Below are 72089 nucleotides of genomic sequence, written 5' to 3'. Positions count from 1 at the left end.
ATGCTTCCATTTGTATAGGAAGTAAGGTCGACAATATTGATGCGCGTAAGTCGGAAAATTACGTGCTACAAGCTTTCATTTTACATAAAAAGCATAACTGCAAGAACTTAATTTCTTCTATGTTAAGTTTAAGAGGGAATTATCAAGAATGAAAACAAACGTATCTACAATCGGAAACGGAGAGCCTGATAAATATAAGTAAAACGATTTAATTGCTATAAAAAGAACTCAAGGAAAACTGAATTAAAGTTTGCCATGAAATACTTAGGTCCATACCGGGTTAAACGAGTTCTTCGGAGTGAAAAATACGAGGGTTGCCTTTTATATTTCGGGAATAGAGAACAAAAAAAGGAAATTAATCATCGTACATGGGTTTACTGTTTTTCAAAATATTCTCCATGAAGATCAATACACTTTTGCATGCGCTTGAACCAATTTTTGAAGCACTTTTTCCACTCCGATTGAGGTACCTCCAAAACATGCATTTTGAACGCATCAACCGCTTCTTCAGGCGTCGAAAAACGTTGACCTCGTAATTTATTTTTGATTTGCGGGAATAAAAAGAAGTCATTGGGTGCCAAATCAGGGCTGTACGGCGGATGACCCATCAATTCGACTTTTTCAGTTCTCAAAAAGTCTTGTTTGAGCCGATGTGTGAGAGCTCGCATTGTCCTGATGGAGAATGATGCGTCTTCGGCGGTTGGTTTCGCTTATTTTTCCGAAGACTTCTGACAAACAAATGGTTGTGTACCATTCAGAATTGACCGTCCGACATTGCACTAATGGTACAGTTGCCATATGTCCGGTTTTTCCGAAAAAACAGGCGACCATTTGATTCGAAGTGCTTCATGCGCGAACAACTTTTGTTGGATTTGGCTAATCTTGAAAGACCCATACAGTCGACTGCTGTTTACTTTCGGGCTCATACGCATAGATCCATGATTCGTCACCTGTTACGATATCATAGACGTGTTTTGAAGCACCGCAATCGTATTTCTTGAGCATTTCTTTCGACCAATCGACACGAGCCTTTTTTTGAGCGATTATTAAATTATGTGGGATCCAACGCGAACAAATTTTTTTGACAGCCAAATGTTCATGCAACATTGAATGTATGTTGGTCCCACTAATGCCCAAGGATGCCTCAATCTCACGATAAGTCACATGACGATCTTGCAATATCAGTTCACGCATAGCATCAATGTTTTCTGGAACAACAACCGATTTTGGACGACCTTCACGAAATTCATCACTAAGCGAACTACGGCCACGATTGAATTCCGTATACCATCGATATATAGTGGTTTTTGATGGTGCTTCATCGCCAAAAGTCGAATTAAGTTCATCAATGCACTGTTGAGATAATCCACGTCGAAAGTTGTAAAAAATAATCACACGGAAATGTTCACGACTTAATTCCATTTTTTGACCGACATCAATTTTTCATGTCACTGTAAACAACACAAATGGCGCATGGACATCAAAACGTTCTGAGTAAGTATACTGACAAAAAGTCGAACTTTACGTTAGGAACGTCGGTTGTCAGATGGCAGCACCTGGATCGTCCATTCCCGAAATATAAAAGGCAACCCTCGTACATTGTCGAGATACCGCTAGGACACGGGGAAGGTCCCCATACAACATCTACAGCGGTTGATTTTATGAAATCCTGGAATACGATGATTAAAACATATTCACCTGAAGAAGACTGATATACAGAGTGTTTATTTTAATGTCCTACCCCAAATAACTCTTCGGTATTGAAGTTTCAAGGAAAATGATCTGAATAAAAGTTGTAGGGATTTAAGTGAACATTTTTTTTTTGGTAACGGTGGGGAAATCCATTATGGATACCCCCACCCCTTTGGGGAGGGCGGGGATTATGCCGGACTCCTATCGGTTAAAATCCCACCGGGGTGCCTACCGCTCGGACCATCAGGGCAACTACGCCTGCATTCCTTCCCCGACATCTCGGCCCTAGGGCTCTCATGTAGCCCAAGTACCGCGCCCCTCCCTTTTAGAAGTCACGGGCGCGGCCAGGTTGGTCTTTAAGTGAGCTACCTTATGATGACCTTGACCTCTATTTTCAAGGTCATGTGAAGGTCAACGTGCGTTTTGTAAATGGGGACCCTTATTTTTTATTACACTTTTTTTCTACTAGTTAATTTGAACAACTTTTGTCTAAAACATTTTTTATTTGTCTAATATTTTTTTAAATATTTGAAGAAAACTTGATAACATTTCAATATTTAACTTACGATATCTCGCTAACTATTTGTTGGAAGAAAAAGTGGTACTAAACTTTCTTGCTTTATTTAGTCTCAAGAATATATTGTTACAATAGCGCCCTGATTTTTGTTAATTTGATGATTTTGAAATTTCCAAAAATCAGTAAGTTAAAAGTAAAGTCAAGGCGCTATTGTAACAATATATTCTTGAGACTAAATAAAGCAAGAAAGTTTAGTACCACTTTTTCTTCCAACAAATAGTTAGCGAGATATCGTAAGTTAAATATTGAAATGTTATCAAGTTTTCTTCAAATATTTAAAAAAATATTAGACAAATAAAAAATGTTTTAGACAAAAGTTGTTCAAATTAACTAGTAGAAAAAAAGTGTAATAAGAAATAAGGGTCCCCATTTACAAAACGCACGTTGACCTTCACATGACCTTGAAAATAGAGGTCAAGGTCATCATAAGGTAGCTCACTTAAATTCCTACAACTTTTATTCAGATCATTTTCCTTGAAACTTCAATACTGAAGAGTTATTTGAGATGGGACATTAAAACGGGACACCCTGTATATCTGAGGACAGATGACGTCGGATGGCCGAGAAAGAGAGAGAGAGAGAATGTAAGATATAGGCTAGTTTAAATGTTTCTTTATATTATCGCATATGTTGTGCACAAAGATGAGTTCATATTAAGTTTAATTTTGATTTTATTATTTAGTTTTAGTTAGTATGCTTAGTTAGCTTTTGAATATGGCATGAACCGAAACGAGCGCTAGCTAGGCGACGTTGCCCGAAACATAAGAAAAGTAGAAACGCTAGACGTTAAAAATGAGGGCGCTAAAAAAAAAGGAAAGATAAAAAAAAATAAGAGAGGTGACAGGAGAGAGATGAAAGATGCACGAATCAGCCTATTATTGGTGTTTTCTTACTTAATAAAGTGCATAATTTCTATATATACATTAATTAAGGGAGTTACAAAACTACTATACGCTACAATATGCTTCCATTTGTATAGGAAGTAAGGTCGATAACACAACATTGATGCAAGTAACTCGAAAAGTTACGTGCTAGAAGCTTTCATTTTACATAAAAAGCGTAACTGCAAAAATTTAATTTCCTCCGTATTAAGTTTCACCACTCCTTCCTGGTTGTCAATCGAAAGCAATGTGCCAACGGCTTCTCGGTCCTCGCCTAGAATCACTTTCACTCGATCACCGCGCGATGGTACTACAGGTTCCAGTTGTTCGCAACCCAAATTCACAACTCTGTCCTCGGTAGGTAAATAGACAGTGCACATGCCACCCTGTAAATAAAACAGCACGTTGTTAGAAGTCGATAAAGCTGTGTATACATGAGTATCAATATAGCTAAAAAGACCAATTAACTTATTTAAAATTATGCTAATAAAAGACACTATATAAAAAGACAGTTTACCGAAATTCCGCGAATGACTGCTTGCTGACCAGCGAGCGCAGGGTCATCATGAGAGTCGCGAATGCGTACTTCAATATCCGTTGTATGCCATTCCGAACCGCCTATGGTACTAGAACCAACACCTGTATCCAACCCTGCGCCAGGTGTTTGTGGATTATATGGGCTACCTGTAATTTCATTTATTTCTTATAACTCGTAATTGTCGTATGTATACTTATGAAATAGAGACTTTATACTTTTTCCAATTATACTTATAGAGGCTATTATTTGTAAAAAAATTAATCACAAAGTTCACGTTATACAATTCCTTCAATTAAAAAGAATTATTCACCAGGTGTCATGGGACTATAACCCATAGGAGATGGAGTCGCAAATGCTCCATGCGGACTTGTGGTATATCCAGTTCCACTTGGGGACGGAGTAGCAACATATCCTGTAGGACTTGGACTCGCGGTGGCACTTCCAGCAGGACTAGGACTAGGCTGATACGAACTAAAGCTTTGTTCCGATCCGTACATGGTGCCTGGAGTTTGTGGAGTGAAGGGACCTCCGGTGGGAGGATATCCGGGCGCGTAGCCAGGCGAGCCGCCTTCTTCCATACTGTAGCCATCGAAATCGTTTGTTCTGGCGGGTGTATTTGTGACAGTTGGGTCCCAAGCTCCCGACTGGCCTGGTGTTCTCGAACCATCGTGAGACGGCGTCATTGAACCGTAATGAGGAGTACGAGAACCATCTATAAAATTAGAAATAAGAAAATGTAGACACTAAAGGCTGCTGTTTTGCCAGTAGAATCAGCAAGCGATTAAAGAGAAGTAAAAAAACATATAGATTGCATTCCGTGTTCTCATTTTTCTCTGATCGCAGTTGGGCCGAGACAAGTAGCATGTAGGGTTACTCACTTTCGTACATAGGCGTTTGAGAGCCGTGCATAGGCGTCTTTGATCCATCTCTGGCATACATCGGTGTTTGTCCGCCAGCTGTGTACGCTGGAGTTCTGTTGTAGCTGCTGAAACCACCATCTTTCGACGGCACACCAACATTGGCAATATGAGATCGGTCCACGGAAATGGTCTGACATGTGGAATGCAATTCTACTCGAGCCGTGGTCTCCGTCGCGTCCTTTACGATACCGACATTGCCCTTGTAAGGCCCGCCTGTTATCTTGATGGTAGTTCCAATTAATTCTCTGTCGCGTCTCGCACCACCTCCACGACCTCTGCCTCTTCCAGCCCCACCACCACCTCTGCCGAAGCCTCCCCTATAATTACAATAAATAAAAAAAAAATAGGAAAACATATTTGTACCTTTTTGTGAAATTGAGAGAAGTTGGCCATGTGTTTCAAAGATGAAGAAGTAATCAGCATCGCTTACATGAAAAATGAATGATTTTGATTATCTTTATATATTTATTGAAAATGGATAAAAACTATCTGTTGTAGCTACGAAGCAAAGCGATATAACGAATTGATTAATAACAGGTACTAACCCGCTGGGATGCATCGGAGAAGCAATCCTAGGCGACATAAATCCAGCAACTGCCGACATGGTTGTCGCGTTCGTTTTGGTCCCACCGGATAGCTGTAAGTGTCTGGTCTTACACACAAATATTCCACCGTTATCGACAAACATTCGTGAATGCAAAAAGGCGAAGCTCCTATACAAGTGTTTGATTTCACCACCTCGGCCTGCATGCGGCCCGTCAACAACTTTAACGATATCCTTCTTCTGTATGGTATTTTGCTGTGAGTCTAGGGCAACCGCATTTCGATTCTCTCGCCGTTTCGTGAGACCTTGCGGCCTCGCCTCGACCACCTTCCCGTGCATGGAGAGAACGTGGAAATTTTCACGTTCCAATCGAACAATAACGCCAACCGTTTGCGCGTCGAGTTGTACTAGATCGCCCCATTGAAATTGACCTAGACTATCGACGCCCGTTGCCATGTCCGAACATAGTTGCAGATCCCTAGGTAGCACCTCCAACTCGTGCATCGACAAATCGGAGAATAGAACCACTCTATTTTGTTCTACCCTGACGATCAAGCCTGTGTCGCCTTCGTATCTTCCTGCTACGACCTGGCGATTAATTAAAATGTCATAATGTTAAGCAATTCTCTTACAAATAAGTATATTCCAAGATTTCTCCCTTTCTTAATTATTTGATACTTTACCTTTACGTGATCACCCATCGTAAAGTATTTCCGTAGTTCAGAAGCTTGGAATTCCAAGGCTTCTTTAAGCTCTTCATGCTTCGGCATGACCATAATCATGTTTCCATCTATAGAAACGATTTTTCCCTGTAGATTTATCAATTCACCTTCGCACACTTCTACATTATCCCCGTTGCTAAAGGAATGAGTTACAGCTTGGTCTTCCTTGCCGGAAACTCCGGTCCCCGGAGTTCCGCTTAGATCTATTTCAACACCTTCCGGTGCTTCTTCGAATCTTTCTAATTCAGAAAGTGTAGGCTTTACACCTTCCGCGATAATAGCACTTGTGGTGAAGTTCTTATAAAGAAAACTGTATAAAATAAAGGATAATTAATATAAGAAGTTAGACAAAAAGTAATTATATGTAACACGTTATCAAGAAATATGTTTAGACAAACCCTTTACGACTGTATCTATTTCCTTCGAATATGAGAAAGTCTCCGTCGCTAGTAACTTCTCCACCAATGGCGCGAATTGCCTCAGGATCGAAAGGCTTCGCCGGGGGTCGTCTCTTCTTCTTGCGTTTCAGAGCTTCCGATTCACTTTGCGCTGTTCTCAACGCACCACGCGGTCTGGTATAATCGATTCTCGGTAGCAACTTCAGATGTACCTGATTCTGCGCCAAGTCGACATAATCAACTTGAGCTATGTCGTCTTTATAAATGCCCCGTTTCAAACGAACCCACTGTTTAGCTTTCAAACCAGTCTGCTCTTTAACCACTCGCAATACATCGGTCATCTCTTTGATCGGCACCATTTGCTGCTTCCATATACCCATCCTTAGACTTCCAACACTCTCAATAGCCGCTTTTACATGTGCCTGTTTGAAGGCTTCTATATAGATATATCCTTTAACACCTTCCGGTGCCACGATAGATTTTATTTGGAGAGGTTCACCTGAAATTTTAAAATATCAAAATTATTGCGGATGAACATAATACAGTTTCACAAGTAGAAAAATATATCTTTTCAAAATTTAGATCTTACCAGAAAATTGATATGTAATAAATTTCCGCATCAATAGGAGCACAGTCGATTTTTCTTCTCCTATACGACACTTGACCATCCATAAATTCGGATCTTTCACACCAGGCAATAGAGTTTGTTGGGTAATTTCATCACTCATCTCTTCACCACCATCGCCAAAGTGTCGAGCGGCGATTGATTCGTCAGCATATTTTTTTCTGAGGTACTCTTCAATCTCATCTTCTTTCTGTGAACTAATAAGGAATGTGTTAATTAAAAAAAAAAAATACAATTTTTTATGGTAAAAATTATATATAGAGTTCACTAGAATCTAATATCATGTCCATAAAATCTTTATACTTACTCCCACAGATTTGTACCTCTACGTCGCCCTTCAATTTCACGTGCAGTTGGTCCTAATTCATCTACTTCATTTCCTACAATACCAATTTCTTGGGCACCTTCCTCCCATTCATCATCATCTTCAACTTCATCATCTACTTCAGCCTCATCAATGATAAAGCCACCAAATCGATCTTTCTTCTTCTTCTTTTTCGGCCTATCATCATCTTCTTCATCTTCCTCTTCATCGTATTCACTGCTATTGTCTAAGTCCTCTCCTATAAACACAGAAGTCTATTGTAAAAATAAACTACTTAAAATATATTCAAAACTAAAAGCTTTCTAATTTATACCTTCAGGTTCTTCCTCTGGTTCCACAGCTTCCTCATCACCTGATCTGACTTCTTCTGCTTCATCCATCTTTACATCTCCATCTTCAGAGCTATAAATGAAATAAGCATTGCTTTTTTATTTTTCATAAAGAAATACAAATATAACTACTCTTAAAAAAGCATTCATTAAAAATAAAAGCATTGTTAAGTATGCCTCAGTCCTATGTAAGGGATGAGGCCTTGCTATAATCCATCAGCTGAGCAACTAGAGTAGCAGAGATGAAATCTAGCTTTTTCAACAAAAAGCATACTTAACTCTTTCACATACAACAAGTCTGACTTATGGTGCTGTTTCTGAGCCGCATATGGAAATCATGAGTCTGACTTGTTATATCTATTACCGTAAAGAGTACAAACATAAACAAATAAGAATAAAAGGGAAACAATCATGGTTCAGTTATTATGGATACACTATGTTAGACATAATTATCAGACAAGCTTTTTACTTTGTGCAAAGAAACGCCCATGTTTCGTTCATGATTTCATATTTCTTTCAGTTTATATAGTGAAATTTAATTTAAAAATTCTTAGAAGATATAAGAAGATAAATATGAAAAATAAAAGTAGTTCTTGTGAAAACAGATATAATAAAAGTTCTCTTGATACATTAGATACTGAAAATAATATTCTTGACCCTCACAATAGTGATGCTATTATACCAATAAGAAATTATACCAATTAGAAAGCATATAAGATAAATGAAAATAGTGGAAATGAAAATATATGCTCTGAATTGAAAAAATCATGAAAAAGCTATCATTTTCATTATGTTATTATTTCTTAATATACTAAAAGGTTTCAATACATTATAAAATGTTTTGTTTTTTTAATATATTACATATTAAAAGTGTATATTCATAACAAAACCAATTTGAATCAATGTATAAAAGTTTTTTATTTGGATATTGTTGTCTTCCACAAGCCCGGTGTCTAACGAAGCGGATCGAGCGAAAAGCTACTTTATGACCACAGGATGTCACTTGGGCCCATTTCGCGAGCGCCTCTGCCAGTCACTTTTGCCTGTGCGAAGCCAAACTAATTTATACGCAAAGGCGTTAAGCTCGGTAGCATTCAATATACTGCTATTTATACTGCAGAAAAGCAATTATTTGAGATCGAATCAATGAAACAAAAAATGACTATAAATTAACATATGGAATTTAGAGACTATCCAGATGTTACAATATATAGTATAAAAATAAGATATGATTAGGTTATGTACGCTGATTAGGAAATTTCAACTTACCCAGACGGTGACCGGGAACGCGAACGAGATCTGGATGGGCTCCTTGATCGTGAAGTGGAACTTCTACTGCGAGAAACACTCCGAGATCTTGTTATGGGACTACCCGCATCACTAATCGCTGCAAATTTTATCACATAACATTCACACTTCACATATTTTACTACCATATATAAATTGATATAAATATTATTATTTTTGTAGACAAAATATTACAGAAATTACCTTCTGAATCCGACATTTCAACGTTATTTAATCAGCTAGTACTGTAAGCATCTGCTGCTTTACTGATTCACTACCTACTCTTTTCACTACCTAGGATACAATCGCTCAGTTCAGTTCAGTTCGTTATATGGCTCCGGCTGCATACAGCAATGTCCATACGCCACTTCCCAGTAATATGATGTAAAAAGGAAAACAGGGACAGCACGTACGCAATCCCCACGATCAAAAAATTATGCGTAGTTATAAGAACCATATCCAACCACCACAGAGGCGAACAAAAGACTATTGGATACAATCGCATGGAGTTCGAAATAGCGGAACGGAAAAGAAACGAAAACGGCAAATAGAACCATGGCACATAAACGAACTTAAGCAGTAAAGCTTGGTCTACAATGGCAGTAAGCAGTAAGAAGTAAGCGTAAGCGGTAAGAAATAAACCAATCATAGTCGATTATGACAAAAATAATCAACTATGGTTGGTCCATTTCTTACTGTTCACACTTACTTCTTACTGCTTACTGCCATTGTAGACCACGCTTTATGAGTTGTGTATTATGCGTTATGTAGAAGTCTGTGCTCTGGCCCTAAACGTAAACAGTAAGGCCCAGTTCCACAAAATCAAGTTTAAACCGTGATTATCTGAACTGATGTTACATTTAACGGCATGGTTAAACTTATATCGCGTTCCATATCATGTTCTAGTTACACGACATTTTCCCGAAAAGTAGAGGGGATAACGTTGGCATCAACGAAAACCTCTAGGCAACCTAATTTCAATTTCCGTCGATTAGTAACACTGTTCAAGTAGTAGTCTGCCAGTTTGTTGAATCTTTTTGACAGATGTGCGCGCGTGTTTATAATAAATATTTACGATCGTAATATTTTATAAATGTAAGTATAATATATATATAAAATGTATATATGTATATGTATATATATATATTATATATAATATATATATATAAAATATATATATATATTACGACATTTATTTAAAATAAAATTAAGTAAAAATATTACAAATAAGAGAAAACGTAAAATTTATTAATATGAACGAAATGAAAAACAATGATATTATACGTATAAGTGGATTAATTATTATATGCAAATAAACAATTTGAGTTCTTCAATGTTTTAACGTATCTGGATAAATATTACTTTTAGTTGTGGCATCGTTCTTCGCATTTCTGTCATCGTCAATAACAGAATTAAGTCTATACAAGATGAAAGGAGCATTAATAATGAAAGAAGTAAATGGAAAATAGACAAATATATATCAGATAAGTAACAAATATTCTCATGAAAGAAAAGATTATGTATGTATGTATGTGCTATCTGTAATTGTAGATGTTGGATTGATTCTTTTCTTTGATTAATTGTTTTGTTCCAGCTTCCCAGCTAACCAGGAGTACTTGCAGAATGTCAATAGCCAGAAGAACAACAAGGAAAATTAAAAAAAGAATAAGAAGTATTAAAGTATTTATTAAATAATCTCTTTTTTTCCAACTAATTCAGTATTCACATTCAGTAATGAATGTAATATTAATAAAATATTAAAAATTTAGATTTCTTGGATTTTATTCCAAATTTTTTGGACTTCAACTTCTTTCTGTTTGAAGGTATCATACTCCGATTTCGATAAGAATTGTGGATGTCTTATAGAAGTTCATAGAGATTTATTAGCTTTATAGAGCTTTATCAGATCTAATATTTACAAAATTTATTACCTTTCTTAACATGTCTAATATAATATATACACATCTAATATAATACATAATTTTTGGCATTATGTTCTTCTATTATTGTGTACAGAGTTGGACATATTTGAACTTCGAGCGCAATTAAATTTACTCATATATTTACATAGAATGTAAAGATATTTTGCAATTAAATGAACTAATTACTAATAATGAATGAAATGATAAATTATTTTATTCATTCTATCATGTCTCATTGTAATTTTTTATAATTGATATTTGTAGTTGGAGTACTGTCGCAAACATTCATCAGGAAAAATAGTTAATTTTTCATTATATTTGTAATTGATTGTTACTTTTATCAATAAGAACAGCTTTTATGTTGTTATTTATAATCATATAATCAACAATATAAGAGTTTGTTGCATTCATTATTAATATTTCCTACCATGTTTTTTTCTTATAAGTAATCATGTAAATCATATTAAGATTTTTTGAAATCTGTTTAATATTTTTTTTCTTTAACGTTTAATAGATTGTTCAGCATTAGAATACTTGTCAAGTCCAGTAAATATTTGTGTTTATGTGTAAATATACTAATTACAAATTATAAATTATATTATATATTATAAATTATAATATATATATTATAATATATATATATAATATATATATATAATATATATATTATAAATTATATTACAAATTATAAATAGCAGATTGTCTTCATCATTTTTTTTTCATCGTTTCTTACTAATCGTTTCTTTAAAACTTACTTTTATGATTTTTATTTTAAATTTCTGTGATGCGGTGAAGAAGTCTGTAATATTTTTCAACTTTTTTGAAATCAAATATTGCGCTTCATTATGATTTTGTTTTTCCCGATTATCACTTTTTCCGATTGTCTTTTTGCACTCTTACAGTGGTATTATGGTGAATGCCATTGTTTATTGTACTGTTATTATCTTATATTATATTTCGAGATGACAGAAAAAAAGAAGTGCAATACTGAGTGCAATAAAAGAATACAACATCCAAAATTAGAATACGAGAGATATTATTTTTCCATTATAATAAATCCTATAGGGATACAATGTAAGCAGATTTCTTAAACAGAATAAAATTAATTCATTAAATTATTATGCCATAAAAAATCTGATTTATGAATAGAAAAACAGCTTATAATTTAATAATTGTTTAATCGTATATACTATCTTCTTTTGAATCACAGTTATTAATTTTTGAGAATCTATCTAAATTTTTATTTAATTCATTATATAGTTTTGTAAAAATTATTCAGAAGATAATTTTTTATTAATTTACGTAATCAGCACAGAAGCGTATCAGTATTTGATCAGTATTGATGTATTTAATTATGAATAATTTGATGTATTTATGTATTAGATTTATTTCATATATTTGATGTATTTAATTATGAATGATTTTTTCATAGATATTATAAATGTAGTTTTCGTAAAAATAAAGTGCAATGTAAAGCAAAATTAAAGATTGTAAGTGATAATTATATTGTTAGTGGAAAACATGAGCATGAAAAACCTATATTTCAATTATGTGAGATTAGTAAAGAAATTGAAGCATCATGTGCATTCGAATCATCTAGATTAATAAAGAAAAGAATTATTTCGAAGTGAGTATAAAACAATAAAATAGAAAACAACAAATAAATGTTATTAATGAAGATGAGTACCTATTATTTATAATTATAATTTTTATATTTGTAATTGTAATTGTAATTTGTTTATTTATATCTAGATACGACCATTTATTAGATTTGACAAAAATTGGTAATTTAGAAAAATCAATTGAAAGACATAAAAAAAAATGTATTCGAAATATTCCAAAAAATTTAAATGATTTAACATATTGTTTAAATAAAGAAAATTGGAAAGAATTATTAAAAATAGAAACAACTGATTCTTTTATTGTTGATTTTGTCGTTGAATGAAAGGAAAAAATACCAAAGCGATTATTTTCATTGATAAGGTTTTAGCGCAGTCAGTTATGTCAATAATTAATGACAAACTAACCATTTTTGTGGATGGAACATTTAATACAGTTCCTCAAATTCAAGAAAATAATTGTCAATTGTGGACAATTATAATTAGATATGATAATAAGGTAAGCAAACAATTAATTTATTTCTTCATTTAATAATTAGTTGATTTTCCTGCAAAATCATTCTATGTAAATAAATAAGTAAATTAAATTGTTCTTAAATTTCAGACATTTCCAATTGTTTACACTATAATGGAAGGACGCACTTTTGATGATTATTTGAATGTTTTACAGAAAGTCATCCACATAATTAAATTAGCACCAGAAATTATATTAGATTTTGAAAAAGCCGAGCAAAAGATATTACAAACGATTTTTCCCAAAGCTAAAGTCATTGGCTGCTTCTTTCATTATAGTCAAGTAATAAAAGATAACTATGTACAAAACAATAAACATGAAATACATGTCAATTTTCCTTATACCACTTTCTTATTACAGGCCTTAATACATAATGCTGAGAAGCACAACATCCTAAAAGGTGACAAAAAGGAATCAGGTTGGGGTGCATTGAAACTATTGATATCTTTGGCTTTTTTGCCGGAAGATTTAATAGAAGGAGGCTTCGAAATTATTTATAAAATAATATTTAATGATTGCAAATATCTTCGATCATTTATTCATTATTATAGAGAGACATGGTTAAATGGCTTCAAACCTCGTTCATTTTGTGTTTTTCAACAGTTACACAGAACGAACAATATTTCTGACAGGCACAACCGAGAATTACGAGAAAGCCTAAAGAAACATTAAAAAATAGTTGAATTTTTAGGTATATTGTAAATGCTCTATTGTAAACACTGTTTTTTCATTATTTTTGCTGTTCTTATAATTTAATATTATTTATAGCGAATCTAATTGAACACCAAAAAGACATTCAAGTAAACTGAAACATTCAAACTTCTGGGTGAGATCAGAGCATTATATATTAAAACAGAGGGAAAATGAAATTCAAACATTTTGGTATAAAATCCAAGATACTAAAAATTTAGATATTTTATTAATATTATATTCATTATCTGAATTAGTTGGAAAAAAAGAGATTATTTAATAAATACTTTAATATACTTCTTATTCTTTTTTTAATTTTCCTTATTGTTCCTCTGGCTATTGACATTTTACAAGCATTCCTGGTTAGCTGGGAAGCTGGAACAAAAAAATTAATCAAAGAAAAGAATCGGTCCAACAACATCTACAATTACAGATAGCACATACATACATAATCTTTTCTTTCATGAGAATATTTGTTACTTATCTGATATATATTTGTCTATTTTCCATTTACTTCTTTCATTATTAATGCTCCTTTCATCTTGTATAGACTTCATTCCGTTATTGACGATGACAGAAATGCGAAGAACGATGCCACAACTATAAGTAATATTTATCAAGATACGTTAAAACATTGAAGAACTCAAATTGTTTAATTGCATATAATAATTAATCCATTTATACGTATATCATTGTTTTTCATTTCGTTCATATTAATAAATTTTACGTTTTCTCTTATTTGTAATATTTTTACTTAATTTTATTTTAAATAAATGTCGTAATAATATATATATGTATATTATATTTACATTTATAAAATATTACGATCGTAAATATTTATTATAAACACGCGCGCACATCTGTCAAAAAGATTCAACAAACTGACAGACTACTACTTGAACAGTGTTACTAATCGACGGAAATTGAAATTAGGTTGCCTAGAAGTTTTCGTTGGTGCCAACATTATCCCCTCTACTTTTCGGGAAAATGTCGTGTAACCCATGTTTTTAACTGTAGTTTACTTAAACCTATAGTCTGAATGAAGAAACTGTCAAAGACTTTTCTTTATTTTCAAACGTAGAGTATGATTGGTTGTTGCTAATAGTGAAAAGAGGGAAAATTGAAATAAGTTGGATGCTATGACATCTAGTAGAGAATAATATATCTGTTTCGTATGAAGTAAACACTAACCAACATTAACATTTGCTGTATTTGTATATAAGTATTAATTTATTAAAAAGTGGAAGTCCAGTGTTAATAATAATCAATTAGTTTATATTATTGATTTGATTGCATTTATCATATAATAATTGACTTTTATATATAGTTTTATACTCTGTTTTATACTCTGTTTTAGAATATAATTTATTGAAGCAAAAAACCCAATATTTTAAATTAAATTTATATACTTACTGTTCTGTTTTATGAGAAATTTCATGCTCGATTTCTGCTAGAACTGCAATAACAGATTCTTTTGATAATCTAAATCGAGCATGAAAATCGACATTATCAAATTCTTCCAAATATGATGGTCGTCTTATTCTTATATTTCTTATCCGTCGATAAATTAGGTTTTCAAAATCTTCATCTTTAGATGAAGATAATATGTATTCTAAAGCCATATATATCTCTTTGGTGTCCAAACGTTCAAAATATTTGTCAACTGAACTCCAAAACCGGGATAGTCATAAATTTTTTTCTCAAATTGATGGTACTGCAGTGTTAAACTTCGTTTAAATTCATTAAACGCTCAAAGTTTTGAGTTTAACTTTAACTGTGAGAAATCAACGTTAACCATAGTTTAAGGCAGTTATGGAACGCAATTTTTCGTCTAAACTAGGGTTAACGAGTTAAACTTCGTTTACAGTAAGTTGGGGAACCGGGCCTAAGAAATGGACCAACCACAGTCGATTATTATACGAATAATCGATTTTGGTTGGTCCATTTCTTACTGCTTACGATCACAACCTTATTCTTGCAGACATTGTACATGGGCCTTTAGGCCTGGTCTACAATACGTGTCGTAAGTTGTAAGCCATAAGAATTGGCAATTCACACTCGATTATTACAAAAATAATCGGCTATAATCAGTTAGTTCTTACGGCTTACAGCTTACAACACCTATCGTAGACCAGGCCTTAACCAATCAGAGTAATTTCGTTCCGACGTTTCATAACGGACATTGAAACGACGGAATGGAATTGCTCTGATTGGTTAATCCCCACCATTTGGGCCAGAGCACAGACTTCTGCATAATATACAACGCATAAGAAAATCAACCAATCAAAGTTCTTCATTTCTGTCCTGAGGAAAGAAATGAAGAAAACTAATTGGTTTAAGCTAAGACTCCATGCATGCGGTGAACTGCGGCAAACGGTTGCGGTGACCAATCAGGAGGGAGGCGCAAGTCCGGTTGCGGCAAGCTCCGGCATGCGTCTGTCTCCTGATTGGTCACCGCAGCCGTTTGCCGGAGCTCACCGCATGCATGGAGTCTTAGCTTTATTCTCTTATGCGTTATGTATTATGTGTTATGCAAAAGCCTGTGCTCTTGCCCTTTGTCTTTTCCGTTCCTCTTCCGTTCCGCTATTTTGAAGTGCATCTGACGAGGCAGGAGAAACAGACAGTGCTGCGAAATTCAGAGAATTTCCCATGTTACAGTGCATGGCTGAAGTGACGTAGAGCTACATATATGTCAAAACCTACTGACGGTTTAAAGCGCATGACACAGAATCCACGGAAGATACTTTTTATTCTCTCTACAATTCCTTCATATTTTCTTTCAGACGAGAGATCTTACGCCCGTATTAGACTATAGGTTGAAAATTATAAGTGGACCAACTTAAATAACCAAGATTTAGATTACCTGATTTATCCGATTGCAATTTTCAATCCATAGTATCATCACCATATCGTTAAAATACCTTTAAATTAATACGGTACTGAGACTCCCACAGCATTTGCTCAATACGCATGCCCGGAAATTCTCTGGATCTCGCAGCACTGGAAATAGGCAATAGAAATAAAGCCAGCGGCACACGGTGCTTGTTTTAATTGGTGCATTTCCATCCATCTTCGGAAATGTACCAATGAGAACGCAGTATTTTCATCCAGCAAGCAATCCAGCACGAAAACAAGCATCGTGCGCCGCTGGCTTAAGGAATAAGAAATTACCGGCATCGACATCGACGTATGTACACTCGCGGACATAAAGGTTTGTGCCCGTTTTTTTGCAACTTTCGGAACGCATCCCAACTCGAGAAGAATGAGAGGTGTGCTCCGCCTACGGAACACGCCTGCGCAGTGACTCACAACGAAAGACGAGAAATGAAATATACACGGTGGGACATATTATAATAATACAGACTCAGATGAAATGAATACTCCAGCATTAAATGGAAATGAGGGAACACAGAACTACAGACAAGAATCATCCGAAATAAGTCTTATACTCCGGAAGACATTCGAAAAAGGTAGAGATAAATAAACATGTTTATGTTTTTAAAACAATACGAACTTAATTAAGAGAATTAAACTGCATTACGATAGTTACGATTCTGTTATATATTTATATATGATTTATTGTTTCAGCAACAGCCATTTTCTATAGTAAAAGCAATGATATTAGATACAGAAGCAGCTGTTATAGCGAATTTTGAATTTTTGGGACATACAGACATGGACATGGAAGAGGAAGAAGGAGATGGAGATGATGAAATTTATGATGCAAATACAGATACCAAACCAAATAAAGTAACGTTTATTATCATCTTGCGTTTTAATGATATTGTTCACGCTATTTGTTAACATAATTTCTTATTTTTCAGGCATCTATCCCCCTTCTAGTGGAAGATGTTGATACAGATGCAGAGGCAGAAGTATTAAATGAATTAAATCTCTTCACAGAAATTGAAGAATCGCCACCTGGTTCTATCCATCTGGAAATGAATTCTTCAAAGGTTAGTAAATCCCTTTTTATTCGTGTACTTTAAGATAAAATATAAACCTATTACAATAATAGATATTTTGTAATATTGTCACATATAATCACATAATCTAATGATGCCTGTGGGTTTATTACATAGAGGATTACAACAAGATCCAAGACGCCCAAATAATAAAGAAGGCGGTGACTCCACGCTGGAATTAGGAGAATTAGAACAATTATGTGTTAACAATGATGCAGAAATATCGTACGATGTAAGTTCCAAGAATTTTCCCCTGTATTTCAGTCGAGTCACTTTTTCAGCTATGTAAGAGTTACAGTTTGTTGACACTCTTAACGTATTATTTCTTGCGACACAGAATTCTCTCAATTTCACAAAAAGGTACAAATACGTTTTCCTATTTTTTTTTATTTATTATTGTAATTATAGGGGAGGCTTCGGCAGAGGTAATGACGGAGCTGGAAGAGGCAGGGGTCATGGAGGTGGTGCAAGACACGACAGGAAATTAATTGGAACTGCATCAAGATAACAGGCAGACTTTACAAGGGCGATATCAGTATCGTGAAGGACGCAACAGAGACCATAGTTCGAGTAGAATTGTATTCTATATGTCAAACTACTTCTGTGAACCGATCTCATATTGCCAATGTTGGTGTGCCGACGAAAGATGGTCGTTTCAGCAGCTACAACAGAACTCCAGCATACGTAGCTGGTGGACAAATGTCGATGTATGCCAGAGATAGATCAAAGACACCTACGCACGGCTCTCAAACGCCTATGTACGAAAGTGAGTAATCTTACACGCTACTTGTCTCGGTCCAACTGTGGTCAGAGAAAAAAATGAGAACACGGAATACAATCTATATGTTTTTTTTTTACTTCTTTTTAATCGCTTGGTAGTTCTACTGCAAAACAGCAATCTTTGATGTCTAAATTTTCTTATTTCTAATTTTATAGATGGTTCTCGTACTCCTCATTATGGTTTAATGACGCTGTCTCACAATGGTTTGAGAATACCAGGCCATTCGGGAGTCTGGGACCCGGCTGTCATAAATATTCCCGCCAGAACAAACGATTCCGATGGCTACAGTATGGAAGAATGTGACTCGCCTGGCTACGCGCCCGGATATCCCCCCACCGGAGGTCCCTTTACTGCACAAACTCTGGGCACCACGTACGGCTTGGGACAAAGCTTTAGTTCGTATCAGCCTATTCCTAGTCCTGTTGGAAATGCTACCACGAGTCCAAGTCTTGCAGGATACGTTGCCACTCCATCCCCAAGTGAAACTGAATATACCACAAGTCCACATAGAACAACATAGTCCCATGGGTTACAGTCCCATGACACCTAGTCAGTAATTCTTCTTAATTGATGTAATCGTTGTATAATATGAATTATAATTAATTTCATATAAATAATAGCCTCTATAAGTATATAATTTCAAAAAATATGAAGTCTCTATTTTGTAAGTATACATAATTATAATTACGGGTTATAAGAAGTAATTGAAATTACAGATAGCCCGTAAAATCCGCAAACACCTAGCGCAGGGTTGGACATAGGTATTGGTTCCGGTAGTGCGGAGTGAGGCGGGGATCGAGAAGTCGTCGGCATATTACTTTCGACTGACAACCAAGAAGAAGTGATGAAACTTAACACGGAGGAAATTAAGTTCTTGCTTTTTATGTAAAATGAAAGCTTCTAGCACGTAACTTTTTATTTTACGTGCATCAATGTTGTGTTATCGACCTTATCTGCTATACAAATGGAAGCATATTGTAGCGTATAATAGTTTTGTAACTCCTTTAATTAATATATTATTAATGTATATATAGAAATTGTGCACTTTACTAAGTAAGAAAACAGGACAATAACACAAGCTGATTCGTGCATCTTTCGTCTCTCTCCTGTCACTTCTCTTTTCCTTCTTTTACCTCGTTTCTTAGCACCCTTATCTTTAGCGTCTAGCGCTTCTACTTTTCTTACATAATACTTACTCGGATAATGCCGCCTAGCTAGCGCTTGTTTCGGTTCACGCCACGTTCAAAACTAAGCGTACTAACTAAAACTGAAAACAATCAAATCTAAAACCAAAACTAAACTGAACATGAGCTCATCTTTATGCACAGCATATGCGATAATATAAAGAAATATTTAAACTAGCCTGTATCCTACACTCGGCCATCTGACGTCATCTGTTCTCAGATGTATCAGTTTTCTCCAGGTGAATATGTTTCAGTCGTCATATTCCAGGGCTTCATAAAATCAACTGCTATAGATGTTATGCGGGGACCTTTCCCTTGTCCTATTTCCTTTTCTTTCTTTTGTCGTTTTTTAACCGATCGTTTATTCTAATACTACTCTTGGACTTAGCTTTCATCGTTTTATATATATCTAACTTACGCTTTAACTCGAAAATACTCTTCGTGTCATATAAAACAACTTTATTTACCTCGTTATCTGATGTACCATCAATTATATATTGTATTACTGCGCTTGTATTTTATGGATCATAGCACTTTCAACGGAATAAATTATTTCAGCAGCCTGTCCCGGACAGGAGAGTAAAGTTACATGGTGCAGAGTAAAGTTATATGGTTTAAAAGCGTAAGGTTGGTATTTCAAAGTTTTAGAGCGGCGAGAAAAAGTTTTAATTTAAAACAGAATTACAATTGATTAAATATAAAGGCGTCGAACTTTGTATACCTAATATATTGGATGCTTGAATAAGTTTCCGCCGTTTTCTTGTGAAATAAAAGACCTATATTTCATAAAAAACAGAAAGAATAGTTTATTCAAAGTAGTATCCATCGTTAGCTATAATCTTTTCCCACTTTTCATGTAATAAGAGGATTCCACCATAGAAGAACTCCGATTCTTCTAAAGTAATTCAGTGCTCAAGTCAATTTTTGATATCTTCATACGAAGTGAAGTGCTGCTTAGCCAGACTATGCTGCATGGACCGGAAAAATTATAATCAGAAGGAGCCAGGTCTGAGGAATACGGCGGATGAGGTAACATACCCCAGCCGAATGCTTCCAACGTATTCTAGACTGGTTTCGCAACATGTGGTCAAGCATTGTCGTATAGCAAAATCACTTTGTCATGTATTTTGGCATATTCTGGACGTTTGTCTTTCAATGCTTGGTTCAAATTCATTAATTGGTTCTTGGTAATATTCACTATTGATGGTCTGACATGATAGTTGCAGCAACTTATAATACACCACGCCTTGTTGACTAAATACACCCCACTAAATACACAACATAACTTTCTGTCCATGAATATTCCGTTGATGATAATGACTGGCCAGGTTTGTTTCATGTTCTTGGTCGTTTTGGATTGATAGTGGATCCATTTTTCATCCCCAGTAACGATTCGATGGAAAAATGACTTCCTGTTCTGTCTTTGAAGCAACAATTCGCACATAGTTAAACGCCGATCAAGGTCTCTTTCTTTCAATTCATGTGGCAACTAGTTTCCGAGTTTTTGAATCATTCCCATTGCTTTTAAAGGTCTGCTAACAGTCCATTGATTAACATTTAATGCTTCTGACAATTCTTTCAATATTTGACATAGATTTTCATCAAGTAATACTTCCAGTTGTTCATCCTCAAATTTTTTCGGTGCACCTTCGCGTTCTTTATCTTTCACATCGAAATCATCATTTCTAAAGCGTTGAAACCACTCTCTACAACTTCTTTCGGTTGAAGCATGCTTCCTATATGACTCCACAAATAAACGATAACTTTCAGCTGTACTTTTCTTAACAATACAATAATGCAGTAAAACTTCTCACAAATGCTGTTTTGTTGGCACAAAAGTCGACATTTTCAATGCAATGACAAAAATATTGTTTACATGTCCACCAAATGTCATATACTAAATATGAAAAAAATGGTTTATAGTATTTTTGTGTACATGTGTTGCGACTGGAAATTCTATGCTCGTTACGATGTTTTTTGGAAAACGGCGAAACCTTATTCAAATACCTAATATACATAACGCGTACACACATTATTCTAAAGACGTTCTAGAACAATATCTTGGGGATATATAAATGTCCACTGTTTTAGATCCTACGGGTATCTCTTTTAATAATAATTTTTAGAAACTAAAAGTTTCTAAAAAATAATTAAAAATTAATAAAAAGGATATCTGTAGGATCTAAAACAGCGGATGTTTGTATATCTCCAAGATATTACAATATCCCAAAATGATGTCCGTCGGACGTCCCTAAGATAAAATGTGCTGTGTGGGTAATTGCGTTCAATGATTTATAAACATTGCATGTACACGACTCTTCTTATTTTTATACAGAGTGTCCGGGATTTTTTGGAAACGAAAAATTATGAACATTAATCAGATGAAACGGAGGAAAAAGGTTCTTTACCATTTTGCAAACACGTAGGCAAATTTTCAAGTTATCGATCAAAAGAGCCTCTACATGTAATTATTTTCAATCATTAATAACTTAATAACTATTACGATTTTTGCAAAATGATACGTGATTTTTCTTCTCAGTTTGATCTGATTAATCTTCGCAATTTTTCGTTTCCAAAAGATCCCGGACACTCTGTATATGATTCTGTTTATATAAAGTGACATTTTTTAAACACAAACATTTCGTTCGCTTAATTTCATTTCAAAAGAGCAGTGAGAAGTTACACCTGTGTGAAGTTGTCGCTTTATTATCGTGAACTGATACGAATGACAGAAGCGTAATACTCGAGAGATAGAGTAACGTGTGCGAGCCGTTGGAAGGCTTGCCAAAAATGTTCAAGAAATCCATGAGAAGAATATCACGCGGTTAACCACTTGAGACTCTCGTTTCAGAGTATGAACATATGTTCTTTATGGTTTCTTTTGGTACTTGTAGGCTGCATCTGCGGTAAAAGGTACTCGGCTTATTGCATTTGCTAAGAGTATTTGCATCGTTTAACCGACGATCAAATCATCATGTTCAATCGCGCGATATCAGTCCGATGCAACTGAGCAAAGAACAATTTCATCTCCGTTTTGAGTTAAAGTTGGATCTCGAACGCAATTGTACAGTTTAGAGGAACTTGAACTAAACGCAATCGTTTCTTGCCGATTCATGTTTCCGATGCCAGTCATTGTGTGTTTCGTGACGGGGTAATCGGTGCTAAATCTTCCAAACGTCGTCAGAATGTCGGTACCGTTTTATTTGAGAGAAACGATTATGGAAAGCAATGCTGGACTAGCGAGGAATTCGCTGTTCTTAGCAGCCGAAGGATATTCCAAGACATTTTGCCCGAGGTAAATCCAATTACCCTTCGACGATTCTGCATCCGCGCGATCTGTACTACGAGAATCGAAGCCGCGTGGAAATTTATTTGCATGAAACAAAAATCGCGAGAATTATATGCTGTCGCTGTTGGTGCACAATGCTTCAAGTCCAGTTTTGGACGAAATCTTGCAACAACAAGCTTGCAAAAAGACCAATAACCTCACAATGGAATACTTTTTACTTCGTTTCGCCAAGAAGTCGTAACGTGTAATTTGATTTTCTCGCATTCTCTCGAGAAACTTCGATTCTCCATGAGGAAGAATCGATATTCGGATTAGATGAAGATAATGGTCTAGATAATCTCATGTGTGCGCATATATGTTTATTTATTTATATTTATATACATGTACGTAAACGATAACGGAAGTGAGTGTCGAAGGATTCTCACAGAGGACTTTCTAAGATTTTCCTTCCGTCAGGTGAAAGTCATCGATCCGCAAAACGATCAGTACATAGCGCACCTCATGGACTATTTTCACGCATGCCTCGAGAACGTGCGGAGGCTGTCCGTGGGCAAAACGAAGCATCTGATGCTGAAAGCTCTGGCTGACACACTAGGTGGTTACTTGCGGGTTTACATCCTGCCTCTCACGAGGCACTCCTATTACGCAGGGAATATCAAATATCGCAGCGCGAAGATGCTGTTCGAGCTCTTCGACGAGCTGAAGACCTTCCTGCGGACGAATGGTGCCGGCTGGTCGAGACCAAGCCAAGACGTTCGGGACGTCAACATTCCGCCCATTACGATCACGCCGCCGAAAACGTCGCTCGCCTGCAACGGGCTCATCACGTATTCAGCTCGTAAGTCCCGTCGTTGATCCTTCGTGATCTGAAGGAATCTGGCGGTATTGATATGACGAAGACCTGAAGCGATAGCTGGGATAATTCAGTAGGGCCTTCATCATTTGTCGCACGTTTTCCAGCTTTCGATCGCAACAGCGGGGATTACCGAAGCTTCACTTTCAAGAGGAAGAAACGTGCCACGGTGAAGCGAGGAGGCGCCAGACGTGCGGTCAGTGGTGAGAATTGACAAACGTACTCAAGCTTCTTCATGCGGCTTTGTTGGTGTACTACTTTAATGCTCTTTGACTTTCGTACTTCTCTCGATCTTTATACTTTATATTTCCGCGATACCACAATGTATACTTCTTTTCTGCACGATGAAGCGGTTACGGTTTCTGCAAGGTTTGCGAAATATTGCTTGCCAGAAGAAACCAAGTGATCTAGCTGGTTTTCACATTTAGTTTTTAAATCGCAGCGCAGTCTTAGAGTTTCAGAATTACGAGACCGTAAACTGTTTATCTCGATAAGGTTACAACAAGGAAACCGCGACGGACGAAGTTATAATACCACTCCCGTTCCTCGACAACGAAGTGGAGCCCAACAGGTAGTTATCGAGTAGCAATCCGTAAGAACGTCTCGACGACCGAGTAGTCTCAACGTGTATCTTTTGTATGTAGCATCGCTCTGCCCTTCAGAAACGACAGCTTGCAGTCATTATATTCGGAGAAGTCGGCTTTCGCGCTCGTAAAGTATTATATTGTCAGCGCGAAGTGCATCGCCTCGCGATCGAGCACGAGATCGCAGTCGCGGCTGTTCAACAAGAACTTCCACAGCTGGTTGCGACAATCCGTACGTTGTGAGTCGCTACGACTGAGAAAAAAGACACGGCAACCCTCGAAACACGCATAATTGCAGAATTGCAGAGCGGCGAATCGCAAAAGATAAATAAATTAAGATTGTCATTTAGAGCAAGGGGAAAAATTCGGAAAGAGGAGGCAACAAAATATTTTGGTGTTACACCAAAGCACGTTTCGTGCCAGAAAATAAGGAAGAAAGAAATACAAAATATACAGGGTGTTACATTACATTAACATATAAGTCGGTACCACGAGTTGCCTATCTTTATTCGGACGATAATGCAGAGGTTGCCTAAAAAGTCACTCGTTGACTTTGTTGGTAATAATATTTACAGTGCTCCCAGTTATGACGAGTGCAACTAACTTTGCACCATGATCGTTATGACAGTTTATCGATCGTTTGTAACAGGAGTCGAGCTTCATTGAATTAAAAAAGATGTTTAAAAAAGTGAAACTGAGAAATAAATATTACGGATTTAAGTAGAGTAAATAAGAGCAATATGTAAGAAGATAAATAAATAATACAACATATTTTCTTGTTTCATATAATTTCTTAATTTCTTTTTTGCGTTAAAAAGTTCGATAGGAATTAGAGATTAGAAAAAACGGTATAGTCAATTAGTGACTTTTTCGGCAACTTCTATATTATCGTCCGACCCGAGTAGAAAAATTAATAGGACTTTGGTAAGGATTATTATTTTTCTCTAACATTAATCGGGCCCTAGTAGGAATAAAAAGACATGGGTCCTTCAAGATGTGTAACAAATGGTTTAACAGGCAATATTCTAAAGGTCTTATAAGACAGTATCAACAGGGTTTTATAAGGCAATATTAATAGGGCCTTATAAAAAATATTTTATTATTATTTGAGTAAAAATTTTCGTTCTTTTCATTCCAAGAAATTTATCGACTGTAATTGTTTTTATTTCTTTATAACCTTGTTAGTATGCAACAAGAATTTTTTTATTTTAAAAATATAGCATACTTTACAATAAAATATAGCATTCTTTATGGCAGGATAAAAATCCTGCTACTGTTTTTATTAAAGTTTGCTGCATTTCAAAACGAACGCAATACTAGAAAAATCGTTGGAAGAGACTAATGAATATGGCAACTAATAAAACTAATAAAATTTGTTTTTAATTGCAGTATAATTAAAAAATCTTTAAAAGAACCAGGTAGAGCGTACCTATTAAAATAATACTAAATTATGACAATTTTATTACACGTTTTAGATCTTATTAATTTTCTATAACAAAACTTGATTTTGTATATCTAAAACATCCTTAAAAGATCCTTCTAAGTCCAACATCAATTTTCCATGTTAAAGTTATTTTGTAAAATCTAAGGCATCTCTAAAAAATTCTTCTAAAGCCCTTCTGAGCTTTCTCTATCAAAACCTTATTTATTAAATCTAAGGCATCCTTAGAAGATAATCCTTCTAAGGCCCTTCTCAGCTTTCTCTATTAAAACCTTATTTATTAGATCTGAGGCACCTCTAAAAGATCCTTCAAAGGTCCTTATCAGTTTTTTTATCAAAGTCTTATTTATTAAATCTGAGGTACTTCTGATAAATCCTCTTAAGACCTTTATCAATTTTCCTTATCAAAGCCTTATTTCATAAAATCTAAGATGTCCCTAAAAGATCCGTTTTGGGGCCTGATGTGATAATAATGAGACATCCCTTTTTAGGGCATCCTCCTTTTAGCCTTATATTTCATGAGGCCCTAACAATTTTTTGCTCGGAGAATAAAGACAGGCAACCCGTCATACTAACCTGTATATTGATGTTACACTCTGTGCATACATTCCTTATTGCAGACATATTAGCGGAAACAAAATGTGGTATAAGCCAGCGATTGTATCTCATTTTATTTTATTTTGTTTATTTTCTGTAATGATTAACTCTTGGACTAAGTCTTGGATTAACTCTTAGACTAAATCGACAATCCTTCGCTTTACGATTATCGACGCGTTTGTTTGATTAATCCCGCGATTAATTCCGCACAGAATAATAGATGAAAGCATCGTTCGCGTTGCAGGTGCTTCGACACCTGGACGACGAGAAGTGGTATCCGGCATTCGGGGGTGTTCTGAGAGTAATGGCTACCTTGCGGGAATCGGGTAATATTTCATGATAGTCTCGTTGCCTGTAATTCGTCCTGTTGGAAAATTAACGAGGCCGATATACTATTCCGTTTAAGCGTCCGCGTGGCTAAGAAATTGTAGCTTCGTAATGTTTCTCTGACTGTGTGCGTGCGTATGAGGTTCATGTGTGATCTCATTGCGCTCCTTCGAGAGGAATAAAATATAACGTCCATTAACACCCTTTGAGACGCGCTTTGATATATACTCTTTGATAGTATTTTCACATGTAATTTCAGCAAGTTTTACCTTATTTTATAAATATGAAACCATGCCGGGTGACAAATATACAAATATCGTATCTCCAAGTCACGTACTTATCAATTTCGAATGAGATCGATATTGAACTGCATAACTGAAGATATTCGTTAACGAATCACGAGAAATGGGATACACATTTAGCACCATTTTGTTTTGAAACGTGAGTGCTTTTATATCTCAATGTGTCATCTTTCTCGCTCAGGCGAAGGTGCCACGAAGAGCGGGGCAAGCGGAGCTTATCAAATGATGCCGAAAGTAATGACGGGCCACAAAAGTTACACCACGGACGAGAGCGCATCGCTGTTTCATCAAGGAAAAGGGGAAAGTAGGTTAATTTTCTTCACGAGATAACGCGCGCGATTTTCGCTGTGTTTTCGCACGCGCGTATAATTCGTTCGTGCCGGGCAAGGAATAATTCGCTCCGCGTCCATGATATTCAGACGATGACAACACGTCGACGCTCGGAACCATGGAGATCGTGATTATAGCGGTGGTGTCCGCGTTGGCAATATGGCTGCTGGTGGGTTTATGCCTGGTGTGCTACAAATTCCTCAGCAAGGAGTCGGAGGGATGCCCACCCTGCGAATCGAAGACCACCCCGTGAGTCGACGTATTGTTTGCTTACTCTGCGACAGATTCTTCCCCGGTTACACGCTCAATTATAGACTGCTCGTTTTGAAATCGCTCAGCGTCAATCGCTCGCGATCGGTCGATCTGTTGCTTTCTCATGATTCTCCATTTCGATTCCTCAATGTCGATTTTTCTCAGTCTAATAATATCGCGGCGCGATTTAGGTTTGCTGTTCTGTACAAGAACGTGGACTACTGCGAGCCGGATACGTGCCCTTCGAGATCGTCGCGCACGAATGTAGTTGAAAAATTAAAGGAATGGTGGAGGAGCAAGTTCGGTCGATGCCCAGGGGGATGCCAGAAGCACGAAGATGAGGAACGTTGCTTGGCCGCGATCAATTACAGCAGTAAAGACACCGTTAACGACAGCACCCGGATTTATTCGTGGGCGTATTTTTGCTATCCGTCTTCATTTTAACTAGTTCACTGGTTCATTTCAACGATTCATATATGAGCGAGAAAAAGAAGTGCCACAATTGGTAATGACTCATATATGAGGAGCCATGAGGAGCTTTGCTTCAACGGATTTGCATGAAACTTGATACATCCATGTTTTTTGGGTCGCCGATTATGAATCCGGAATCAAATTTGAGAAATTCATAATGACGGATTCAATATGGAGGCGCTTAAGTGCTCAATTTTGTCACTTTCAGGAATGTTTATTAAGACTGGTATCCCTATTAGATTTTGTATGAAATCTACTTTATAAAGGGCTCTTCGGATCGCTGGTGACGAACCCGGTCAAAATTTTAAAATGCAAAATGGGAGATTCAATATGGCGGCTCCAAATGACTTTTGTTGTTCCATTATGGAGAAGTTCATATTCAGTCTTTTGGGTTCCTGATAATAAATCCAGTCGAAATTGCAAAATCTAAAATGGCCGATCCAATATGACGGCTTCTAGTGATTAACGGTATTCCATTATTACGGATACTCTTACGTTCATTGTTAGCAGATGAAATATGCTGAAGGAAATTAATTTTTTGTCGTCTCCCTGAAATGTCTCTGGTGAAAACTTTGAATTTATGACAATCCTTATTTGCGACCAAAGAAACATATCAAGTTTGATACATATCTATGATGGAACATTAAAATTAGCCTTGAACTTGAAGTTACTATATTGGATTCGCCATTTTCAATTTTGAAATTTTGATCCTGGATTCGTCACCAAAAACTTTTTATAGATAAACTTCCATGTAAAATACAAAATTATTCGCTCTCAACAATTTTGACACAAAACGTTAATTTCGGGTCCACTAGTGAACTGGTTAATCGCGTCGTGGAATAATTTATTATTTTATTTATTTACATTGATTAATAACAAATGCATCGCGCAATCTTGAAGACATTTTCCTAACCACGTATTTGATTCACAGGAAAAAGAAATATACTAAATCCACCTCCGCATTTCCATCAGGATCGTTCAGGAGTCGCGCGTGTTCTAAAGTGAGTGACTATGATAATATCGTTATTCGTTCATACAAAGAATTAGTTAGAAGTGTGATTTTGTGTTTCTCCTACTCTAAATTAAATAGCTATTTATTTTAATTTAATTTATTACACAATATTTATTTCACTTCTTATTCACAGCATAACAGCATTCGTTAGCTGTACTTCCTAAAGGATCGCGCTTCGATAGTCTCCTCGAACCGAGATAACAAATATGCAAAGGAGCAACTTCAAAGAATGCATAGAGAGATACACCGTACCTGATTTTAAGAGAGAATATTTAATTAATAATTTTTAAGAGACCATTTAACCTTAGTGTACACGTCGGCCGATAAAAACGTAAAATTGGTAAACATGACAAATGATGTTCCTAAGGCTCTAAAAAATGCACGAGAGAATTCGCGGGGATCTCGATAACTTAGACTTTGACTAATGGCGCGAAGATAATTTCCATCTCCAATACGCTGAAAACAATCGTTCAACACAGTAACATCATATCGGGAACCATCCGCTCGCGGAGAAGGAGAAACCGCGAAGACTGTTTTACTTCGCGCCCCGTACTGTCAGGCCATTAATTAAATTTCATTCCAACCAGCCGGCCGGCCGGCCGGCCACCGAAAGCGCGCATCTCGCGCTTCGATCGTGCACGCTCGGAGCACGTTTGCTGCGGCCAAACGCTCCGTATCTTCTTCTTCTTCTTCTTCTTCTTCCTCCTCCTCCTCTTCTTCTTCCTTCCTGTCGCGCGCGCGGCAAACTGCAAGCTGCAGTCTGCAACTTGTTGCAAGCGGGACGAGGACGAGTGACACGAGACGAGAGAAGGAAAAGAGGCAGAAGAGAGAGAACGAGGTCGGAGCGGTTGAAGCGCTGGCGCGCAGCGCCATCTCGGCGCGGTTGGTCGTGCGCGCGCGCCCGCGTGCGCACGTCGCGTCTCGTCTCTCAGGCGGCGCAGAGTCTCGCGAAGGACGCGACCGACCAGCCGGTAGTGTCGCGCGACAGCTCGAGTGATGCGTTACGTCCCTCCACCTGTCAGACGCGCGCGAAAGTGACACAGCACGCGGTCGCTGCGAGAGGCAGAATCCAGAGAGTGTTTCTCGTCGATCTCGAAGAAGGATCCGTCGGTCGCGATTGCTCGGGAAATTTCGCGCGCTTGCGCTACGCGCGCGTGTGAGTTCGCTCGTGCTGGCCGGCGGTCGTGACAGCGAACTGTCATGCTGTTGACAGTTGACGCGCGATGTGGCGTCCCACGTGCGCGACGACATCGAGCGTGAATTCGCGCGAAACACGTTGACGAGCGACGTTTGAACGGTGCTCGAGTTTAAGCCTGACGAGATTCCGTCTCGCGGCGGTCATGTGAGTGCTGTTTACGCGCTGACAATCGCGCTAATATCTCGTTGTTCGACGCGATACGCGAACAGCAGCCTCTCCTTTTCTCTCCGCGGTGCGCGCTCGTGAGCAAGGACAAGGGGAAGCGAAGACGACTCGTATACTGTGTGACTTGTTTTACTGAGATAACAAGCGCGGATAGACGCAAATGTCGATGGACATCTCGCTTCCACTCGCCGGCTCGTGCGCGCATGCTCCGTTTTGAAGTTTCGATAATCGCGAGCGTCGTGTCGCAGCGAACTTCAGTCCACTCGTGATCGCGTCGTGATCGCTCTCTGTCGCTCGCTTCTGTTATTGACTGGCTCCTTTCTGAATATGTGTGTCGCGACGGGATCCTCGCATTTTCTCGTGTTCGCGTGCGTCTACCGCGATTGACTCTCTTGTGCGTTCTGTGCGTCCTCTTCGCGGGACACGATGATGGCACGAAGAAACCACGGCCTTTTGTGCACGCTGTTCTTCCTCCTGCTCTTTGCCGGCGTTCTGAAAGGTACGCAACTTAACTTGATATTTTCATGCTCGATAGGAATCAACGGTCGAATTAGGTTAGGACAAAGCTTGTAGTTGAGAGTTACGCGACGATGAGCTTTTATAACGTCAGAGACCCCCCCCCCCCCTCTCTCTCTCTCTCTCTCTCTCTCTCTCTCTCTCTCTCTCTGTCTCTGTCTCTGTCTCTGTCTCTGTCTCTGTCTCTGTCTCTGTCTCTGTCTCTGTCTCTCGAAGTTCACCTCTCTATGATTGCCAATTAGTCACATGAGAATGCAGATTTCTTAGCTTTCGGTAACCTAGAAAATTTCAACGGAGTAGTTCACAGAAGTGTAGGTCTGTCAATTTAGCAACGTGTGTCGAATTAATTATGTTGAATGCTATTTTCATCGTTCATTCCGCCTGCGGTTTAATCGGGAAATGTTGCTCGGCAAGCTTGCGACGAGGCAAACATTTGACTCGAAATTTACACGAAACGCGGAATTTGTCGAGAAACGGCTCGGGGCTACTTTTAACTTCCGTTCTTCTTCATAAACATTCAACAAGTGGCGACAGGTTCATTGGCTCGCGCAAGTTAAGTTCACGAATGCCTTTCGGATCGGCCGAACTCCGACAGCGATGACTTTTCCCGTCGTAAAATGTCCGACTTTATTGTGTCGATCCAGCATGTTGCACAGACTTTTAACTCACTTGTGGGATAACGTGTACACTATAAACATCTGCGCGTTTCTCCGCGCTTGTGTATCGAGCAAATGTATGGCGCATTCAAGTGAATTACTTTCGCCTCCGAGCTTGTGTGTATCGAGTAAATATAATTAATAAATTAAATTAAATTAAAATATGTAATAATACATTTGAGTGAATTGCTCTCTCAATGTGCCGATAAATTGGGAGTGCCATCGGTTTCAGCAAGAGTCGACGAAAGTCATTTTACGCCACTTTTGCGAACGCCACTTTTGCGTCTCTCGTCGATGTGTTATTTTCGCGGCATTGTTAATCGGCATTTTATTTCGCAAATTGTTGCGTTAAGCAACCGCAAAGCTTTGATCGATAAATTTGCACCTCGCGCGCAAATTATTGTTGCGCATTATTAACCAATAAATTCCGACGCCCGTGGCGGTGCGCCGTGCCGAAAGTCCGTGAATGAAGCCTCGAATTATATCGGTTAAAGGGTTAGAGCGAAGTTTCTCAAGCGGAAGGCGCGAGCGCGCGAGAACTTTTGTTTATCTCGACGGGATAACTGAAACAAAGTGCGACCCGGGCCCGGGCAATAAAATATCATCGACTCGTATCGTTGCTCGCTAACTTGGACTCGCGCGGTGCGTGAATTCCGCTGAAACGTGTGCGTGGCAGAGCAGCAGACATTTCAGCGCTCTGTCGCGGACGCCGTAATTTGTAAACGATTTAAAGCATTTCACGCTCTGTTAGGCGAGGTAATGGGCTCACTTTTAATTACCGTCTAATGTACTATCACCGTCTCCCTTGACACTCACTCCGGTCGCGTAACAAGCAACGCTTTTCATTTACGAATGGCTGAGCCCGCGAGAGGCGAATTCTGCGACGCTGTCGGCCAGTTTTCCCTTCCTTATTTTCTCCGCTGCTCGCGCGGCTAATAGCTTTAAGGTCACGTCGCGTCGTCCCGACGTGTTCGTCGAAGGAAATTTGTGCGCCAAATTAGAAGCCGAAGGGTTAACGACGCGGTCTTGTCTCTCGCGCGGAGCGGTTTCATTAGAAACGCGGGGGACGATATTGCGAAATTGCCACCCCGACTCGGCATTTTTGTCTGGAAATTGTCGATTTCGGTCGAAGGAAGAAGCTTGAGAGAAGGACGCGTCTCCTGACCGAGGAGCAAAATGGGTTTTCGCCTGTTTGAGGGTATTTACCGTGGACGGGAAATAATGCTGCTAATCGCGATATTTTGCAGTAACGCTAATTGGAGCCGTTTTTCTCAATTTGTCAAATTAGCGCAGTGTTCCGTATTACGAACATTAGTCGAGAATCTATCGGGAAAACTGTCCGCCTGTTTTTTTCTATTCCGTTTTATCTTCGGCCGCGGTGTCATGCGTGCGCTATTAATTTAATCACGCGATAACGTCCAATTAAATTAACGCACGGTTGACTGAGTTCTGCGCGCAATATTATAACCGCAATCGCGCTCTCTCGCGCGTGTCTCTGTTATATTTCGAGACTGAATAACTGAATAATGCACCGTAAAATACGACGCCGCACTACATTATAGCGCGGGCTAGACAGCTCTCTCTCTCTCTCTCTCTCTCTCTCTCTCTCTCTCTCTCTCTCTCTCTCTCTCTCTCTCTCTCTCTCTCTCTCTCTCTCTCTCTCTCTCTCTCTCTCTCTCTCTTCTCTCTCTCTCTCTCTCTCCTCTCTCTCTCTCTCTCTCTCTCTCTCTCTCTCTCTCTCTCTCTCTCTCTCTCTCTCTCTCTCTCTCTCTCTCTCTCTCTCTCTCTCTCTCTCTCTCTCTCTCTCTCTCTCTCTCTCTCTCTCTCTCTCTCTCTCTCTCCTCTCTCTCTCTCTCTCTCTCTCTCTCTCTCTCTCTCTCTCTCTCTCTCTCCTCTCTCTCTCTCTCTCCTCCTCTCTCTCCTCTCCTCTCTCCCTCTCTCTCTCCCTCTCTCTCCTCTCTCTCCCCCCTCTCCCTCTCTCTCCCCCCCTCTCCCTCTCTCCCCCTCTCCCTCTCTCTCCCCCCTCTCCCTCTCTCTCTCTATATATATATATATATATATATCTACGATCGCGGACGGATTTAGAGAAGCGGAGCGGGGGGAGGGGGAGAGGAGCGTTCGTAGAAATTCTTTTGACATCGACGCGCGCTAAATTCGTAGATTATCGCCGTCGGCGTCGGAGATCGCAGCGAGGGGCCGCGATGGGTCTCTCTCTCTCTCTCTCTCTCTCTCTCTCTCTCTCTCTCTCTCTCTCTCTCTCTCTCTCTCTCTCTCTCTCTCTCTCTCTCTCTCTTTTTCGCCACTTATTTATGCGTTCGGGCTTCGAGAGGCGCGATTTTATTGGCTTGTAAATAACGGATATTATGCGCGGCGGCGTATCCCCACGTTTAAGGACTCCATCGGACGTTATTTAGAGCTCAAAGCGAGGCGTGACGGTACGACGAAATATCGCGGCGATGATTCCGGGGTGAGCGAGAGGGAAGGCGGGCGGGCATTCTTTTGTGACCGGTCACGAATCTTGCGGGAGCTCTATGCTAATGCGTAATCACGCCGGCGACTGACAAGTCGAGACTCGTTCCAATTGTCTCCAGCAGCTGAGTAATCTACTCGAATTTTCCGCGGTGCGTCCCCCCGCTCGCGCCGATGTATTTATTTGATTTAGGAGTGTGATTTAGTTTTGAGGGTTTCGCAAAAGATTGCACTAATATCAGTTTTGTTGAAGACATGCTTTAATATTGATCTGTAGTATTATTACGCGCGACCGACTCGCGCGTACTGGGTTCATACAGGGAAATAATTATAATTCGTTAGGAAGAACTATATTTACTATTTTATAATAACAGAACTCTTTTCAAATATACAAAAGCTCAGGTTTTCGCGCAAATTCTAAAGATCGCTGTCAACGCTTCTCTCAGCTGATCCTTCTCTCTTATTGATTGATCGAATCCGTCGTCCAGACAATCTTTTTTCAGTTGTTCAATCGATCAGATACCTAAGGCTCGCGGACAACGGACGCTGCCACAAACCTCGTGGCTGGGATACAACAGTATTTATCATTTACCAACAATAGACGCAGTAAAAATCGTGTTAATACCATCTTAAAAATGGAGCTTCCCCCTTCGAGCATTTTCGACATGCGTTGCTTTTGTTCTTTAATTAGAAAAAAACGGCGGCTGGAGCTCATAGAATTTTGATAGAAACTTATGGTTGCTCCGTCAATTAAGACACGTGAGTATTGGTTTAGATGATTAAAAAATGGTAATTTCAATGTTGATGACAAAGATCGCTCGGGACAAGCAAAAAAGCTTGAAAATGCAGATTTGCGAGCATTATTGGACGAAAATCCAACACAATCCGCTTCGAAACTTGGCAGAGCATTAAATGTTGATCGTACAACAATTACTAAACGTTTACACGATATGGGAAAGATTCACAAAGAAGGAAAATGGGTTCCACATAAATTATCAGAAAATGCTATTGCCAACCGGTTGAACATTTGCATTTCGTTGATCGCCAGACAAAATATGAAGAGTTTTTTGTATCGAATTATTATCGGGAATGAAAAATGGATCAATTTTGATGATCTTAAACGAAGAAAATCATATGTTGATTCAAGCTAACCAGCAACATCCACTTCGAGATGCAATATTCACGGTTCAAAAATATTGCTGTGAGATCAAGATGTTGTGTACTATGAACTATTAAATTCGAATGAAACTGTCACTGCAGTATCGACAACAATTATACAAATTGGGGCGAGCATTGGACCAAAAACGATCACCGATTGCGAGCAGACGACGCAAAGTGATCCTTCTTCTTCGCGACAATGCTCGACCTCACGTTGCATTATCAGTGAAGCAAACACTATTAGAGAATGGGAATGCGGAAGTCTTACCTCGCGTATTTTCCAGACATTGCTCCATTCGAATATCACTTGTTCCGATTGATGCAACATGCTCTAGAGAATACACATTTTCTTAACTTGGGACAAGTGCGAAAATTTGTCGAAAATTGGATCAACTCTAAAGAAGAATCTCTTTATCGTCGCGGAATCTATCTCTTGGCAGAAAGATGGGAAAAAGTTGTAAAAAACGAAGGAAAATATTTTGATTAAGGTACTCGTTCATTGTTTAAATAAATCAGTTTTTGAGGAAAAACCCTCAAAACTAAATCCTGCTCCTAATATCACGCACTTATCAGTGTGCTCATCGAGAATGCATTTCTTTTTCTTCTTGTGAAGTCACGAGAAAGCGCAGTTGCATTGTTGAAACTCGTTGTCGGTAATTATACAGAGATAGAGACCACTTCTCGATTTTAGTGATATTGAGATATATTATCAAAATCATTACTTTGAGTAATGTTGTGAAGGTTTTAGCCCGCGCTCATTATTTATAACAGAGTTATTAATAAAAAGAATATAATGAATAATATGTATATAATTTTCTAATACCGCGTATAAATGCTATGCTTGCTACAATGCTTGCTGAGTAAAGGTTTATTTCTGTTTACCTTCTTCTCATGTTTCTGTTTATCTTTTTCTATGTTGTTGATATTTTCTGCGATTTTAAACCGATACTCTAGGAAAGCATGTGATCAGGGCAAAGGCTCTGTCCCTCCCCCTGTACCCCCCTTCACTCTAAAACTAACCAATCTAATACAAACTCTGCTTTTAGTGACTGTATAATATTTCTTCGTACAATTTAACATATAAGTATTTATACAAAGAAATATTGTATAGTTGCAGAAGTAGAAATCGGGTTAGGTTAGGTTAGTTTTTGAGCGGAAGGGAATGCAGGAGGAAGGACGGAGCCTCTCTCCCGCTCATATATACAGGGTACTAAATTTCAAACGTAACAGGTAAAAAAATCTTAAAAACTAAATAATATTGAGGTCCGCCTTTTTTTTATATTGTATTGTTTCGAAGGGGACACATTTTTATTAAAACAAAATTTAATTTTGGTTGGAGGCGCCAAGGTAAAAAGAAGGTCAAACTTTTTTTTAAATGGAACTCAAATTTTTTGAACACCTACGTTTGTACCCCTTGTCATGACGAATTCAACAACCACATACTCAAGGTGATTAGAGGTCAAATAATGGAAAAAAAACTCATTAACTTTATTAATACATCTTAATAATGAATAATAAATACATCTTAATAATAAAATCAAAGTTTATCTTGTTTATATTGGCAAAATTCTATCATGATCTTCCTGCGTTAAAGCTTAGTAGAAGTGGATATGGAATGGATGTTGGCGTTGACGATGCAAAAACTGTAAACGTTTAGAAAATAAACACATAGCAGATAGACTAGGTATACGTATGTGTGGGGATGGGTGCTATTTCAACCAAGTCAGTTATTGATATTGAAAATAGAGTGTGATTAGTGTAATCATTAAAATAAGTTGTTTTTGCTTTCTTTTCTTTCGTCATTTGTATTATGGTGCGTTATACTAATGAGGAACATCGTGACATGGTCTTAATTTATAGTGAATGTCAACAAAATGCTAAAGAATCTACTAGAATTTGCCGTCAAAGATATTCTAATAGATTCCATTATCCATCTCCTATGGTCTTCATTCGTTTATATCATCGTTTGAAGAACGATGGAACTTTTGCAGTTCATTGCAATATGAGTCGGTCTCGTCCAGTTTGTAATCAGGACACAACAATAAATGTTTTAGCAGCAATTACTGTAAATCCTCATTACAGTACACGACAATTGTCACGGGAACTTGGAATATCCCACGTAAATATTTGGAATATCTTGCATTGTGAGCGCCAACATCCGTTCTATATCAACTTACACCAAGCCTTAACGCAGGAGGATCATGGTAGGAGAATGGAATTTTGTCGATGGGCTTTACAACGCTATGAAGAGGATGAAACGTTCTTTTCTAGAGTATTATGGAGCGATGAAGCTGTGTTTCGTAGCAATGGACATGTACATCGTCATAATTTTCATTATTGGAACGACCAAAATCCTAGATGGTTAAGACAAATTGATAATCAACATGTATGGTCGTTGAATGTGTGCCATTATTGGTGTCACAATTATCGGTCCATTTTTCTTCGATGGTATCGTAAGTGGACGAATTTTTTTGAATTTCTTGGTTGAGAAATTATCTATTCTGCTGGAAGATTTGTCTCTAAACCTTCGGCAAAACATGTAGATGCAACTTGACGGAGCATCTCCTCACCTTAGTTTGGCTATCAGACAACACATGAATGTTATTTTTCCTAATCGATGGATAGGTCGAGGAGGTCCAGTGTCTTGGCCACCCAGATCACTCGATTTGACCTGTCTAGATTATTATTTTTGGGGTAGAATCCGGGAAATTGTTTATGTTAATCCTTCAACTACAAGAGAAAATATGCTGCAACGAATATGCGAAGCGAGTCCAATAATTTCGATGAGCGAATTACAAAAAAAAGCTTAATGATTTTCAACGAACATTGCAGGCTTGCATAGATGCAAGGGAACAACATTTTGAACAGTTAAATTAATGAAATCCTCCATTTTGAAGAGAAAAACGCTTCTTTTTTCTAAGATATTTTATTCTTATTGAAAATTTATTAATAAAGTTTATTTCTTTTTTGCTTTATTTAAGCATTATTTTTTTCTTTCCTGAGTCTTTTTTCCATTACTTGACATCTAATCACCTTGAATATGTGGTTATTAAATTCGTCATGACAAGGGCTACAAACGTAAGTGTTCAAAAAATTAGAGTTTCATTTAAAAGAAAGTTTGACCTTTTTTTACCTTGGCGCCTCTACTCAAAATTAAATTTTGTTTTGATCAAAATGTGTCCCCTTCAAAACAATACAATATAAAAAAAAGGCAGACCTCCATATCATTTAGTTTTCGAGATTTTTGATCTGTTACGTTTGAAATTTAACATCCTGTATATATTGCTTAATATATTATAATGTACATTGTGTCGAAAAATTACATTTATTAGGTGTGTTAATTAATTCGGTCCGTTTTTTCTTCCAAAAAAAGACTTTAGTATGAAAAAACATGAAAAGATACATTAATCAAAATATTTACCATTGCTATTATTTTTTTCCATCTGTCTGGCAGTTGTTGCATTCCGTGACGGAAAAACAACTCGTCCTTCGAAGCGATTCATTCATTGAGCCATTTTTCTATTTCTTCATAATTGTTGAAGTGCTTGTCTGAAAGCCTGTGTGCCATTGATCTGAACAAGTGATAATCGGATGGAGCAATGTCTGGTGAATACGACGGGTGAAGTAAAACGTCCCAGTCAAGTGCTTCCAAGGTGGCTTCACAATCTTTCCAACATGTGACCGAGCGTTATATCGTGCTGGAAGATCACTTTATCGTGTCTCTTTGCATATTCCGACCGCTTATTCTTCAATGCGTTGTTTAAACAGATCAATTGTTGTTAGTAAAGTTTGGCGGTGATGGTTTAGCTCTGTTTTAATAGTTCATGATACACCACACCCTTCTGGTCCCACCATATACAGAGCGTTACTTTCTTGCCGTGAATATTCCGCTTTGGCATCGATGTGGATGGTTTTCCTGGGTCGCTAATGGATTTCATTCGTTTGGGATTATCGAAATATATCCACTTTTCGTCTCCAGTCACAATATGATGCAAAAAGCCTTTTCTGTTTTGCCTGGCAAGCAAGATTTCAGACATGGCTTTTCGCCTTTCGATGTCTCTTTCTTTCAGTTTGTATGGCACCCATCTTCCTTCTTTATAAATCTTTCCCATGGCTGCCAAACGTACAGAAATTGTTGATCGATCAACATTCAACAATTGCGCGAGCTTATGTTGCGATTGACACGGATCTTCATCGATTAGCGCCTGCAATTCCTCGTCTTCGAACTCCTTCGGCTGACCTGGACGAGGTTTGTCATCGACACTGAAATCATCACTTTTGAAACGTCGAAACCATTCTCTGCATGATTTATCGGTGAGAGCATTTTCACCATAAGCTTCTACGAGCATTCGATGAGCTTCAGCAGCTGTTTTCTTTAAATGAAAACAGAAAATAAGAACTTCCCGAAAATTATGCTTTTTTGGCTCGAATTTCGACATTTTCGAATCAGATAAACACGATGTTATTGTTACAAACCCAAACGTTTATCAACTAAATATTATTGTCAGATATCAGAACTAAAAAATAAAGTCTTTTGCAGACATTAGAGGTTAGAAAATTACATAGTACAGCAATTGACCGCCAGATGGGCCGAATTAATTCACATACCTAATAGTTTAGAAAAGTTCTTTTATTAACAACTTTGTAATAAACAATGAGCGCGGGCTAAAACCCTCACAACATTATTCAGAATAATGACCTTGATAACATGTCTCAATATCATTGAAGTCGGCAGATAGTCCCTATAATTACCCCGTTGTCTACCGAACGCTGTACGATTCGTCGCGATGTGATACTTGGCGCCCTTGCAGTATCCGACATAGAATTAGCATAATCGTTATAAACGTAAGCACTCCTGTTTTCACGTCGCCTCTTCTCCAATATCTCATCGATACATATTCATTGATACGCATTTCCATCGCGACGATGTCGAAATTGGCGCGCAAAAGGAGGCGAACGAACGGCGCGGCGCGTCGCGCCGTTTCGGCCAGCCATGCGTGAGCTCTCGTATCGATTTTAATTAAACTATAAATATGCATGGTCCGTTAACCGCGGGATGAAAATCTGAATTATCGCGTCGAATTATCCCGCGCGAGGTCGGTCCCCCGCGACTCAACCGCTCTCGAGCTGTATGCGTGTTTTTCACTACTTCACAGTTTCATCGCAATAATTAGCGACAAAGTCGCCGCTCATTTTTGGCCCGCAGCCGCGCGGACGAGAGCGGCGAATTGAGGTGTGGTTTAACTTTTGTGTTTCAAAATTTTATGTCAGTCCGACTGCTTCATCGTGAAAAGGGTCAAGTAACAAAGATGATAATCGACCGAGTTTATCTCGCATCTTGTCGATACATCGCACATATTTACAATTATTATAATATTTTACTATTTTATTATAATATTATTTATTATTATTATATTATATTTATTATAATATTTTATAATATTTTAAACAGACGTGACTAGCGGTTTCCTCCAGTTAATAATGTCGCGGCCCCGCCTGAATTTTTATATCTAGCGTAGAGGAATAGCTAGCTCCCCCTTTCTCTCCCTCCTCTCTCTCTCTCTCTCCCTCTCTCCCTCTCCCTCTCCCTCTCCCTCTCCCTCTCCCTCTCCCCCTCCCTCTCCCTCTCCCCTCCCTCTCCCCCTCCCCTCCCTCTCTCTCTCTCTCTCTCTCTCTCTCTCTCTCTCTCTCTCTCTCTCTCTCTCTCTCTCTCTCTCCCTCTCTCTCTCTCTAGATGCGAATATATACATAAATGTAACGAATCGCCGACTAGTGGCTGAGTCTTCAGGGGCCAAAATTCAGGCCGAATCATTATGCCGAGTCGTAAATTTCCGCACGATCTCTCGCCCTCCCCTCTCTTTCTCTCTCTTTTTCTCTCTTTCTCTCTCTGGAAGTTCCTTTCGCATTGCTTCCGTTGGCCGTATCGCGCACAATGGGAGTGACCACACACAAAGAACGCGGTTTTATGTGGCGGCGAGATATTCTTCAGGAGCATCATCTCGAAAATATCGCCGCGTCGATGCGGTTTCTCGTTGGACCGAGGCAGGAAATCATGCGTCACGACGGCGCTGCCAATGTTCTTGCGCTGCCCTGAGGAGATTTAGCACTCAAAACAAAATCGCGACTACGCGTTGATGATTAAGGAAACAGTGGGAAGCACCGCAGGAAACGCCGTGACTCCCCAGTATAATTCAGACAGGACGATCAAATCCGATGATTACCGCGCGACCATCGGTATCGCGTCTACTCCCAATATGGCGGAAGGTGTATAAATATTTCCCTGTCGCGCAGCTAGTTCGGTGTTTACCGTTCTGTCCCGATGCGTATTCCCACCCGGCTTGAAAAAAAGGGAAAAAAAAGAAATACCGCAGCGACCGGCCGCGGCGGCGCGCAGCTACACGCTCGATTGTTTTCCCGAAACTACCTCGTGATCGCGATTCGTTTATGACTCTGTTACCGGCGGCGAAAGAAAAATATTATTCTTTACTCGGACACAAAAGGGTTACCAGTTTAAAGCTATTTCGCCCGTAAACCCGCGAAACGATTTCGCAGATCCGCCGCGCCTCTCTGACGTAATTACGTATTACCGCCGACGCGTGGCCCATTGATGAACTGTCGAACAGGCGTTTAATTGCGGCGGGAAGAAAGAAACGAGCGCTGCGTACATTATTTATCGTCGCGTACCGGCCAAATGAACGCGCGTTGTGCACATCGCCGCTTCGCCTATTTTCTTCATGAAGGTTAAACGATTGGTAAGATCCAGTATTCCATTCAGTAATTCCACATTTTCCTCAAAATCGTCAGATTGCGTCATGGAAGGGGGAGGGGGAGGGGGAGGGGAATGTTTTCGAACAAGATGATTATCGTTATCGATAGCGATCGAAAGCTCCATTCCGCTTATTGGCCGACCAGTTCGGTGAATGAAGATCAAATCGGTAATCGTAGGAAGAATCTCTCCTTTTGCCTCTCTCCTCTCCCCCCTCTCTCTCTCTCTCGATTTGACATCCGTCCGAAAATCCCGCTATGAAGATTCCTTCTCGGAGATTCGCCCGAAAATTCAATGTGCGTCGAGACTCGAGGAGAAAAGGACCGTACAAGATGGGGGGCCAAGATAAAGAGACTCTGGACGAGCTTCTTCAGATTTTATCGCGGTCGAAACGTTAGATTACTCTGTTTCGTTTGGAACAAATTGCTTCGGCTATTTCGTCGGACTGGATTTTCGCGAGGGATTTCTCCTGCCACGTTCCGCCTCTTCCGAACTTCCATCGCGAATGGTCTCTCGGCTCTTTCCCTACGGAGCGAGCGAAAGAGAGAGAGAGAGAGAGAGAGAGAGAGAGAGAGAGAGAGAGAGAGAGAGAGAGATCAGGGGGAGAGCCCTTTGGCTTGACCACGGTACTGATGAGTTTCGCGGTTTGATAGCACTTTCGAGGCGTCCTCGGCGAAGGCCAGCTAGCCGGTCGCCGTTCCGCGCTCGGCGCGTTCTATATTTGCGAGGACATCGTCGCGAATATACCGCGCAGCGATAATAAACTGCAAGGGGAATGTAACGAGTACAAGAGAGAGGGCGGGCGAGCGCGTTAGTCAGAGTCCCGCTGGTATGACGCGACGAGCAAACGACAAGGAAAAAGAGCGAAGGGGTGGGTAGAAGCCGAGAAGAAAAAGAAAGGGGTTGAAAGTCGGTCCGGAGCAAAGTCAATGCCCGGCGAGTGAGGGCGTATAAATCTGTGGCTTAAATTTAGATCGTCGCTAAAACGCCGCCTCTCTCTCTCTCTTTCTCTCTCTCTCGCTTCTACACGATGGTCTGTGAAGTCGGTCGGTCGCTCGGTCGGCCGGTGTTGCCATCGTCGACAACAGCGAGATTGAATCGAGGAGAGGCACGATTAACATGTTGTGTGTAATTTTGTCGACATTATTTTTCCGCACATCTCGAAGCAAGCACGTAACGCACAGAGAGAAAGAGATCGTTTCATGTGCCTCGCTCTTCAACGCATTCCGCTCCGGCACAACTTCCTCCCACATCACACGTGAATTGCATCACGCGTGATTGAACTTAGAATCTGAATTTCCAAAGCGCTACTCGAAAGAGCTGCTGGCACTCGCGCGGATAATTGCGGCGATCGCATTCTCAATGAACGATGAAATAGAGCCAAGTAGAAAGCACGCGTGTTTCTAACCGTACACACAGAAAACTATTCGGTTGATATGACTGAATTTTCATTTACGACAACCGAAACCCTTCCGTTCTTTAAGACTGAATTGAAAATTCGATTGCAACACAAAAGAAATTCCATTAGGATGTTTTTGTTCTCCCAGAAATATATTCGACCATCTGAACATCAATGTTGTCAAGTTAAAGTTCTTCACACGGATAAATAAAACGTATGGAGGGGGAAAACTCTTGCGCGGCCGGGTCGAAAATCGCATAATTGGCAGCGTCATTCAACTTCTTCACACGCATCTTTTCGGTCGCGATAACTGATGTTTCTCTTTATATATATGATATAGATCTGCACCTTCTGTGAGAGAGAGAGAGAGCAGCCGAATAATCTGCAGTGGTAATTATATTTTCGTGATGACAAATTTTAGTTCCTTCAGTCGTAAGCAGTTGTTGATGTGATGTGGTTCTTTGATTTGCGAAATTTACATGTATACTTTTTTTTTAATTTCCAAAGTTAACAAAAGTTAGGGCACTATTGTAGCAGGATATTTTTGAAACTAAATAGAGTAAAAGAATTTAGTATCATCTTTTTTTTCTGATAAATAGATACTGAGCTAAATGTTGAAAAGCTAAATATTAAAAAAATTACCAAGATTTCCTTAAATATTTAAAAAAATATTAGCTAAATAAAAGTGTTTCAGACAAAAGTTGTTCAAAGTAATTAATAGAAAAAGGTGATATAATGATGATTTTCATTTAAAAAATTCAAAGTGATTTGTTCGCAACTTTGATGATGCGTTTTAGATCATACTAGTATTACTATTTCTGATGCGTCACTTATTAATAAAATAATTAAAATTAAAATTAAAAAAATTTTTTTCGAGTAGTTTACTCTTGTAGCCAGCACAGCCCTATAAGTCCTCGGCTGTTGTTTAAACATATACCGCGAGCAACAAATTTTTAACTGGGATATCTTAAGAGCAACAAAATCAAGCAACATACTGAGACTGGAATTGGGCAAGCAACAAATATTTTTCGAGTAGTTTACTCTTGTAGCCAGCACAGCCCTATAAGTCCTCGCCTGTTGTTTAAACATATACCGCGAGCAACAAATTTGAAACTGGGATATCTTATGAGCAACAAAGTCAGGCAACATACTGAGACATACTGAGACCGAAATTGGGCGAGCAACAAATTTTTTTCGAGTAGTTTACTCTTGTAGCCGGCATACGTCTCTAGGTCCCTGGCACTGTTTTTTTTCGAAATGGCTGGAGCAACAAAATCGGGAATAGAGCAACAAATTAGCAACAAAATCGTAATTTAAAAATATGTGTTCGTTTTTCATTTTTTATTTTTTTTTTCGAGGGGCTGCGCTAACTTTAATGTTAAGCTAGCACAGCCCCTGTTTTCTTGGAAACGGCTGGAGCAACAAAATCGGGAATAGAGCAACAAATTAGCAACAAAATAGCACTAAATTTCTGTGCTAGTCCCATACGATTGTGCTGAAAGGGCTGTGCCAGCTTAATAGACGTCACAAGTAGGGCATTACACGGCACTTGCTCTACGAATGGGACAATGGATTGAATATAATGATCTAGAAAACAAGGAAAAACATATTAAATCAAATATAAAAATTATACCGGCATTATTAATATATGCGAAAGAAAAATAAATTTTTATTTCTAAAACTTATTGGGCATAGTTAAAAGTATTTGCCCTATTTTTAACAAAATTAAGTCTTTATTTAAAAACCCCCATACAATTTAAATAGCCTATTCACAACAAAACAACCACAATCTGTAATTACAAACTTAAATGTCACAAAATATCCGACATCTATTGCAAAAGTCGCGGCTGGATTCAGCTGATCACAAATGGCACTTTACTCTTGAGCGTGAGCTAGTTCTTGGATGCTTTTTGTAGGAATGCCGCGGGTACAAAATCTGCAATTACATATTTTAGTAGCACAAACTAAGCGGTATCTTTTGCAAAAGTCGCGGCTGGATTCTGCTGATAACAAATGGCACTTTACTCTTGAGCGTAAGATGGTCCTTGAATGGTTTTTGTAGGAATGCCGCGGGCACAAAATCTCCAATTATATATTTTAATAGCACAAAATAAGCGGTATCTGTTGCAAGAGTTGCGGTTCGAGTCTATTCATAAGAGCGGATGCTGTCGTTTCAAATTGATTTCTGGGTTTTAATTTAATAAGTGTTGTTTTTCTGAAACTAAATGCAAATATGAACTTCTTTCTGATTCAAATTAGCACAAATTATGCTCTTTCTATTTATGTACTTGTTTTTAATTTCTAATTATTTTTTGTTGTGGTCCTGCTGACTTCATATGAAGGTAGCAGCGCCACAATTTTTTTCAAAACGGCACGAAGTACAAAATTTTTATTAGTAGCACAAATTAGCACAAAATAAGTACTAAAAAGTTGAATAGGTGCGTTTCGATTCTGCCGATTTGGTCCTGCTTACTTCAAAGAAGTATCTTTGAACCCTCTCGCTAGGCACAATAGCCGTCATATAATTGTAGATTAGGTCACTCTGAACGAAAAAGTCCTTTACTATTTTGCAAATAAATATGCAAATTCTCAGGTTAACAAAAAGCCTCTAGATGTGGACATTTTCAATCATTAATAGCTTAATAACTATTGCGACTTTTACAAAATGGCACTTGACTTTTCTTCTCAGTCTAATTAATTTTCACAATTTTTTGTTTCTAAAAGATACCGGACACCCTATATGTAATATATTGGGTGAGTGCAAAAGTTCGTGCGGAGTTTCAATAGATGGAGTTATAAGCGTCGTAAAGTGTTGTCATTAATACTTCCATCTACATATTATATAACGTTGGAAAGGTGACGTCTTCAGCTGTTATTAAAAAAAAAATCATTTGTTTTCATACAAACTGCTTCGAGAAATATCACTTTAAAAATGAGTATCGATAAGGTGCATTTACGGCATGTTATGCTTTACGAGTTTCGGAAGGGAATAAACGTTGCCGCAGCCGTAAAAAACATTCAGGATGTTTATCAGGATGAAGCACCAGCTAAACGAACTGTGGAAAAATGGTTTGCTAAATTTCGGCGCGGAGAATTTAACCTTGAAGACGAGCCACGCTCTGGTCGACCTTCTGACATTGATGACGATGTTTTGCGTACTTTAGTGCTCAATAATCCGCGAATTTCAACAGAAGAAGTTGCTACAGCACTAAACGTTGACCGATCAACCGCTTTTCGGCGTTTAAAAAAGATGGGATTCGATTTGAAGCTCGATATATGGGTGCCCCATTTGCTGACCGAGAAGAACAAAATCAAGCGAATTTCTGCAGCCGTTTCTTTACTCGGGCGGCTCAATAACGAGTCGTTTTTGGATCGACTAGTGACGGGCGATGAGAAATGGGTCCTCTACAACAATGTTCAGCGCAAACGGACATGGAAACAATCAGGTGAGCATGGTGACGCAATGCCAAAGGCCAGTTTGCACCCGATGAAGGTGATGCTCTCTGTTTGGTGGGATTGCAAGGGCATAATCTATTTCGAGCTTCTCCCCGCTGGCGAAACGATTGATTCGGACAAGTACTGTCGCCAATTAACCAATCTGAATCGAGAAATAAAAGAGAAACGTCCGATTTTGTCAAATCGCAAGGGAGTCGTCTTTCATCACGACAACGCCAGACCACACGTTTCGAAAAAGACGCTGCGCAAACTGAAGAGCCTGAAATGGGATGTCTTAACGCATCCACCGTATTCTCCTGATATCGCACCATCTGACTATCACTTGTTCCGGTCATTGCAAAATTATTTAAATGGAAAAAACTTTAACTCTTTAGAGGCCTTAAAAAACGGCGTCTCTTCGTTCTTCGAATCTAAACCGCGCAGTTTTTATGATCGAGGTATCCGTATGCTGCCAGAACGTTGGGAAAAGATTATAGAAAACGATGGAGAATATATCATTGATTGAATAAAGATTTTTGTTTGCCTAATCACTGTGTGATTTTTACTCACAAACTCCGCACGAACTTTTGCACTCACCCAATATATATATATATATGGTATATACAGGGTGCTAAATTTCAAACGTAACAGGTAAAAAATCTCGAAAACTATGAAAGATATTAAAAAAAGCTAAAACACGTGTTCCCCATGATTTCGAAGGGGAAAAGAATGGCATTATTTGTTTTTTATTTGGAGGGCATTTTCAAGGTCAGTTAATGGTCAACTTAATTTTTTAAAATAGAAAGCTCAATTTTTTATTGTATTTTCGTTTTCTACCAATTAATTTTAACAACTTTTGTCTGAAATATTTTTTTATTTGTCTAATATTTTTTTAAATATTTAAGGAAAACTTGGTAACTTTTTCAACATTTAACTTACGATATCTCGCTAACTATTCGTCGAAAGAAAGAATAGTATTACTTTTTTATTTCATTTGCTATCAAGAACATATTACTATAATAGTGCCTTTTGTTAACTTTTGTTAACTTATCGACCTTTGGAAATTTCAAAATTATTAAATTAACAAAAGTTAGGGTACTCTTATAGTAATATATTCTTGATAGTAAATAAAATAAAAAAGTCTAATACTATTTTTTCTTTCGACGAATAATTAGCGAGATATCGTAAGTTAAATGTTGAAAAAGTTACCAAGTTCTCCTTAAATATTTCAAAAAATATTAGGCAAATAAAAAAATGTTTCAAACAAAAGTCGTTAAAATTGGTAGAAAAAAAAAATATAATAAAAAATTTGGCTATTTTAAAAAATTAAGTTGATCTTCAACTGACCTTGAAAGTGCCCTCCAAATAAAAAACTGATAATGCCATTGTCTTTCCCCTTCGAAATCATGGAACATGTGTTTTAGCTTTTTTTAATATCTTTCATAGTTTTCGAAACTTTTTACCTGTCACATTTGAAATTTAGCACCCTGTATATATATATATATATATATATATGATCTGCGAAATAGAATTTTTTGTTACTGCAACCAAAGCTCATGTGACAGAAGATTTCTGGTTGCCAGCAGAGGATATTTTTCTGCGCGTGACCATATGTGTTATGCGCGCGTGCGACGATCGGAAACGAATGGAGATACGGGCGCGAGCGCGAACGTTTGCGCTATAATTTAATATCGCGCCGTAGAGCGTGCGCACATCCCGTGATATCGTTGTAAAGTGCGCGTTCGCAAGTGAGCGGACAGTTAGTTAGCAACGGACGCGCAAAGTCGCGCAGACGGAAAACGCCTGGCTCGGAGCGTCCCGCGGTTTAACATCTGCGAGTCATTTCACCGCGCGTTATTTCCACCGGGTTTCGACGAACGCCGCCGCGCCCCGCGTCGTTCCTTTTGCTCGCGCTTTGTTCACGTGGGAGTGCTTCCAAAGCGACAGATTTAATTATCGTGACTCCCGCTCGCCGCGCGTGCTTACCGTCGCGCCTTTTTTCTTTCTTTTCTTTCTGCCCAACAGGCTGCGTGCAATCAACGATACATCGTATCGCGATAACCGAGCCAGGAAGGATGAGGTCGACGTCGGCGAGCCGTTGTTCGCGGAATGACGTTCCGACGGGTTGCGTTAATCGCCCGCCGACGGACGATCGCGTTCTCGGAATAACATTGCGCGAATCTCGCGAAAGCGCGCTAACGCGGCGATCATACGCGATCATAAGCGACGCCGATAACGCGCGATAATACGGAAGAAGGAGCGAATCGGAAATGTCCTTGCCGGGAGATCGAGAGACGGAAAAAGGGATATCGCGCGTTTACATTGGCGAGATAAACCAGTTGGCGGGCAGGATCGCGCGATCAAAAGGGCGGAAGGGCTTCAATAATATCGGAATGCGTTTTTGTCCGGCGCAATATTTGGCGCGACGTTGTACAATATGCCGTTCTCTCTAAAACGGCAGCGCCGGCTTCGACTGCAATTCGCCGGCCGAGCTTTTCAATGCTGCTCCCTCGCCGCCGCCGATAGTAAATATGAGCGCGATGGTGAAATACGCGTATTTTTTTCCGGTGACTTTTCCTGAATTACGGGTGGCCAATTTCAATGTATTATTTATCGAGACTGATCAATATATTTTATTTCATGCGTTGTCGTTTTTCTTCGTCCCCGGTCTTTTTTTTTCTCCGGAGATCCACGGATTTGTGAATAAATAGCGGCGAATAAATAGCCGGGGGTTCCACCAGATGAAGCCAGGTTTTTAATTACGACACATCCGGATTTTCACGCTAAAGACGAGCGGAAATTCGCTCGTCGGCTGCAAAAAACCGGCGTATCGTGCGTCTGCCTCGCGTTCGCGATTCGACTCGTCGAAATTGCGAGGACGTTCAATTTCTGCAAATAAGGTGTCCGGCGATACGATATTCCGCTTGCGAGCCCTCGGGCTGAATTTATTATTATTTCGGCCTCACGGTGAGGCACAGAGCGCCCCACCACGTATCGCGTACGTATTCGCGGAATACGTCCAGAGACGAATGTGCTCGAAATTGCGCGGCGCGAGCGCGATGGGCGTGCATGGCGGACGGGTATTCCGTGATTTAATTAATTAGCGCGAATTAATCCCAATTAGCGGATCTTGTCCGACGACTGCCAGGTGAGTGGCACCTCTTCGTTACGCACGAAAGGTATACAGGCGCTTTCACACCGAGACTATCATCGAAATCCTCGCTTGCCTTTGCCGTATTAGTATTATGGCCAATTACATTCGGGCGCGTCCTCGCAAGCTGAAATTACTCGGTGATTATTAATTTTCTCTCTAACGAGAAGCAGCCGCATCAAACGCGCGCGAGCGCACTCAGAGTGAGATCGCGCGTTTTGAATGATTTAATAAGACATCGTTTTCCGCACCTCGCCGACGTTTGCATCGTTATAAAACGGGAATCATCCATGCTGCTCACATCGTCTTTGTGCCGCAACTCTTTCTCATTTGTTGCCGCTCGTATTACGATATCGACTCGATCGGAGGAAGAAACGCATGTTAATAACGCAATCGCTCGACGAGAGCGCGCGAGTTCGGCCGTTCGGCAATTAAATATTTCAAGAGTCGACTCGGGGCTGATAATTGACGAACTGATACGCGTCGTCCGCGATACATCGGGCTGGCCGAAAAGCAATGTCGGATATTTCAGCAATCTCTCGTGCGATGTAACATGGATTATTTTCAATCAGAACTGGAGATCGTTATAAATTTCGATAGATCTGCCGGGACGTTTACCATCGGCAAGACTGATATAAAATCGACAAAAGAAAAAAGAAAAGAACACCACGTCTTCTTTCGACCGTCCTTGCGCCGTTCTTTCATTCACAGCACCATCGTCATATGCATAAGAAATCTCTTTTGCTGTTTGCACCGCGGTGTTTTACCCTATAAAATAAAAATTAAAAAAGGCACGAAAATATCAGGCTGGCAAGAAAGTCGTGTCGTTTTTATTCTATATAAATAAAAAGCGATTTTTTTTCACACAAGCAAAGCAAAAACACACAAAGCAAAAACTTTACTCTGTAATATATTGTCCGTAGCAAAATCTTCCTTTTGTTCCACATTGTCGTAAACCATTTTTCATTTTTCATCGCCAATTAACATTCGTTTAAAAAACGGATCGTTTTGTTCACGTTTCAGGAGAGAATCACTGATATTGATCCGTTTGGTGAGATGAATTTCTTTGAGTTCGTGTGAATCCCAAACATTGAGTTTGTTGACGTATCCAAGTTGTTTTAATCTTTTAACGCCCGACTTTTTTTATAAGTGTTTTAAGAATAAAATTTGAGTTTTTTTGAACTGAGACTATAAGTAGTGATAACCAAAAAAACATCAGAATTTTATATTGTTTTTTTTATCATTCGTTTTTTGTTTATTGGTAAATATGACTTAGATTCTAAAAGCATATACGAAATGAGCAACCTATACAGAGAAAAATAAAGGTAAGGAATGAATGATACAGAGAAAATGATAATCTATATGACATAACTTTGTTAGTCAGCTTGACATTTTTGAACTGAAACTTTACTATATTTGTGAGTGAAGTTTATCAATTCAGAGCGTCAAGCTTATTATTTTAGAAGAATATCTTATAGGTCACCATTTAAATAGTCAATCGTCCCTTCATTTTTCGCCGCATTAAAAACTAGGTCACCAAGTTTCACGAAAATAGGTTGATTTCTTGATTTTCGTGTCCATCATATTGGATTCGCCATTGTGAATTTCTGTATTCTTTTAATTTCACATTTTGCATCTAAGAAAGCTTCCAAATGTATAAAATTATAACAGACACCAATCTTCATTTATAGTGCACTTCTAGATGTCAGTAACAATGCTAACTGTGCCTACTTGGAATTTGACAAAACATGTTATCATTAAAACTAAGCTAAAAACAGACTAAACCGAATCTACATACAATCTACGTATATACCATTTTTTAGAAGAAGAATTCACCTTTACAGTGGTGCAAAGAAAACGAAAATATCTCCTTTTTTGACTGAGTTATGGATTCTTAATGCATTTCTGGTAACTAGAGTTATCAGTAGGCGTTAAAGGATTAAATGGTTTTCAATGCTCATATGTGAAACGTTTAGCTTCTCAGGTATCTCTCGGTCGTATAATGGCGGTTAAATTCAAGCAATGTTTCTATTTTGTCGGCATCGACCTCAGTTGGACGGTCTGACCGTGGTGGTCTTTTACAGAGAAATCTTCTCAACGAAAACGAGCAAACCAACGTTGACACTGGCGTTCTGTTAAGGATTCTTCACCGTACTTCCGTTAAAGATTCCACACTATAACTTTTGACGGGCTTGCACAGCGTTCTTTCCTTTTTGGAAGTAAAAAAGTAAAATATGGCGGAAATGCTCGTATTGATTCTCCATTTTTAACTCAATGCTAAATAAACAATTTTTTACCGAATGACGTACTTTTTCTTTTTAAAGAAAGCTTGAAATGTCAGCTGTCGAAAGATATAAAGGTTACAGGATTTGGAGTGAAGTTAGTTAGGTTTAATAACAAATAAAGCCATCCATCCGTGGAAAAACGACATAACTTTGTTGTCAATCCGATACATTTCTTCTAGTTGTTTTTCTAGTCTTGGAATGAAAATGAGTACCAAAAAGATTTAACCAGATATAATGAACTTTTTTTTCGAACTACACTTTTTAAAATCTCTCAGCTTTTAGACTACATACGTGCGTTTTATAGGTTACGAATAGTCTTTTGTTTTGAAAACGGTCTTTTGCAGAAACATCTGACACTTATTGGCCAATTCTCCCCCCTCCCCGCATGATGTCGTCTACGTTCGATGGCAACAATTTCAAATCTCCAGATTCTATAACAATTTCCAATGTCAATAAAACGTAATAATAAAAACAGACTGTGAAAGGGGGATACTGTCGAACTTGTATTATTGACAAGAAAGTCAATACATAAATATTACATGAATATTTTCCATTCCATTTAACTCTGATTGATATGACATGTTTGCAAATAATAAACTTCACTCTTCTTATTTGTATATTAATCTTCATAATTGTGAAAGAAGAAGCGGCAGGTGTACACGGAGTTTAATGAATAGTAAATAAAATGAAAATTGAAATTTAATAAATCCGGCAGTAATAATAATGTGTCGCGACGAGAGACGGAGGGGAGAGCGGGAGAGAGAAGGGGGAAGAGACGATGATGAGCGATATTTGACGACGCAAGATACATCCCCGACGCAAAGCGAATCGCCCGATATTTGCTCTATAATTGTCGATTTGCGGTCACGGAGGAATTACGCGCAGTAAACTGAAATTAATTCGAAACCCTTGTTGGAAAAGCGAGCGCTTTCATCGCGATACTCGCTTTCATGTAGTTATAATCAATATCCGGTCGCTCAATTCAAATATCATCGGCCGGGCGGGCGGGAACAGGTGAGAGAGTGGTTTTTATACCGTCACTTGATTTAATGCTACGATTGTCGCGGTAATTCATATCGCGCGCATCGCTTGATTTCAATCCCAACGGGATATGAGATAGAATTCGATTTGCGGCTGTAAATTTCCTCGCGGTCATTATAAGACGAGCGCGTGAAATCGCGTATATCGCGAACGCTGTATCGTTGATACGCGCGCGCGTTGAAACGCCGGTGATTTCACGCGCCGATTCACGTGTAGTACGCCGTTGCGCGTTCGCCGGCTCCCCGTAAAAGTCTCCGTCGAGAGGAAAAAGAACGCGTGCGCGATTACTCCTTCCCTCGTCAAAATAACGTCGGACGTTACTCTTCGTAACATTTCGCCGCTCGTCACCAAATACTCCCCTCCCCTCCCCCCTCTCTCTCTCTCTCTCGAAAAAGAGAGAAAGAGAAAGAGGGAAATTCTGTTAAAGTCTGCTTGAAATTAAGCGAGGAACAGGAGGAATCGAGTGAAGATTAAACGAAGAAACTTCCGTCGTCTACTTGCTCGGCTCGGCTCAACTCTCCTAAAACATTCTTATATCTCTGGCGACTTATTCGCAAACTATTAACGGCCCGACACATTTCCGCGAGGCGGGAGAAAAGAGAGAGGAGAAAAGTGCGCTGCGCGCCTCTCTCGCACGACCGCGCGCGCTCAAATACAGGCCTTGAAATATATCCGAGAGAACACGCGCGCGCGCGCGCGCGAGAGAGAGAGAGAGAGAGAGAGAGACGCGCGGTATTAAGTTTCTCTCTTTCACCGTTCCGTTTATATCGCAGTCGATGCCCGATGATATCTGATTCGCACGCGCGGGCGTGCGCGTCCTTTGCGATATAGAATCTGCCTCCCTCCCCTTCCCTCCCCCTCAATTGCGATATACAGTATCGCACAGTACACAATTCGGCCGTCCCGTATCAGCGATCCCGAACGGCAGTCGTCGAGCGGTCGCGGCAATATCGGTATAACGGGTATTAATTAATTTCCGTGGTACGCGAGGAAAATACCCCGGCGAAATGATCCCTCTCTCCCTCCCTACCTCCGCCACAGCCTGGGGCTACCAGTCGTATCAGTCTTCCCTCGCGCGCCGCTCGTCCGCCGCCTGTCTTTCTCTTAGCGGAGTTAATTGAAATGCACAAAACAGTCTCATTAAGGCGAGAGACAGGCCGCCGGCCCCGAAAGCTCGCTCGCGATCGATATGTGGCGACGACGGGGTCGCCGCGCGCGCGATGGGGAGTGAAAAATAAAATAAATCGAAGCGCGCGCGCGCGCGCGCGCGAGCGCACGTTGCTATTCGCCGGCGATCGCAGACGGGCTCCTCTATAGAGGTATGTACATCCACTCAATTTCAATCGGGACCTCGTCCCCCCTCCTCCTCCTCCTCCTCCTCCTCCTCCTCCTCCTCCTCCTCCTCCTCCTCCTCCTCCTCCTCCTCCTCCTCCTCTTCTTCCTCCGCCTGCTCTCCCTCTCCCGCCCAGCCAGCCGCCCGGTCCCTCTTCTTCCCCCATCCGTCCCTCCCCCCGGAAACTGCATCGAGATACACCCCGCGCGCGCGACGATCCCGGCCCCGCAATCCGCGGAAAACCTGATTTTTCTCGAAATCTGAAATTCCGCGCGCGCGCGCGCGCGGGAGAGTGCTCGCACTTTCCGCTCTCGACACTCGATTAAAATCGAACGCTTCCGTACATAAAAGCGGCAAACAGCGGCGCGGCGTATATCGTGCGGCGCCGCGCCGGCTGCGCGGATTTCGCTGCATTTCACGCGCTCTTTCTGCCCCTCTCTCCCTCTTCCCTCCTCTCGGTCGAAAGTGTGATTGCCGGGAATGCCCGGGCAGTGGCGTTCGCTGAAAATTATGCCGTTGAGGATAAAAAAGAAAGACGAGTGGAAAGAGAGGCGATCGCGCGGGATAATTTCCTGATAATACGTTCCCGCGATCTCAATCGTCCGCGATCGTCGGCGATTCGGTCTCGCGTAAACGCCGATCTAGATGGTCGCTTCGCGCAACTAGTAGTTTACCGCCAGGACTTCCTCGCGCCCCTCCCCCCCTCTTTCCCCCTCTTCCCCCCCTCCCGGCCGTTCATGCCTCGTACGTTCATGCGTGCGTATTGTTCCGCTCGTCCGGCCTTGCGTATCCACCTGATGAGAGAACGTTTCGACTTGCCCGTGCCCCCCTTCTCTCCCTCCTCTCCCTCTGGGACCCTCTCGGCTGCGTGCATCTCGTTGATTAACTCGCAGAGCTCGCCGGCTGACGGGCTGTATTCGAAAGGAAATACCTCGCGCGGCGTATTACCGTATGCTTATGACTGCGTGCCTACGCTAATATGCGAGAGCCGCGCGCGAATGCCGTTCCCCGGCACAAAGCTAATCTAATCGAACGTTATGTCCGGCCTGATGCACTCTCTCACCCGCGCTCCGGCAAACGCGTTCGGGGTCGCAAATATGCGAACGCAGAAACGTTCCGAAAACCCGCGCGCGGCCGTTTAGTAATTACGCGTTCGGCCAGCCCGAAAAACGCATCTATACCGACGCTTAATCGGCGTCTGTATCGTTTAACGCGATGGCGGAAGGTGGGGAGGGAGGAAGTCCCCCAAATCGTCCGCCGATGTTGATATTTCGTGCACATGTTATTTATTGATGGCGATCGCAGACAAGTGTGGCCGCAAATATTTGCCCGTCGTTTGCCGCCGCCTTCTCCAAGGGCGATTAATCGCGTTGATATCGTTTCGCGGATGTAATGAAATCGATCATCCGAGCGTATGTCGTTCCGCGCGAAGAAATTGTCAGTGACGTTGCTAGTGTTTCTTTCCCCCTCCCTCGGGAGAACGGTGCCACCCCTCTCGGCACGTGGTGTCACCTTTATTTTTAAACCGACACGTTCGAAAAAATTACGCTAACGGTAATGTCGGTCTTACAGACCGCCATTACATTTCCGCTAATTTTTCAAATTCTTCATAATAGAAGATGTATGTTTTTGCAGTTGTTCTGAATGTCCGTGGACGCGGGAGAAGATATTTCAATGCGAGGGTTAATAAAATATTTCATGTAAAAAAGATATATAGGATGTCCTATTTTAAATGAGACAGGCTAAAAGCTGCCGCAGAAATCCCAATTTTTTGTTATATCATCTTTTTCTACCAATTAATTTTAACAACTTTTGTCTGAAACGTTTTCTTTATTTACCTAATATTTTTTGAGATATTTAAAGAAAACTTGGTAACCTTTTCAATATTTAAATTACGACATCTCGCTTACTATTTATTGGAAGAAAAAGTGGTTAATTTGATGATTTTGAAATTTCCAAAGGTCGATAAGGTAACAAAAGTTAGAGCACTATTATAACAATATATTCTTGAAACTAAATAAAATAAAAAATCTAGTACCACTTTTTCTTCCGACAAATAGTCACCGAAATATCGTAAACCAAATATTGAGAAAAATTTCTTTAAATACCTCAAAGAATATTAGACAATTAAAAGAATGTTTCAGACAAAAGTTGTTAAAATTAATTGATAGAAAAAGATTGATAGAATTGGTAGAAAGATTGATAGATTGATAGAAAAGATGATAAAAATAAAAAAAGATGATGTAATAAAAAATTAGGGTAAAAATGCCGAATAGGGGACCCCGCTCCTATGACCTTGACCTTGACATATGTTGTCAAGGACACCTTCCTGAGTAACGTGCAAAAGGTTTTACCCGTCGCTCGTTGTTTGTTAAAAAGTTATTAGCAAAAAAAGTTTGGTTTATTGGTAAGTTGCAAATGCGTTTAGCACGGTGCGCTACGCGCGCCCCCCGCCCCTACCCCGTCCCCCGCCTTCTGTGCTAAACGCACTTGCAACTTACTACTTTATCTCTATGAGAAAAAGTTGGAAATGGAAATAAAGTTAGATTAGATTACGTTATATTGTAGTTCGAACTGTTCCTGTTCGTGTTGTAAACGAATTCGAATTCGTAAATATTTGTTTTGAAACGTCTAGAAGTTGTCGCTGTTGTTCTTAGCATTTGGGTAATATGGCTCGTTCAGTTACTGGAATGTCTTCATACAGTGAGCATTGTATAACGAATACTTTCAAAATGCGTTTACACGAGTTTATTAATATTACATGCAATTTTGACTCCATGTGGAATTACTTATGTGAAAAGAAAGTTGTTCACAGTAGAATATTGTGTCCTAAGTGTAAAAACGAATTGAAATTACTGAATAATGCAGAAAATCGTATTTTTCACTGTACTCATAAATATTATAAAGTTCGTGCACAATGTAACATAACTTAACCGTTTGACTGCTAAGCAATTCTTGCAAGAACGCACGAAAACTGCGGGACATATTTTGACTTGATGTTGTCAAATAAAACACTCTCATTTAGACAAATATCAATCAATTTTAATAATTCTTTTCGTATTATAAAGAAACAATATTAATTGTGATTGTGAATAAGAAAAAATAAACATTAAATTGTTTTTTTCTTTGAAAATTAAAATTTATAAAAAGATAACTTAAAGTTTATTGATCTTCTCTTATGATCAGCACGTAAAGGATCATTTTGATTAGGGGAAGATCACTGACTCTTACATGAAAAATTTATGTATAACAACTGTTTTGCCGCACAAATAGCGTGAAGGCCTTTTTTACAACAAGCGCAAATAAGGCGGGATCGCTTGATCCCGCTCCTTCTGTTGCTACACACCGCACATTGTCGTAAGTTACGTCCCGGTAATTTTTCAAGCGCAAATTTTTTGGTTGATGAAGATGGTTGTGTTGACACGCTATTTTTATGATTCATCCACTCCTTTTCGATATCGTTAATAATTTTTGATGTGGTCCAGGAGTCTCGAAAAAATTATTTGTTGCTTTGGAAAACACATTTGTCGGAGGAATATTCGTAAAAGTTGGTGTTTCTTCTGTTTCTGAAGATGAAGATGAGATAGAAGACTCACTTTCAATCCTCAGTCTTTTTCTTTGATGAGTTATAATAATGCTATCATCACTACTTGTGTCTGTTCTTTCACCATCCTCAGAATCACTAGCAATCGAATCAACGTCCGAAATAATAGCCCGTGACATGGTTATTTTTTAAAAATAATATATAAAAACGGTAAAAAGTTATTTTAGAATGCACTCGTGTTACAAAGTACGCGTGAGGTCAGACTACGTTCACTTCCACGGGGCAACAAAGACACACTGAAACTCGCAGCGCAAAAGCACTGCGTCGCGGTTTTCGAGACAAATGAACGCAGCGCTTTTGCGCCGCGTAGCAGTGAAACGGTTAATCTAATCTTATTTTCATTTCTAACTTTTTCTCATAAAGATAAAGTAAGATACAAGTGCATTTAGCACGGGGGAGGGATGGGGGAGGGGCAGGGAAGGGTAGGAAATGGGGTAGGGGCAGGAGGGCGTGCGTAGCGCGTCGTGCTAAACGTACTTCCAATTTGTGCGTTTATGAAAACTTTTAGCAATAATTTTTTAACAAACAACGAGCGACGGCTAAAATTTTTTGCACGTTACTCAGGAAGGTGTCCTTGACAACATATGTCAAGGTCAAGATCATAGGAGCGGGCTCCCCTATTCGGCATTTTTACCAAAATTAGGATTTCCATGATCAGTAAATATCTCGAAAGTAGCGCCATCTGTAAACAAAATAATATAGTTGTTTTATGTATCCTTTGAAAACGTACAACTTTTGTTTGAAACGTTTTTTAGTGTCTTTCATATTTTTCGAGATTTTTGCTTGGCTCATTTAAAATAGACTCTGTATTTACACGATGGCAAACATGATTTCAAAGTTGCGTAAATCTAAAACTGAATAAAATATTTTACTTTGATAACTGATCAGTTCCAACAAAGTTGATTCAACTAACGGAAACGAAAATATAAGTAGTTATTTACGATATAGTTTTATATTATAAAATTTGCATGCCGTTTCACGTTTTTATTTATAATGGCCTAACGTGCACGTTGCTCTTTTTTTGAAAATGTCGGCTGGCGCATTGTGTGCCCGTGGCTCATTTATTGGCATTAATTTTTCACTGCGAAAAAGGTAACGCGAGCGTTACCCGGTTGAACCCGGTCTGTGAGGCCGCTGGAATTTTTAAACCGCGTCATACTGCACGTTTCCACCAAATGACAACGGGAGCACTACGGCATTTGGAAAGTTGATAAAAAAAGTGGATAAATAAAGTTTCAATAGTGGTCTGCGAGTCCGACGTGTCAGTCAACGAAGGTTAATAAAAATCGAAACGGAGCGAAAGTAGACGAAGGAACGGCTATATTTCGATCTATGGGGGGAATCCCGTCTGTAGGCCAAAAAATAAGCTATTTTTTCGAATTTTCTTTTCGGAAACTAAGCGGACGATTGGCTTCAAACTTGGTGGAAATAATAATATATATTTAATTTATAAGAATTCATTTTTATAGTGTTATATGAATAATAATGTAGCAGATACATAAAAAATAACGTGACGTATTTAGGCACGCGTCGTTTCACGGCTCTCATAAAATCTCGAGATACAGTAGACTGGGACAAGAACGCAAGTAAGATAATTAATCTACGAATTTGCCGCTATATATCGTCTGAACTGGGGAAATAAAAAAGGAACTACTTTTTCAATAATTTTAAGGCATTTAAAAATTATATTTAAAAATCGCCATAAAAATCGACAGTTTTACGCTAAAAATAAATATGAAAAATTAATATTTCTTAATTTCGCTAGTTCACATGATAGAGAGACATGTTTCGAATATGTAACTACGTACATGCAGAAGTCGATCGGTTCATTAGTTTGTCTCAAATGGGGGACAGTTAGAGCATGTCGAGAAAAACATGTTTAAAGTTTCATGTACATTCAATCATATTTCTAGTACTCACGTAAGTTTCAGCCTAATCGGCAATTCCAGGTCCATATAATGAATTCTTCTCGATTTCATGAAATTTTTTTTACATTCCTAGGTTTCGTAGAATTGTTTCTACAGCATTTGTATGACGAAACTTTGAAAGACCCAGTGAGCGCTCTGATTTTAACTTGTGCGCCGCTTCGAATAATAGGTTGTAACTTCCGTTATTTTCTATATTTTTCGATACGGATTTTAGAATGAATTCTTAACAATATATATTTTCAGAAGATATAATAAAAAAAAAAGAGTTTCTTTGGACCTACAGACAGGATTCCTCCCTTATATCCGAACGCTTCGCAACTCAATTATAGAATTACATTTCGCAGAGAGCGCGCAGTCCATTCGCGTTAAATGCGATTAAAGCGCGCGACGCCAAGCTTCCACTCGCGATCTTTGCCCATACTCGCGTCAGTTCCGCCCCGTCGCGTGACGATTCGAGCTGCTCGAGACGAAAGAAAGGCGATCTCCACGTGGCGATGACAGTCGAGAGTATTGTCAACGACAGAATTAACGATAACGATTACCGAAGGGACGGCGAAGGCAGGGCAAGAGAGGCGTTCCGTACAAATTACAGAAGCCTGCGCGCAGAAGAACAGCCCGTGCGAGGGCTGCTGACACGAAGCAGGCGGTTTCGGATGTCTTCGTGATCGCGCCCTGCGCGAATCATTACGGCGGCGGCGATTGTGCGAGAAGTCTCCTTTGAAGTCTCGCGTCGCATCCTCCTAACAAACGACGACGCGCGCAACCCTCTTCGCGTTACCTTCTTTCCTTGGGCCCTCCTCTCTCTCTCTCTCTCTCTCCTCCCCTCCCTCCCCCTCCCTTCTCTTCCTTCATTCGCCCTTTGCAATTTTAGCTCGCAGTAAACCGTGAAACCTCGCGTCTCTTCGCCCGTCGTTTCTCGCAACGTGCGTTCGCGTTTCGATCTTGACGCACTCATTCGGGACCTCTCGAGGGGCACTTGGCGCGGCGCAAAGTCGAAACTCGGCTTGTTATTTCGCCGGGGGTGAGAGAGAAAAAGAGAGAGCGAGCGAGAGAGAGAGAGAGAGAGAGAGAAAATCGCTCACGGAAAGACGCGTGAATGCCGCGGCGCGATTAAAGCGCCCGCTCCCTACTCCCTTCTCACGCGCGGCGCGGCGTGGCGGGGAGAGGGTTCCTTTCGATCTCGATTTTAATTGCGCGAAATCCCGACGACGACGACGACGACGACGACGACGATTTCTTTGCGGAACGCACCCCGCGCCCTCGCACTCGCGCGCGCTTTTCTCCCGGCGCTCCGTCGGCACCGCTCTTCCGCAGGCCGGCCCACCCTCTCGGTAAACCTCGATAAATCGCCCTCGCACGGCGGAATTTTGCGCTTGCACGTTCGTGTGCGTGCGTGCGTGCGTGCGTGCGTGCGTGCGAGCGAGCGAGTGAACGCGTTCGCGCGCGTGGTAGACTCGCGCGGACGACTAAAGCCCGCGCGCGGAGGAGGGAGGGAGGGAGGGAGGGTCTTGTTGGTCCGTGGGCTCATTTTCCAGGGGTGTCATTATGAACTACCAGATATTAAATTTGTGTCGGTCGACCTGCCCGCGGTTACCGTGGAGACCCCTTCGCACCCTCGCGGCGCAGAGCTTTCCGTGGCTTTGCGATCATTATTAGCGCGAGGGAGCGTCTACTGTGGTCGCTTAATGAATGTACACGCCCTCGTGCGCCCCGATTAAATTTTCGTTAAGCGATCGACGCGCCGGAAAAACAATCGCGAAGCTTGAGCCGTGCCGCCGTATCGCCGGCTGTTATCTCGCCCGTCTTGTCGATTGTCTTGTCCGTCCGGACTCGCCGGGTTCGTCGAGATCCTCGCGATCACGCGCGTTCACTCCTGCTCGGGGGGAGCAGGCGGGGGGGGGGGCCCACCGCCTCACCCCATCGCGAGAATCCGAAAGCGAAGTTCGCCGAGGCAACTGGAAAGTGTGTCGCACGAATTTCGCCCTCGAAGCGGCGCGACGTCGTCGGCGCGAAGAAATACGGCAGGGTTGGAGGAGGGAGGGAGGGAGGGCTTCTTTTATTCTCTGTGCGCGGGCGTCGCGCGGAGCTCGCACTGATTTATCGACGCCGCCGGCCGACGCGGCGGGTCGGCTGTTCCGCGCGGCGCAGTTGAAATAATTTTCAGTCTGTAAATTATACATGCATTTCACGTCGGTGGCCTGCGCGCGCTTCCTCGCACGCGAGATAAAAAGACATCGTCAGCTGCGCTGCGCTGCGGACGGGGGTCCGGTTGCTTGCCCACTCTTTTTCGCTCCCTCCGCCCCCGCCCCCTCCGGCCCGCCCTGTCGTCGTCGTCGTCTTCCTGCGCCGCCGGCCGGCGTTCTCCTCGCCCTGCTCGTGCCGCATCTGTTTACCCCGTTCTTCATAAAATATCTACCGCGACTTGCTTCGACGCGCGAGCAACGATGTTTTAATGAAGAAATCATGATTTCTTCCCGTTGATGCATGAGGGCGGCAGATGCGCGCGCGTGCTCCCCCCTGCTTGAGCTCATAAAAAAGAAATTTCCCTCGCGCCAGGCCGAGCGGCTGCCGCCGCGGCGGCTAATTAAATTGCCATTTGCGCCCTTCGATCTTCCGGTTTCCTGTTGTTCGCCCCCGCGCGAAATTAGTATCGTAGAAACTTGCCGAGATGTATCAATGTCTGAGAGAGAAGGAGAAAGCGAGAGAGAGAGAGAGAGAGAGAGAGAGAGAGAGAGAGAGGGAGAGAGAGAGAGAGAGAGTATTACTTTGAAAAAGTCTCACGAGCAGAGGTGGCGGTGACGGCGTCGCTGGTGAAGAATGACGGAGGAGGGGGGGAGAGAATAGCTTAATACAGGTAGATCGGATCGACAGGACGTGGCATTGCCTTAGGCTATCCGGAGGATGGGGGGGTTAGGGCGAAGGGTCCCCGAATGGGAGATTGTGCGCGAATCACACCGTGAAAAATGAAGAGCGAGTGGTTGCTCCTCCCGACGAATTCTTCGCGACGCTTTGTGCAAATTTGCCGAATCCCGTCGGCCGCCCCTCCCCCTTAATTAGCCGGGCTTCTTTCGCGGGGCGAACGATTCCGCAGATTGCGTTTACTATTATTCGCGCATTTAATTGCCGCCACCCGTCCGAGGGATTCTCTCTTATCTTAAGTCCGCGATGGAGGGTTGTAGCATCGCGCGCGCGTTTCTCTCGCTCGAAGAGCACAATCTCCTCCCCCCCTCCACGCGATGGTGAAGGGCAGGGACGGTGAAGGGCAGAGGCGGGAGAGGGGGGGGCAACGTATTGAACCCGGGGATTTCTTTTTTTCGAAACAAAACTCACTATCCTCTCCTCCCTTCTTCCTGTCGACTCTCTTTCCCCCCCTCTCTCTCATTGGATATAGCATCAAAAGTTGCTCCCGATTTATTCCCTTTTATCGGCGGTAATTGGATTTGCCAGACGCAGCTCGCATCGAGTGGCTTCTTCGCGCACAGAATCCCGATTCCGCGCTTACCGTTCCCGCGCTTGACAATTACAATTACGATATTTTCCCCGAAGGCCCCGAAGAGAAATGACAAAGCATGCGAATGCATTCGCCGGCGGCGGCCCCTTGGTAGTTTACCGGCGATATCGTCGGCCACGACGGCGGCGAGGAGGTAGTAACGGATTGTGCATTCGTGAGAGGAGTGGACCGGGGAGGGGGGGAGATGATTTGCGAAAGTTCGCAGTGAACGCACGCGCGCCGATGTTTGATCGTATTATCGCGAATGGCAGTCGATACGATCGATCACGACAACAACGCGGGTAATATAGCGTAATGTCGTGCGCCTCTCGGCCGGAACTCTTTCAACGTTGCGTTCGGCACGCGGAAGAATATTATGCAGTGACATCTAGAGATTTTCTGTCGCGCGATGTTCTCTTGCATTGACGGAAAATTCCGTTTGGCCAATCGAAGAACCGTCACCACGTCAATAACCGCTTTCGATTGCAGGAACTAAAATTTTCCGTCTCGAAGATATATAGTTGCCGCAGCATAGAGTATTCCGCTGTTCTCACTGAAGACGTGAAACTATACAGGATGTCCGGAATCTTTTGGAAACAAAAAATTGTGAAGATCAATCAAATCAAACTGAGAAGAAGAGTCACGTACCATTTTGCAAAAATCGCAATAGTTGATATAATTGAGTTATTAATGATTGAAAATAACCACATCTGAAAGCTCTTTTGATTGATAATTTGAAAATTTGCGTACTTATTCGCAAAATGGTACAGGACTTTTTTGTTCAGAATAACCCAATCTACAATTATATGACGGCTATTATGCCTAGCGACAGGTTCAAGATTCAGGACTCAAAGTTCAATATACTCGTAACTGTGTCTTCACAATTTTTCCAAAAGATCTGGACACCTTGTACATCGTGTATGTAAAGAGGAACGGAATCTCAGTTACACCGTGAGCGAAGAGATTCGTTTGAAGAAGTTGAATGACGCTGTCAATGATGCGATTTTCAACTCGGCCGTTTTCCCCCTCCACTTACGTACATATACTGAGAAAGACTTTTGTTGCCACAACAAATGAACGTTTGCTGTTTGATAATTGTATGGGGAACAAATCAAATAGTTACCGCAACAAATTATTTTTCATTATTTGTAATTTTATTAAATATACATTGCTGGAGATGCAAATCTTATATGTTTGTTGGATGTATAACTTTTAGTAAAAAGAATAGCAACGTCGTAATAGCATGATATATAAGGTGGCCCACGTAAAGTGTGACAACCCAAAAATTCTAAAAATATTGGTTGAAACGTAACTTTTTCTTTGATATATCTTCATAAAAAGTAGATGAATGATATAAAATCAGTTAAACAAGGGAGCCATTGAACAGGATCTCCCCGACCTACCCATCAGTCATCAGATATTTCATTTAAAAGAGTAGCTCTGGAAAAATGAGGAGGTGCACCATCTTGTTGAAACTACATTTCTCTTCTCACATTTAAGTGATAAGTTTTCCAGAAGTAGAGGAAGATGACTGCTCAATAGGATAAAAATTTATGGTTTTATCACTTGAGTTTGAATGCACTTTACTATATAAAGTTTAAATATTTATAATTTTTGATAGAAGTATTTTTTAAAGAAATGTTCCAGATAAAGTTTGCTTATTTCTTCCCGTAGAATTCAAACATGTGTAACATTTTATAGGAGGTCCCATTTGAAATTACAAAGTTACGTCTCTCCCCCTTCAGGGGAGAGCAGGGCGGACTTTTGTTTATATGGTTAGAAAAACCTCTCGAATACATGAAACTTTGTCGTGAACAATTTTTTCATACGACAAATATTTTTAGAGCTTTTGGATTGTCACATTTTGTGTGGGCCACACTGTATATATGTATGTGACTTTTCTATGATCCATTTTCTGAACTCTCATAAATAGGTAAAAGCACTTCTTAAAATGATTTATAAATTTTTTTAACTAGCTACGAACCACTTTTACGGACTTTTTTATTGACAAAAGTACGTCTACAGTACGAGTCTTTATGTGTGTATCCCCCTTAATCTTACTTAACCCTTTGTATACTGACGGTACTTCAAAGTACCGCTCTATATATCCGCTCTTGAACCTTTTTCTCGTGTCTTACCCTACATTCCTGTCGGTACTTACAAGTACCACGTCAAAATTTAATCGTTGAATTGTTACAAAATTTATTTACCTGTTTCTTATGTTTGATATACCAAGAGTTATTTAATTACGCAAAAATTTAATAAGGTCTTGGGTAAATTAATTCAGGATATAAAGGATTAACCTTATCTAATAGTTCGTTAATTTTATATAATACATCGTGCTATATATAAAAATAAAGATTAATGTAATAATGCTATTTCTTTTCTCGAATTCGTGCAAGACACACACACACACACACACACACACACACATACAGAATTATTATTTCGTCAACCCTTCTCTACCAATGTTTGATTAGATGTAATGGAGCTATATTTGAATTATTTGATAATTATGATACGCTGGTGTTGCATTGCATGTGTGGTTTCATCAAGTATTTTGCATATTTTGATATATATTATACATTTGTGAGGGAGAGTGTTAATACTGTGCTAATTTGCTACACATAATCTCTAACCTTTGCTCATAATCTGTATCGCTAACGAATGAAAAATGTATGATTTGTCGGATTAACATAACAATACCATTTGTTCCCATTATGAAATCGTTCATTAGAGCGACAAATCATTTGTTACCACAACGGAGTCATTTGCCGTCCCACATTAACGAACCATTTGTCGCGGTAGCTGGTGTTTTGTCGAGCCAACCAAAACCTCAGGGACGCTCTGTTTATCCGCGTGAAGAACGAAGCTTGTACCTTTGACAACATTAATGTCCGGTCAGGTGAGCGAATATACTTCTGGGACAACAGGAAAGCTCCTAACGGAATTCTCTCTTGTGTTGCAACCGAATTTTCAGTCGATTCTTGCGGAACGGAAGGAAGGTTCCGGGGGTCGTAACTGCAGTTCAGTTATACCGACCGAATAGTTTTCTGCGTGCGTTATATTATACCCGAGTCATTTCGAGAAAATTACAGACGGCGGCGAGCGGCGGACAGTTTGCCAGAATGGAAAATCGATATGTTACGGCGTATCTCGAGCTGGCAGGGGGTCGGGATACTTTCCCGCGCTCCGACTATTCGCGACTCGCCTCCGATGAAAATTTCGATAATACCTCGCAAGAGGCCTAGCGTGCGTATCGACCGCTCCGCGAGATATACAGGGTGAGTATTTTAAAAAATCTTAACAGGCAAATATTTCGAAAATATGCAATTTTGCAGAAAAACTTTTTAAATAAAAGTTATATGATGATAAGGGGGACGTACAATAGTGACCTTGGTTTGACCTTGGGACATCTACTTAAGGTCAGAGGATGGTCAATCTAATTTTCTCAAATGGAACCTCCTATTTTTCACATCATATTCTTATAGTCGACTTCAAGACCTTTCCAAAACGCTATGATAAAGTATTTTTTTATTGAGTACTTACCGAGTTATGAGACTAGAGATGAGCTAGAGATTCAAGACGCTGCCACATAGACGTATAATAGTGATCTATTGTACGTCATGTTATAAATTCACGTAAATCGTGAGAGGCAAGAGGACTCATGGAAATCAAGTATCCTAAAAGGAACAGAAAACTACTACGTCCACGCCGTTGTTCCTGGGTAATGCTAAAAGTAGAATTAGAATAAAAAGTGTATTTAAAAAATTCAAGGTGACCTCGACCTGAGCTTGAGGACAGTATGTCGAAGTCAACCAAGGTCATTATACTTTCTTTGTCTCAAACCTAATCGTTTTAAGATAGTGGATTGACTTAACCTTCACCTGTTAACCTTTGAGTCTCATAACTCGGAAAGTATTCAATAAAAAGATATTTTATCATAGCGTTTTGGAAAGGTCTTGAAGTCAATCATAAGAATATGATATGAAAAATAGGGGGTTCTATTTGAGAAACCTAAGTTGAACATCCTCTGACCTTAAATAAATGACCTAAGGTCAAACCAAGGTCACTATTGTACGTCTCCCTCAACATTATACAACTTTTATTTAAAAAGTTTTTTTGTAAAATTGCATATTTTCGAAATATTTGCCTGTTAAGATTAAAACTGTTTACCCTGTATATCGAACGACATATTGTTTTATTTCTCGGCTAAAGAGGCGGAACAACGAGGGAGCGCGCGCGCGCGCGCATTTTTTCTTTTCTTTCTTTCACGCAATAATTCCGACTTCACGTCCCTCGCAGCGCTCTCTCGATTTTTATCCTGGACACACGAGTACAACACGAGGGGAGGCGACTTTGCTCGCGAATTCGATCATTAGCACCGTGTCGTCGCCGCCGCATTCGCATTTCGGGCGAAATAACGGTGGACGGGGGGGGGAGGGGCATCGCGGTCGGTAAATCCGCGCATCGCCTTCGGAATTACGTCGCGGAAGGCGGGAAAACCATTAGCATGCTCTCTTCTCCGCGATAAATCGGTGTACGTCACATGGGGGGGGGGAGCGGGAGGGTGTATAACACGATGTTCTTACCTTATTACACGCTAGAACAAGAGTGTTACAAGCTCACGCGCGGCGTAACGGCGCACCGTGCCGTCGCGCGAGAACTTCGTTCCCGACATTGTCTTTTCCCTCGGCTGTGCCCTCGCTGCGTCGGGCCAACGCTAACAGGATTGCTCGAAGGGATCGGGCATAATCTTCCTCCCCCCTCCTCGTCTCATCTCCTTCGTTTTCTCCTTGTCTTTTTCGAGATTATATCTTGTACGTCGGGCGTACGGAATCCATCTTTGAAGATCTCTTCGTTTTCCTTCCTCCTCTCTCCCTTCTCTTTCTCCTCTCTCTTTCTCTCTCTCTCTCTCTCTCTCTCTCTTTCTCTCCTTCCTTCCGTTTCTCCTCTTCTCCGCCCTCTTTTGACTTCAGCTCGGAGTGTACGCTCGCCACCGATGCTGAGATGCTACAGGAGTCGTTTTTTTCCTACCTCGGCTCTTTCGGAGCTAATCGACTTTTAAACGCGGCCGATCTCGCAATCGTGGAAAGCCATCGCGCGCGCGTGCTATTAAAAAAATATTTTCTCTCTCTCGTGCGGCGCGCGCGGATCGAGAGCATTGCCGCGACGCCGGGCATTGTGGGCGAGCCTTCTCGCGCGCTTTATCGGCCCTTTTAGCTCGACACCGCTCGTGAAAGCATTTGATCTTCGTTTTCTATGACAGCGTTCGACGTGTATTATGATGTATAGTTATCGACGCATTAGTCTACGTAGCGCGAAGGAATTCAGATGCTCCCTGGATACGTCCATGTTCGGTCATTTAACAGCTTACTCTTTGGCGTCGGTTCTCTTCAGCTTGCGCGCGAATATGTTAAATATCGCTTATCGTAGTGTTGGATATCGGGATTACGAGGTAGGAGATGACCCGAGCGAAAAATTGTTAGGGTCATTTTTATGAAGCATGAGGCCCCGATAAGGCTGAAAATTAGGATGCCCTAAAAAAGGATGTCTCATTATTATCATATCAGACCCCGAGATGGATCTTTTAGAGAATACCTTAGATTTTACGAAATAAGGCTTTGATAAGGAAAACTGATGAGGGCCTTAGAAGGATCTATTAGGGGTCTCTTAGATTTAATAAATAAGACTTTGATAGGGAAAGCTGAGAAGGGCCTTAGAAAGAATTTTTAGAGATGCCTTAAATTTTACGAAATAACGCTTTAGCATGGAAAACTGATATGTGGGCCTTAGAAGGATCTTTTAGAAGGATGCTTTGGATATATAAAATCAAGTTTTGTTGTGGAAAATTAATAAGATCTAAGCGAGTAATAAAATTGTCGTAGTTTAGTGTTGTTTTAGTACGTACGCTCTATCTGGTTCTTTTAAAGGATTTTTTAATTATAATGCAACTAAAAACAAATTTTATTAGTTTTGTTAGTTGCCATATTCATTAGTCTCTTCCAAGGATTTTTCTAGTATTGCCTTCGTTTTGAAATGCAGCAAACTTTAATCAAAACAATAGCAGGATTTTTATGTGTGAAGAATGCTATATTTTATTGTAAAGTATGCTATATTTTTAAGATAAAAAATTCTTGTTGTATACTAACAAGATTATAAAGAAATAAATAAATTACAGTCTAAATTTTTTGGAATGAAAAGAACGAATATCTTTACTCAAGCAATAATAAAAATATTTCCTTATAAAGCCCTATCAATATTGCCTTTTAAGGCCCTCATAATATTATCTTATAAGGACCCGTTAAATCATTTGCTACATATCTTGCTACATTTGCTACATATCTTGTAGGACCCTTGTCTTTCTATCCTTACTAGGGTCCGATTAATGTTAGGCAAAAATAATCAGAGCTCTATATTAATTTTTCTATTCAGGAAACTGGAAAATCGTCGTTGCTCGGATACTCGTGTCGGTTCTCCAGATTTTATCCGACAACCGAGAGTAAATTCAAAAATGAGATGATTCGATAATCAGGTAGTAATTACGTGATTAGAAGAAAAATCGCTAAGGCCTTTCCTCTTCGGTTTATTTTATCATCTCTCTCATCTCGTCTTCGCGCACATATACTCACACACACACACACACACACACATGCACGCGCGAACTAATTTTAATCTATCGCGACCCCTCGTCACCGTAGTTAATTAGCGTCTATGATTAAAGCGACACGGCACATTAAGTAGAGGAGAAAAGGAAGAAAAATCGCGTTAGCCGAGAAAGAGGCGCAGGATGAGCGGGTTTAGCGCGCGCTCGCGCGCATCACGTGTACGTGCGGTAGCCAACAATAAGTTCCGCGCGAGACGTGAGTCTGCGGGCGAGGGTGAGGCGAGGTGAGGCGAGGTTAATCAGCATCCGACCGTGCTTCTGGTTAATTACAAATCCTGCCCGTCGGACACGTCGTAGCCAGAGCATCTGTTTTCCCACCGTTTCCTCGCCGAGCGTTGAGCGTCGCCGGCTCACGGCAGACGCAAAGGGCCGCTTTTGACACTTTGTTCCCGGGCAGCTTTCGATGGCAGCGTCGAGATAGGACACGCGCCAGCAGCGCGCGCGCGGGAGAGCATTTGGCATCGCCGGTGAATATTCATTCGCGCCCGGGCCGATATCACATCCGCGCGGCGAAGATGCAAATGTCGCGCGATTTACAAAGGGCCACCAGGGCGTGAAAGAGTTTATCGAGTGCGAGTTTGGGTGGCGCCCCGAGAACGCGGCCGGTATTTTCGCGCCGGTGTTCGCAGCCGGAATTCGGCCTGATACATGCCGAGTATCGTTAATTCCCCTCATTACGTCCCCTGTTTTGACTCCCGGATTTATCAGGAGTTTGAATTAATTTTGGTCTTATTTTGTCAATTTTTTTATTTTTATTTTAAAGAAATGGTTAAATTTTCATCAATCAAGATACTTTTCGTCGTTAACTGTGACTTTTTCCCATTTTTCTGGCAATATAACGATTCCACGATGATAGAACGATCTATCTGTCTTTCGAAGCAGTCCAATCAAACACCCATTTTTGCACATCCTCGTAATTATTGAAGTATGTACCTGCCAAAGCGTGTTGCGCATCGATCGGAATAGCTGGTAGTCAGATGATGCTAGGTCTGGAGAGTACGATGGGTGCGGAAAAATTTTCCCTTCGAGCTCTAACAATGTTTGTTTAACGATTGAGGCAACATGTGGACGAGCATTATCGTGTAAAAGAATCACTTTGCGTCTATTGCTGGCTGTCGCTAGCCTTTTTCGCGTCAATTCATCATTCAATTTGTTCCATTGTTGCTGGTATCGCTCCTCCGCAACTGTCTCATTCGGTTTTAGAAGCTCATAGTACACCACACCTCCCATATCCCACCAAATACAGAGCATTGCTTTGTGATCGTGAATGTTTCATTTTGGTGTCGATGTTGATGATTGTCCTGGATCAACCCATGACTTTTTTCGCTTTGAATTATCAAAATAAATTCACTTTTCATCTCCAGCTACAAATTCGCCACAAAAAACTTTTTTTATTCTGTCTAGCAAGCAAAGACATGGTGATATTCAAACGATTTGCAATGGCACTTGCAACTTTTTAAACATTTATTCATAATGCGACTGTTGTTTCGAAAACGGTCATTCTCCGGTTTAGCTCGAACTTCGTAAATACGAGGGTAGATTGAAAAGTTCCCGGTCTAACCAAGAAAGAGCAAGATTTCAGTCAAATTTTAATATTTGTCCAATGGATAGCAGGAAATGCCCAATTTCTTCGCCTCTAGAGAAGTTGTCGATAACTTTATCCTTGAGATATCTGCCAGAATCGGTTCTCTTCACCTTTGTAAAGTTTGTATCCGGCAGATAAACTTATCTAGTACCTGAAGTAGCGGATATCTGGCAGATATTGATTTCAGTACCTTGACATAACCTAAAAATTACAATAATACGTAATCTGCTGTTGCTATTGCAGTTTTTATGAGAACACAACATGGATTTGTT

At 40.2% G+C, this 72089-nt stretch overlaps 3 protein-coding genes across 3 annotated transcripts; 2 read left to right on the top strand and 1 right to left on the bottom strand.

The window, feature by feature from the left end:
• Positions 1 to 2866: 2866 nt before the first annotated feature.
• On the bottom strand, positions 2867 to 9058 carry LOC105186419 (Transcription elongation factor subunit Spt5). The gene is made up of 12 exons (XM_011146603.3): positions 9043 to 9058; positions 8821 to 8938; positions 7536 to 7624; positions 7205 to 7460; positions 6862 to 7094; positions 6273 to 6771; positions 5836 to 6184; positions 5154 to 5740; positions 4567 to 4925; positions 3999 to 4400; positions 3668 to 3834; positions 2867 to 3536 (listed from the first exon to the last, which is right to left on the bottom strand). The coding sequence occupies exons 1-12, from the start codon at positions 9056 to 9058 to the stop codon at positions 3294 to 3296; spliced, it is 3318 nt and encodes a 1105-aa protein (XP_011144905.1). The 3' UTR covers positions 2867 to 3293.
• Positions 9059 to 17985: 8927 nt separating this feature from the next.
• On the top strand, positions 17986 to 19789 carry LOC105186427 (transcription elongation factor SPT5). Its single transcript, XM_025297982.1, has 3 exons — positions 17986 to 18314; positions 18485 to 18878; positions 19046 to 19789. Exons 1-2 carry the CDS (start codon positions 18248 to 18250, stop codon positions 18847 to 18849), a joined length of 432 nt encoding a protein of 143 aa, XP_025153767.1. The 5' UTR covers positions 17986 to 18247; the 3' UTR covers positions 18850 to 18878; positions 19046 to 19789.
• Positions 19790 to 23303: 3514 nt separating this feature from the next.
• Positions 23304 to 27932, top strand: LOC105186451 (uncharacterized). Its single transcript, XM_011146659.1, has 8 exons — positions 23304 to 23640; positions 23763 to 23858; positions 24151 to 24226; positions 24300 to 24471; positions 26522 to 26603; positions 27088 to 27210; positions 27326 to 27485; positions 27680 to 27932. The coding sequence occupies exons 1-8, from the start codon at positions 23304 to 23306 to the stop codon at positions 27930 to 27932; spliced, it is 1299 nt and encodes a 432-aa protein (XP_011144961.1).
• The last annotated feature ends 44157 nt before the right edge of the window (positions 27933 to 72089 follow it).

The sequence above is a fragment of the Harpegnathos saltator genome, unplaced genomic scaffold, assembly GCF_003227715.2.
Source record: "Harpegnathos saltator strain DR-91 unplaced genomic scaffold, Hsal_v8.6 scaffold201, whole genome shotgun sequence".
In the NCBI taxonomy this organism is placed as follows: domain Eukaryota; kingdom Metazoa; phylum Arthropoda; class Insecta; order Hymenoptera; family Formicidae; genus Harpegnathos; species Harpegnathos saltator.
The sequence above is the reverse complement of the archived record's forward strand: the minus strand, read 5'-3'. Positions and strand labels throughout refer to the sequence as shown.

Excerpts from the sequence above, each read along its gene's own strand:
- LOC105186419 (XM_011146603.3), bottom strand. Across the intron at positions 7,095-7,204 it reads AGAGGTACAAATCTGTGGGA|TTCACAGAAAGAAGATGAGA; the intron begins GTAAGTATAAAG and ends ATTCCTTATTAG. Across the intron at positions 6,772-6,861 it reads TATTACATATCAATTTTCTG|GTGAACCTCTCCAAATAAAA; the intron begins GTAAGATCTAAA and ends TTAAAATTTCAG.
- LOC105186427 (XM_025297982.1), top strand. The coding sequence starts at position 18,248 with ATGTCGATGTATGCCAGAGATAGATCAAAGACACCTACGCACGGCTCT. Across the intron at positions 18,315-18,484 it reads TCAAACGCCTATGTACGAAA|ATGGTTCTCGTACTCCTCAT; the intron begins GTGAGTAATCTT and ends CTAATTTTATAG.
- LOC105186451 (XM_011146659.1), top strand. The coding sequence starts at position 23,304 with ATGGACTATTTTCACGCATGCCTCGAGAACGTGCGGAGGCTGTCCGTG. Across the intron at positions 24,227-24,299 it reads AACGAAGTGGAGCCCAACAG|CATCGCTCTGCCCTTCAGAA; the intron begins GTAGTTATCGAG and ends TTTTGTATGTAG. Across the intron at positions 24,472-26,521 it reads ACAGCTGGTTGCGACAATCC|GTGCTTCGACACCTGGACGA; the intron begins GTACGTTGTGAG and ends TTCGCGTTGCAG.